The sequence below is a fragment of the Heterodontus francisci genome, chromosome 12 (genome assembly GCF_036365525.1).
Source record: "Heterodontus francisci isolate sHetFra1 chromosome 12, sHetFra1.hap1, whole genome shotgun sequence".
NCBI classification, from domain to species: domain Eukaryota; kingdom Metazoa; phylum Chordata; class Chondrichthyes; order Heterodontiformes; family Heterodontidae; genus Heterodontus; species Heterodontus francisci.
Genome location: NC_090382.1, coordinates 76,395,180 through 76,467,268, shown reverse-complemented (window position 1 = coordinate 76,467,268; position 72,089 = coordinate 76,395,180).

Here is a 72,089-nt window from a genome sequence, read left to right as displayed (position 1 = left end):
GAACTGGAGCAAACTTAGAAAAGAGCTCGTTGAGCCAGCTACCTGATGCAAGCCCTCCTCCCAATGATTTTGCTGAAGGCGGGTCAATACAGCAGAGGCTATCCACCGTGCAGTAGTGGGAGCCAATTAGGCCCATAAATAGGCCAATTGACGGAAAGCTGATGGAGTCCCCTGGATCATCCTAATGGCAGACGAACACCACTGAGGCCGGAGCCCAGCAGGTAATTGGAGGGGGCATCCCGGTTGCAGGCCAGGGGGCCATTGACGCCCCTTTCAATCACCTCAGCATGGACCCACTGGAACGTGATGACCACAGTCGCATCCACAAACCATCCTTTGGAGAAGCTCCCCCGCCACAATGATGGCCTGAAAGCTGTGGCCATGTGTGATTTTAAAATTTTCACAATGCTGTCGGCCAACCAGAGCCACTGGCCCTCTGATTGGGCCCCCTGCTTTGGTAACCTGTCCACCGTCCTTAATTGGACGGCAAACGTGGAAGTGGCTTCTTAATTGGCCTCCTCCCATAAGATCCCGATGCCTTGCAGCCAGTCGACATCACCGAGCTCAGGACCTGCATTTGTTCCTGATGGCAGAAAATTTCAAAGACATTACGAATCCACCCAATGTTTCAGGTTGATAACCATTCGTCAAAACTGGGAAAAGTTGGAGATATGATAGATTTTAAGCAAGGGGGGAGGGTGGGGAAAAGCAAAAAAAAGGGAAGGTCTGTGATAGGGTGGAAGACAGCAGAGATTAAATGACAAAAAGGTTGATGGTGCAACGTCAAAGCGAGTGGTAATGGGACAATGGGTAAAGAAACAAAGATATGTCTAGAGGAGGTGTGAATGGTTGGATCATAAACTTTTGCATGCAAAAGCAAAGGGAGAAAAACGAGAGAGAAATCAAATTCAGAAAAGCAAAGGGAAACAAAAACATGGGGGCAGAAGTTATGATCTGAATTTGTTGAACTCAATAGGTTGAATTTTTGGGCCCCCTGAGGGCAGAAGCAGCGGGGTATCGGGGGGTGGGGAGGGGGGAGCCTGAAAATACCGGTGCCGGCCGATGTGTCAGTTTCAAGATTCTGTTCCCGATGCTAACAATGTTCCAGTACAGCTACAACACTGGAATCTACCCGGCAATGTGGAAAATTACCTAGGTATGTCCTGTACACAAAAGCGGAACAAACCCAACCAGGCTAATGACCGCCCTGTCAGTCTACTCTCGATCATCAGCAAAGTGATGGAAGGGGTCATCGACAGTGCTATCAAGGGGCACTTGCTCAGCAATAACCTACTCACTGACGCCAGGACTACTCAGCACCTGACTGCATTACAGCCTTGGTCCAAACATGGACAAAAGAGCTGAATTCCAGAGGTGAGGTGAGAATGACAGTCCTTGACATCAAGGCAGCACCTGACCGAGTATAGCATCAAGGAGCCCTAGCAAAACTGGAGTCAATGGGAATCATTGGGGAAACTCTCTGCTGGTTGGAGTCATACCTAGCACAAAGGAAGATAGTTGTGGTTGTTGGAGGTCAATCATCTCAGCTCCAGGACATCACTGCAGGAGTTCCTCAGGGAGTGTCCTAGGCCCAACCATCTTAAGCTGTTTCATCAATGACCTTCCCTCCATGATAATGTCAGAAGTGGGGATGTTCTGAAGTGATTTATGACTTTAACTCCTTATAGGGTCGAACGGGGTTAAGTAGAAACATGCTGAGTTTTAGAAAGGCATCTCAGCAGAATTTAATGATCAGGTTGAGAATAGAACAAACAAGCTTCTGGGGCGAAGGTCAGGATAAAAGAACGAAGGCTGGAGCCGGGGGGGCCTCGAGGCCATGCAATCAACTGTTCCTGTGGAATGTTGGTATAAGGGGGAAATAAGGAGATAAAAGACAACAATTTGGAGCCATTTGGTATGTGTATTGATAAGGCTGAGGAAATGTGCTCATCGGAATGTGTAATCAATCACCATGGTTTTAATTAAAGTGCATGATCATTCATATCAATCATCCGTTGGTTGAACACATTGTATGATAAGAACAGTATATATGTTTGTGCTCCTGAATGTAGTGTTCGAGTGTTACCTCGGAATGCCCAAGGTTGTGTATGCTGAATAAATTGATTGAACCTGTACCTGAGTCTCCTCATGTGGTGATGAAGTTGTCCCACGACAGTTTGGCATAGTCGGCAGGATACTTGCATCGGACCATCGGAAGCGGCACTGCAAACTGGTGAGTATATTCACTTACCACCCATAAGTTAGGGCTGTAAGTCTACCCGAGTAAAGGTCCGGCCGAGTATTCAAAGAATCTGAAGGAGGACTCAGGACAGGAGGCTCGTCAGGTAAGGAAACAGAAAAGCGCTGGCAGGACAGTAAGTCCGAAGCCACGCAAAGGTCAGAACCACTTACCGTAAGGTTTACCGAACATAGAGCCGCGCTGGTCGTGAGAGTTATGGGGGATAGGGGACCGCGCTGAGTGAAGTTAGGAAGACAGTATTCTGTCAGATGAAAAGCTGAGCAATGAGACACCTTTTGACCGGGAGGCAGACTGCTCCATGACCCGGTTCACAGCAGAACGGCAGAAAAAGATCATTAAAAAGATGCAGAAGGATGGGTAGGATCCAGAGGAAATACCTGAGAAGCAGCAAAGTTGGTGGATAAAGCAGAATAAGGATAAAGAACATAAATGTGCCGTTATATTGGCCACATTATGCTTGCAATTATGCAGGCGGGTGAATGACCATATACAATGGACAGCAGTTAAGGACCATCAGGTGGCAGTGGTATCCCCTGCCCCCGATAAAGCCATCAAGGACTGGGGAGGTATAGTAGAAGAGGCAACCAAATATGGAGAACACCCACCTCTGTATGAGGGAGCGGAGGTAGTTCCCACAGCAACCCCTAATACAGTACAAACCAAAACCTCCAAAAGGAAAGTGAAAGATGAACAGGGTAAGGACCTAGAAACACAGGAAGGAACAGAGAAAATAACACGCGTCCCTTTTAGTCCAGGGGAAAAGCAGATGTTACGTAAGGAACTGCCCCGTCTGAAACCCCATAATGACAATAAGAACTTCTGGACTAAACTTGGGAAAATGCAGGAATTCCACTCCATGCACCCGAAGGATACCCACGCCTTGGTAAAGGCTAAATGCCCTGGGGATATCTGGTAGGAGTTAGATGAACGGCATAAAGCCGGATAAACATGGATGGAAACAGAAAAGGGGGTGAGCCGCAAAGATATAGAGGAACTGCATAAGCGCTTCAAAGCAGCTGTCCAGCTCCAGTTGGGGCCAGCTGAATCTAACTGGGGCTATATAACCTCAATAGCCCAGAAAAGAGGCGAATCGGTATTGGACTACGCGGAGTGGAAATGGAACATATATGCTCAGTATAGTGGCCGCCCCAGTCGCACCGGGACAAAGAGATATTTTTAAAATTGTTAAAGGAAGGATTCAGCCTGGAACACCAGAAAGTCTTAAAATTGGGTCTGTCAGTAGGGGGGCTACCAGCTTAGACCAGCGGGAAAATAAAGTAGGAGCTGCAGCAGCAGTAACCATACAAAAGGGCTGCTATAATTGTGGCAAACAAGGTCACGTGGCAAAAGACTGTAAGGGGCCAAAGAGAGGACAGATACCATCTAACAATTTGTGCACAAACTACAGAAGGCCAGGGCATAACCAAAGTGACTGCTGGGCGCTTGGGGGTGGAAAGGAAGGACAAGGGCCTAGGCAGAATACTGGTGGCAGATCAAGGCAACAGCATTTGACAGCTGATGAGGCTAGGCAATTGTTCAGGGATGTGGCTGGGAACAACGCATAGGGAATATCGGCCCTCGCATTCAGGACTGGGGAGCCCCGGATGTTTGTTGACGCGCTGTTAGGGGGCAGGCAGTGCAGTATGTTAATAGACACAGGAGCATCTGTATCAATCACGGACCTAGATTTACAAGTAACAACACAAACAGTAACCTTATCTAGGATAGGGAGGATGGACATTGAAGCAAAATGCAGCGAAACTATTCCCCATGGAAGGGAGTATCTTTTGAATTGATCTCCTAGTAGAGTTGGGAGCTCTGATTAACCCAGGAGACCATAAGTTACTGATGTGGGGTCTGCTTAAAGGGAGAAAAACCCCTTTGCTTGCTTGCAATGTGACTGTGGTGACCAAGACTGAGCCGGACCCATGGGAATGCCTTGGTCCCTGGGGAATACTGTGCCAGCAAGTCACTGGAGTTTGGGTACAGCACAAACATGACTGTGGAATGGTTAACATGGCACCCATGTACATACCGGGACCAGAACATTCCCCAAGGAAACAATACCCCATCGGATGGGAAGCGCAGGAGGCTGTGTGGGATATAGTACAGAGCTTGGAGCGCAGAGGAATAGTGAAGAGGACAGTCTCCCACAAATTCCCCTATTTGGCCAGTCGGGAAGCCTGATGGATCTTACCAACTGACTATAGATTACACAGCCTTCACAGCCTTGAATGAAGTAACCCTCAGACAACACCCAATAGTAGCTAGCCCGGCTACTACATTTAATTGCCTGGGACCAGACTGTACTATCTTTTCCGTGCTAGATATAGCAAACAGATTTTGGGCTATTCCACTGCATGAAGAATCCCAGGATAAGTTTGCATTCATGGGAGGGCACCGACAATACACGTGGACGCGCTTACCTCAGGGATTTCACAATAGCCCGGCGATCTTTCATCAGGTCATGTCCGACACCCTGAGTCAGGCAAACATAGGTGAGGACAGCACCATAGTGCAATACGTAGACGACATTTTGATTGCCTCTAAAACCTCTAAGCGGCATGTAGGAGCTCTACTGAGCATTCTGGAATTACTGGAGATGGCGGGGTTTAAGGTAAGCCCGAAGAAAGCGCAGTTGGGGCAACGAGAGGTCCAATACTTAGGGTACCGAATCACACAGGGTAACCGAGAGCTCCCCCAGAGTAGGAAGGAGGCCATAAACTGGATGCCCAGGCTGGTCAGAGGAGTAAGGAAGGGTATTGGACTCTTCAACTATTGTTGGAACTTTGTGGAGGATTTTGTGAGGATCGTAGCACCCCTACAGAATCTGATCAAACGGGGGAGAGCATCGCAGGACAATACAGTATGGGGCAAGGAACAGGAATAAGCATATACTGCATTAAAATGGGCACTCATGCACGCACCAGCTCTGGAATTATCTTGCATGGGAAAACCATACCACCTGTACACCCACAACGAGGGTGGTTTCTATAGTGCGCTACTAACCCAAGAGCTCGGAGATCACATGAGACCGGTAGGATATTTCTCAACTAAACAATCCCCAGTTGTGAGCGGCATGCCCTGCTGTGTGGCAGCCACTTGATCATGTATCATGGGCAGTGAAGGTCTGTGAACCTATAATAAGACAGGGAAGGTAGTTCTCCATATGAAGCATATTATTGTGGAACTGCTAAATATAGAAAAACTCAGGACGGTATCTGACAGTAGATGGGCAACCTCGGAAGCAGTGATGTCACTGAGGGATAAGTCAGTCGTGATAGTCCAGGGCAGTAGGGTTAATCCAGCAGAGGGCATGCTGCAGGAAGGGGAGGAGCACAGTTGCCTGCTTGAGTTGGAGGAAGGGATACCTGGGACATTAAAGGAGAAGGAGATTAAAGGCGTAGATATGACCCTGTTTGAAGACAGGACCCGTAGATATGTGGATGGGACCCCATATACTGGTTGGCCAGTTGTCAACGAAGGAGGAAGTATTGTCGGCAGTGGAAGGCTATCAGGAGCCCTTTAGGCTCAGGTGGCATAACTGATAGCCCTAAGAGAGGCCTTACGAATGACAGAAGGAAAGAGGGCCAACATCTACACTGAGAGTAGATATGCCTTTGGGGTAGTACATGACTACATGGTAGCCTGGAGTCGACAGGTGTATGTCACCTCGGGAGGGGAACATATTCAGCCTGAGGCTATAATTAGGGAGATGTTAGAGGCAGCAAAGCTGCCTCTGGATGCAGCAGTAATAAAGGTTAAAGCACATCAGAAAGGGGCAGACCTGATACAAATAGGCAATCAGCGGACGGATGCAGCGGCTAAGGAGGCGGCAACGTTTGGCTCAGTGTTATAATTAGTGACAGTTACGATCGGGCTGGAGGTGGTAAACCTGGTAGACCTTCACAGAGATGTAGAAGGGGAAGAGCAAAGACAGTGGGAGAAACAGGGAGCAACTGAAGGCCCTGACGGGATCATGCAGAAGGACGGTAAAGTGGTAGCACTGTGCTGTATCCAACATAACCTGATGAACATATCCCATGGAAATGCGCACCATGGGAGGGAACCATGTTAGGGAGAATGAGTAGATGCTGGTGGTGGCAAGTGTTACGACAGACCGCTCCAATCAAAGCCCCCAATCAATATATACGATTCTGATTGTGTGTGGGAGAAATGCACTGTTAATTCAATCCCGTTCCCTCCACAGATCGCCTAACATATTTAAAACTTTCCAAATTAAAGAAAAACCCAATCAAATTGTACCATCTATTAACCCCCAAATGAGGCTAACCAAACGATGTATCTTTAAATCAACAAATTAACTGTTTAATCAGAAAAACTAAATTCTTAAATACTATGAAGATATAAACAACATTTAAAATAGAAAAATTAGAGTCCTTGCAAATTTACAGTCCAATGTTGCTTGAAGTCCTCACAGCCATCTGATAGGGAAAAAAGGTTCTTCAATAGTAGAACAGTCCATCGTCTAATTCCAGCAGTAAGTGATGCTTTCCTTCCAGTGATGAATTTTAACAATTAACAACTTGCAAACACTTTCAATAGAATCAATCTGACTTTAGAGTTTTTGAGGGATAAAAGATTGTCACAGTCTAACTTCCCTTCCTTCAGTTTAAATTATCAGAGATCTCTGTTTTGGCTTGACTTTTTATTTTAGAATTTTGAGAGATAATAATAATTAAACAGACTAAATTCTCTTCCTTCAATGTAAATGACTGAGAGCTCTTCTTTCAGGTGCTAACACCAGCTGTCTGTCTGTGTTTTTTTGTTAGAACAGGCTGTCTCAACTAAAAAGCCAGTTCAAAATTGAATTGTAACATTGTATATCTGGTCCTGGGTCCCTGAATGGCTGTTGCCAGGTAACCAGGATGTCTTCTCTGAAGCTGGTTAGTTCCCTCTCCATATGGTTGTATTCAACGGCAACCAAAAATGCATTTTCTCTAACTCCTGATGCTTGCTGGTTCTTAAAGCAGTACAGCTCCTTTTCCAGCCTTAAAGACACACCACATATTCCCCGGGAAAAAAAACTACAGGACCATGGCACAAGGTATGGAAAGAGATGTAGCAAAATGTTGCCAGAGGTGTTTGGTGAGTGCACAGCACAATGTAGGACGCCCAATGAAAGTCCATATGTCACACCAATCCCAAACAATGGGGCCATGGGAGCAGATACAAATTAATTTCACAGGACCGCTCCCGCCAAGTCAGGGAAAGAACTAAGCCTTTCCCACACGGGACTGCTCAGCCAGTACCGTGGCTTGAATAATGGCTGAAGAAGTGATTCCTAGGTAGGGGCGGCACAGTGGCGCAGTGGTTAGCACCGCAGCCTCACAGCTCCAGCGACCCGGGTTCAATTCTGGGTACTGCCTGTGTGGAGTTTGCAAGTTCTCCCTGTATCTGCGTGGGTTTTCTCCAGGTGCTCCGGTTTCCTCCCACAAGCCAAAAGACTTGCAGGTTGGTAGGTAAATTGGCCATTATAAATTGCCCTTAGTATAGGTAGGTGGTAGGGAAATATAGGGACAGGTGGGGATGTGGTAAGAATATGGGATTAGTGTCGGATTAGTATAAATGGGTGGTTGATGGTCGGCACAGACTCAGTGGGTCGAAGGGCCTGTTTCAGTGCTGTATCCCTAAACTAAACTAAACTACTCCAGGGTTGTGGGTCCTTAGGTGACTTAATAGTTCAATCCTGATATTCCAGGTCATGAAGTTCATTTTGAGGGGGTGGAAGACGCCTGTGCGTGGGTTCTTTTAATGTGGGGTGGCTGTTGCACACCGATGACCACACAGTTCGAACAAAGAAAGGTCTTTGTCCAATGGTAAGAATAGCCGAGACACTGAAGACCAGGCTCCGCTACACGGACGTGGATTTATACACAAACAGAGTAATGTAGAGACTACAGAATATAATGATACAGAAATATTTATTTATTTATTTATTTAGAGATACAGCATCGAACAGGCCCTTCGGCCCACCGGGTCTGTGCCGACCAAGAACCACCCATTTATACTAACCCTACAGTAATCCCATATTCCCTACCACCTACCTACACTAGGGGCAATTTACAATGGCCAATTTACCTATCACCTGCAAGTCTTTGGCGGTGGGAGGAAACCAGAGCACCCGGCGAAAACCCATGCCGACACAGGGAGAACTTGCAAACTCCGCACAGGCAGTACCCAGAATTGAACCTGGGTCCCTGGAGCTGTGAGGTATTAATCCCCATTAATGTAAATCACCAATCTAATAAATGTAGCAGTAACAACTGCAATAAAATCTCTTTGTTTTTGTAAGGATGCATTCTATTGTCATCAATGCAACTTAAAGCAAATTACTTGCAAGTTTGCTTTTAGTTTGGAAGCCAGATTTACACTCACACCTTCAAAACCTCATCTTTGATCTTGGGCATGCCTCTGGAGGCAATGTCATAACATCAGGACACACATGCACCAAACAGTTCAGTTATTTTTTTTTGGTTTAAAATTGTTAATTGCTTGTCCTTCTGGGGATAAAGTAAGAATCACATACTGCCCAAGTAATTTTTTTTTCCCTTGTTGGCCCTTCTGAAATGGCCTGTTAGGACCTGAACTGGAACAGACTATTTATATTGCAGTCTGAAATTTGCAGTTCAGGTCTGAAACTAGCAGGTGCTGCGGCGGAAACTCTTAAGTTTGCATATCAATCCATTCTGCCAGCTAACTTATTTACACACCAGTCTTCTGCGACAAGTTCCTATGAGCCTCAGTTTGCCAAATATAGAGTGTACACCATCTCCCTGCAGGAACGTACGTCACTTATTGATGCCCATAGAATATCAGTCATCAATAGGCCCATGGAGAACTATGCAACTGCCTGGCTCAAGTATTGCATTACCAAAACTGCTGTATTGAGTTGATTTTGTTCCAATCTTCATCTTCCAGGCATGTGAGTGCGGTGGAGGCAGATTCAATCATGGCTTTCAAAGGGAATTGGATATTATCTGAAGAGAAAAAATTTGCAAGGCTATGGGAGAAAGGTGAGGGAATGGGACTGGCTGAGTTGATCTTGCAGAGGGTCGGCATGGACACAATGGGCCGACTGGCCACCTTTTGTGCTGTAATCGTTGTATGATTCTATGTTATCTCAGACAGTTCAACTCCAAACAAGCCCTTTTAACTCCTATTCTGTCTTCCATGTGCCAACTCCAATTTGTATGGGCCAAATACTATGACTTTGAACAATTTTAGGGTGCATTCACACAGTTATAATTTACCGGATGCCACAGAACACGTATTGGTGAAAGTTGAGAGAATCTGGCTGTGTGATAAAAAAAGGAGTAAAAATGAACTCATGAGCTCATTTATGCTATCTCAGTTCACTTGGAGGAAATTGACTCTCCAAGATTATTAAATAAGCTATGAAATTAAATAAACTATGAAATTAAGTGTTATGCAATTAGATTAGCAGGATGAGAGAGATTGCAGAACTCTGAGGTACAGGTGTCCTGGTGCATGAATCACAAAAGGTTGAAATGCAGTTACAGCAAGTGATTAGGAATGCAAATGGAATGTTGTCACTTATTGCAAGGGGAATGGAATATAAAAGTAGGGATATTTTGCTACAGTTGTATAGGGTATTGGTGAGACCACATCTGGAGTATGGTGGACTTTAATCTGCATAAAGACTGGGACAATCAAATTGGCGACAGTGGTCTAGAAGATGAATTTGTAGAATGTTTCCATGACAGTTTCTTGGAGCAATATGTTATAGAACCATTTACTTTTATTTTTAGTTATTCTTTCTTTTTTTACATTTTTTTGTATGTTTATTTCATTTTATCTTAGTTTCTTCAGTTTGCTTACCCACAGTTTTTTTCATGTTTGTACTTGCTGCTGTTCAATCTTCAGTCCGTTAACACCCTATCTGTACTAATGCTTTGTCTTTCAACACACCATTAACATATTGTTTGGCTTTGCTCCATGACCTTCTGGTCAGCTATTTTGTGGCCTTGTCCAATCTACACCTTCTCCTTTGTTATCTCTTGCCCCACCCCCAGCTTTACTTGCTTATAACCTTTTACATTTCTAATATTTGCCAGTTCCAAAGAAGAGTCACTGACCCGAAATGTTAACTCTGCTTCTCTCTCCACAGATGCTGCCAGACCTGCTGAGTATTTCCAGCATTTCTTGTTTTTATTTCAGATTTCCAGCATCCGCATTATTTTGCTTTTATGTTATAGAACCAACTAGGGATAAAGCTATCTTAGATCTCATACTGTGTAATGAAGCAGGGTTAATAAGCAATGTCATAGTAAAAGATCCACGGGAAAATAGTGATCATAATACCATTGAATTTCATATTAAGTTTGAAAGTGACATTTCGATCACAAACAAGAAGCTTAAACAAAGCCAATTACGAAGGTATGGGGGGAGAATTGGCTTATCTGCCCAAAGCCACCTCAACTCACGACCCCACCTTCTGCCACACCAACAACACCTGCCGATTTAACAAACAAGATACCGACACCAAGAACATAAGTAACAAACCCCCCCCTTGTCCAATACTAAACCCTGGGCCAGAGAATGGGCTAGTGTTAACAAAAACTAGAAAGACTTTGTATGATAATGTACACCATGAGCTGGTATCCATTGTCCTAAACATTTCTGACATTAAATTACCTCAGTGGTGTCCGGCGGAAACCCAAACATTGTATGAGGCTCTAGTAAAACAAATAATAACACAGGCATCTTGGTTCAATGCTGGGGGTGCGACCAAGGGGTGCACTCCCTGCTCAGGGGTGGTACCGACAGAAACGTAGCCTATTGAATGATGTTGCCACGCTGTTTAACATAGGAATTTCAGTTGTAAATTCTATTGACTTGGTTGCCGTGGACCAAAAGGTCCGGACGCTAAGCACCTAACTTAAAGTAATCCTCAGACAGGGACAAAGGATCCAGAGCAGATAGCTCAGTACGGATCAAAATCTGACGCGGTTAGCTCAGGATTTGGTTACAGTACTTGAGAGTCATGCGTGGACCATTAAGGAATTAATTGGAGAAGGGCGTAACATCTCAGAGCTTGCCGTTAGGAACGATGTCTGCAGCACTTATGGATCTTGGATGCTTGAGTAGACTCGGGAAAGCTTGAGACAGCTCCATGAGGGTGAAGTTCCCCTGTAGGTATCAAACGCCCATTTATCTAACTTGTCCCGAACCAGGACCTGACTGGTTGCCAACTCAGAGGTTTAGCACGTGTGTATAAAACTGATGAGAAATGTATTGTCAATAACAGCCTATTGATAGCTGTGGTCTTGGGCAATTCCAGTAATACCAGACTCAATACACAGTACACCCCTATACGAAGTAGAGAACATTGGGGTAATAAGGGAAGATTATTACGTAAAATATCATAATACACTGCCATATGCCGTAGAATTAGAGGGAAAAATGATAGGTACTACTTTAGTTTAGTTTAGTTTAGAGATACAGCACTGAAACAGGCCCTTCGGCCCACCGAGTCTGTGCCGACCATCAACCACCCATTTATACTAATCCTACTCTAATTCCATATTCCTGTCACATCCCCACCTGTCCCTATATTTCCCTACCACCTACCTATACTAGGGGCAATTTATAATGGCCAATTTACCTATCAACCTGCAAGTCTTTGGCATGTGGGAGGAAACCGGAGCACCCGGAGAAAACCCACGCAGACACAAGGAATCTCTGCTGTAGTGTGTCCGCATCCAACATATGTGACCAAGGAGGCCCAATGTGGGTTTAACGTAGCAGTCAATTGCACAATGGAAGCTATACGGGCAGTAATGGAACTGACCCATGTGGCATATGTGGGAAAAGGGAGACGTTGCCTGACTACGACACAACAAGAATATCAGTACGGACACAACTGATCCTGTCTGATAACTAATCATATGGTGTGTTTACACCCACAAGTTCCAGTGAGAGTGGGAAAGGTAGAACTGGTGGAAATATATAAAAGGGAAACTGTCAAGCTGCAGGTTACCGAGAGCATAAGGGAAAACCTCACGCAGTACTTAAGACAATTCTCATACTTTATCCCACCATTACCCACACACCTTTTTTTTTAGAGATACAGCACTGAAACAGGCCCTTCGGTCCACCGAGTCTGTGCCGACCATCAACCACCCATTTATACTAATCCTACACTAATCCCATATCCCCACCTGTCCCTATATTTCCCTACCACCTACCTATACTAGGGGCAATTTATAATGGCCAATTAACCTATCAACCTGCAAGTCTTTGGCATGTGGGAGGAAACCCACGCAGACACAGGGAGAACTTGCAAACTCCACACAGGCAGTACCCAGAATTGAACCCAGGTCGCTGGAGCTGTGAGGCTGCGGTGCTAACCACTGCGCCACTGAGCCATCGGTTAGGTGTTACGCAGGTACACAGCGTGTATTACACCTTACAACAACAGACTGAAGCACTGGAAGAGGAGGTCGAACAGATCAATGATACCACATGGTGGGAGTATTTATGGAATTGGGGTTTGAAAATAAAGGTACCCCCGGGTCAGGATGATCTCCCACATCTTGGTTATTGCCCAAGCACTGATGGTTGTATATTTGACGTGTTTGGTCCACAGGGTCAGAAGGACGCACACGACGAGGGCAGTAGTATGGGGAAATGAGAAGTCAGGGATTAAAAAGGTTATTCATGAGACCCAATTGCAGGACTGATCCATACAGACAGTGTAGTCAATTGCCTTTGCAACCCTAAGCTCGAAACCTGGCCAGTATCAAAGAGTGACGGAGCACAATGAGAGTTGAGCACATCAATGTTCAGGTCTGTTGGCCATCTTGGGCTGGGCCAAGGGCCGAAAGGGGGGACTGAAGGGGTTATGTAGAAACAAGCAGAGTTTTAGAAAGGCTTCTCAGCAGAATTTAATGATCAGGTTGAGAATAGAACAAACAAGCTATCTATAATTGTCTTTTTTATGGTAGGTTGAAACCTCTTTGTGGGTCAATCTGCCTACATTTACCAACACCATTAATGAAGTTTATTGCTACCCCTTACTGATATCACACAGGATATTTCAATGTGTGTTTATCCTCCAATTCCCTGGCAACAGAAACACTGAAATGGATTTTCCAACTTGTTTCTGGTTCACATTTTATTGTAACAGGGACCTTGAAAGACCTGGAAATTTTTAACTCTACCTTCTTAAAGGGGAATTTCAGTGAGTCTTGAAAACTGACCATTTATTCAATCTCTAATTCTAAAAGGTAAAATATATTAACTATATCTAGATTCTAACTTCATCGTCCTTGGCCTCTTTATCTCGAGAGACAATGGGTAAGCGCCTGGAGGTGGTCAGTGGTTTGTGAAGCAGTGCCTGGAGTGGCTATAAAGGCCAATTCTAGAGTGACAGACTCTTCCACAGGTGCTGCAGATAAAATTGGTTGTCGGGGCTGTTACATAGTTGGCTCTCCCCTTGCGCCTCTGTCTTTTTTCCTGCCAACTGCTAAGTCTCTTCAACTCGCCACACTTTAGCCATGCCTTTATGGCTGCCCGCCAGCTCTGGCGATCACTGGCAACTGACTCCCACGACTTGTGATCAATGTCACAAGACTTCATGTCGCGTTTGCAGACGTCTTTAAAGCGGAGACATGGACGGCCAGTGGGTCTGATACCAGTGGCGATCTCGCTGTACAATATGTCCTTGGGGATCCTGCCATCTTCCATGCGGCTCACATGGCCAAGCCATCTCAAGCGCCGCTGGCTCAGTAGGGTGTATATGCTGGGGATGTTGGCCGCCTTGAGGACTTCTGTGTTGAAGATATGGTCCTGCCACCTGATGCCAAGTATTCTCCGGAGGCAGCAAAGATGGAATGAATTGAGACGTCACTCTTGGCTGACATACGTTGTCCAGGCCTCGCTGCCGTAGAGCCAGGTACTGAGGACACAGGCTTGATACATTCAGACTTTTGTGTTCCATGTCAGTGCACCTTTTTCCCACACTCTCTTGGCCAGTATGGACATAGCAGTGGAAGCCTTTCCCATGTACTTGTTGATTTCTGCATCGAGAGACAGGTTACTGGTGATAGTTGAGCCTAGGTAGGTGAACTCTTGAACCACTTCCAGAGCGTGGTCGCCGATATTGATGGATGGAGCATTTCTGATGTCCTGTCCCATGATGTTCGTTTTCTTGAGGCTGATGGTTAGGCCAAATCCGTGGCAGGCAGCTGCAATCCTGTCGATAACTAATTAAGCCTATTATACCTATATTCCATTGCAGTTCACTGATGATTGCACAATGTTCAGCACCATTTGGCTCTCCTCAGATACTGAAGCAGCCTGTGTCCAGATGCAGCAAGACCTGGACAACATCCAGGCTTGGGATGATAAGTGGCAAGTAACATTTGCACCACACAAGTGCAAGGCAATGGCGATCTCCAACAAGAGAGAATCTAACCATCTCCCCTTGATGTATAGTGGCATTACCATTGCTGAATTCCACACTATCAACATCCTGGGAGTTATCATTGACCAGAAACTGAACGGACCAGTCACATAAATACTGTGGCTACAAAAGCACATCTGAGGCTAAGAATCTGTGAGTAACTAACCTCCCCAATGTCTGTCCACCATCTACAAAACACAAGTCAGGAGTGTGATGGAATACTCTGCACTTGCCTGGATGTGTACATCTCCAACAATACTCAAGAAGCTTCACATCATCCAGGACAAAGCAGCTCACTTGATTGGCACCCCATTCACCTTCTACATTCACTCCCTTCACCATGGATGCACAGTAGCAGCAGTGTGTACCATCTACAAGATGCACTGCAAAACTCACCAAGACTCCTTCGTCAGCACCTTCCAAACCTGTGACCTCTACCACCTACAAGGACAAGGGCAGCAGATGCATGGGAACACCACCACCTGCAGGTTCCCCTCAAAGCCACACACCATCCTGACTTGGAACTCTATCGCCGTTCCTTCACTGTTGCTGGGTCAAAATTCTGGAATTCCTTCCCTAAAAGCAATGTGTGTGTACCTACACCCCAAGGACTACAGTGGTTCAAGAAGACAGCCACCACCTTCTCAAGGGCAATTAGCGATAGGCAATAAATGCTGGCCTAGCCACCAATGCCCACATCCCATGAATAAAAAAAAGGGTCGGGGAGTGGGCAAGAGAGGGATCCTGCTCTCCTCCCAATTGAAGCCAATTAAAATAGTTTAAAAGCTTGTTAAGATATTGTTGGAGTTGGAGGGTGGAATTTTGAACGGGGTGCATGGGATTCAGTTCATGTCTGCTGCAGATCTGCAGAAGGAGGTACAGAATGAGGAGCCAATCATGGCTGCCCCAGGGAATTATCCCGACCCCATCAGAGGGTCAGCTAGACTAAAAGGGAGTCAGCATTTGCCAAGGGGTTGCACTTGGCGCTGTGCCAGTGGCAGGATGAGTGTGCACTTAATGCTCGGTCATTGAACGGGGTCAACATTCCTCCATCTCGGAACCGTGGGGACAGAAGAGCAGGGGAAAGGCTGCCAAATGCAATTGGGCAGTCACCTGTCCAGAAGGAAGGCTGCAGCTGGCAAAGGGGACACGACTGTCAGATTTTGGAACTAGTGGCATTGAGGGGCAACACCCTCCACAGGAAGAGTGGAACTTTGGGCACCAGGAGGGCATGGGAGAGGAAAGCGAGGCAGGAAGGCAATGGAGGCCATACCCTCAACACAGGAGCTACCTTTGAAGATGGAGCTACCTGGAGATGACTGAGACCCAGTGCTGTAGGAGACTATGACCCTCCAGGCAGATGATCACAGACATCTGTGCCCTCATCACCAAAGACCTCACACCTTGCAGCACTGGTTGCCATGCCGTGACAGAAGCCATCAAAGTCACCGTAGCCTTGAACATCATCGCTTCTGGCTCTTTCCAAGGATCAGTTGTGGACATTCGTGGCATCTTGAAAATGGCAGTACAACACTGCATCTCACAGGTTACTGAAGCCCTCTTTGCCAGAGCTCACAGTACTTTCATTTCAGGACAGACGTGGTCGTGCAGATACAGAGTATGATGAAATATGGGTATAATAGGTTTAATATGTAAGGCATTTGGATATCTCTTGTATTTCTGTGCATAAGTAGAATGTAACCAGTTGTGGTGAGGACCAGTGTATGGGACTCGCCAGGTGGTAAGAATATGACGGCGGAGGACATCGGGATGAATGGAGAAGAATTCTGACTGAAGACATCATCACTGGGGTTCATAATGGACTTTTAAAAATAAAAGATAGTGTAGCTGAACAAGGACTCCCACATATACACACAGACAGACAGACGGTAGCCTGGGCTGTTATAACATCAAACAGCCTATCTACAACCACTCTCACGGACAATGGTCTTTTGAAATATGTGTGAATGGTTTCCTTCTTGCTTTATCAAGATGCACATATCATATCCATGGGTGGTATGCACCTAAGCACCGCCCCCCCTCCCCACCCTGCTGAGAGCAGGATATGTATATGCATAGCCAGGGTGGGATTGATAAGGCACCGAAACCCAATCGATGACTCAATTCAAAACATTATCTTATATGTCAAGGGGCCAGGGTCATTAAGGTGTATATAACCACAGCTCACAAGGACATTGTTGCTGCAGCCGGGAAGCGTCAGTCACAGGAAGTCATGCGGGAGATGTCATTCAGTGACCCGACTGCCCGGGAATGAGCTCCCATATGCTGGTCTACTAACCATCTAGTGTTGTAAGTACATACTATAGCTTGGTGAGTTAATAAAGGTGTTCCACATAAAATGGAAATCGTATCCAAAGTCTGTTTCATGCGATTGATATTCAGTAAGAAGTCAGGACCTTAGAGGGAAGTGAGACCCCCTTTTTAAGAGTCTTACAAATACAGATAATTAATACATACACTTAATTAGATAGAATTCAGATATAATTAATACATTACACTTTAGGAATAAAGATTCATTTAAAACAATTAAAGACTGAATAAACTGACAGAATAAAGAGTCATTTAATACAATTAAAGATTGAATAAATTGTAAGTTTTCAAGATCCCCTATTAAAAGCAGAGTTAAAAATTTATTATTCCCTTTTAGTTAAAAAGCCATCCCAACATTTCTGCTACATTGGATGGAATGTGCAAAAAAAAAGAGTTCACCTTTTGGCTAAATAAGCCTAGAAAAAATATAATGATGTCCACATGCACTATTGATAAATAAATGGAAGTGAGACACACCATACATGGTACACACTGATAATCTTGATGAGATGGCTTTCTTATATAATGATATAAAACATATCTAGGTTGTCTTAAGACCGAGAACTTGGTACAGGGTGGCACCAAACAACAATTATCTGAATGATCAATCACAAAATGGATCATCGCCTATAAGAAACAAGTGTTATGTGACCCTAAGTTAACCCAATAGAAAAAAGAAGAGAGAAGTTACTGAAAAAAATCCTTGTTAAAAAGCTTTTAAGAATAAAGCACATTTACAAAATTAAGTAACTAATAAACCAAAGTCATAGTGTTACAGTATAACACTACAAACATTTTGTCCAGATAAAAGCTCATAACTTCATGATAAGGAAATTTTCCACAATTAAATAGTTAAGAATAATAATGAATGATACAAACATAAGGATAATGAAAGAGGGAGGAACTAACACAGAGAGGTAACACCCACATTTACAAGAGATGAGCTAATCAGGTTGGAAACAATATAAACATACAGAATTTATAGTCAAAAATTTAGAAGTATTGAATTCCTCAGCAAAACTTCTTACCTCTACAGTAAAGGAGGCTGTCTGCATGACAAGATAATTCTACTCTTAACTGTGAGGGCTTTGTCTTGTTAGGCAGGAGGCTTACTTGTGGAATTTAAGGTCACAGTTTACTTTGAATTCTGATGGATATTCTAAGATATTTTGCTGTAACATTGAACGTTTGGATTCTATTTTAGAAATAAGATTATATTTTCCATCTTTTAGTAATCTTTGATGTTGTGATATACTTAGTCACTTAAAGTACATTGCATGTTTAATTCTTTAATAAATTTATAAATAAGTTAGTAAGTCATCTCATGTAGTATTCTGTATACAACTGCAAGAACCCCTGTCTGTATCTCCTTAAGTGAAGAGATACATATTGAAGAGAGTCTTCCAGAGCCTTATAATTTCTGGGATATTTATGATATAGCTGATGCTTATTAAAAAAAAGGCTATCCAAAAGATGGTAATATTCTCTGCTGATTTCTTTCTTTAAGGAGAGCTAGTTCAGTTTTTCAGACCCAAATATGTGTCTGTGGAAATCTATCTGGTTTAAACTTAGGTGAGAGAGATTAACAAGTGAGTGCTCCTGATTTGGTTTAGCCCCTATAAGGGGTTAAGGTCATAAATCACTTCAAGAGGGCATTGGGTTTCACTGCCATCACTGGATTCCCCTACGTGCAGGACATCCTGCATTGTAGCCATGTGGCCATTAAGGCTCCCATGGACCAGCCAGTTGCCTTCATCAACAGGAAGCACTTCCATTCAATCAACGTTCAACTGGTCTGCGACCACTGAAAGCATTTCCTACAGGTGTGTGCCCGCTTCCCGGTAAGCAGCCATGACGTCTACGTACTTCAACAGTCCCAGGTGCCTTAGCTTTTTAATCACCCCACTCGCCTTCAGACATGGCTTCTGATGCCTGTGAGGAATACTCACAATGCAACAGAGGAGAGCTACAACGATTTTCATGGCTCCACCCAAGTGATCATTGAGCAGGCTACTGAGGATTCCGCTGCCTTGATTGATCTGATGGACCCTGCAGTATGCCCAGCGAGGGTCTCATGCATCGTGGTGGTCTGCTGCACTCTGCACAATATAGCACTTCAGAGGGGGGAGGCTTTACATGAGGAAGATATGCCTGAGTGACAAACATCCTCCAATGAAGGGGATGATGTGGAGGAGAGACAGGACCAAGCAACTATGGAGCATGATAACACTGCGATGGAGGCCAAACTTGGTGAGCAACATGCAAAGGAGGCAAGATACATCCTCATAATGACCTGCTTTTATCTATAATAAAAACAGAAAGTGCTGGAAATACTCAGCAGGTCTGGCAGCATCTGTGGTGTCTGGCTCTCCAAGTGGGTCGCCAAACTCTCAATACATGAAGCCATGTACTCGTATGCCTGCAGCATGGCAGCGGTCATGGCATGGCATCCATCATCCGCTCATGCATGGCCTCTGGCATCTCCGCAAGCAGTTGCCTGAACTTTCCCGGCAACTCCAGCATGCCCTGTGCTGTCGACACTAGAGGCTCGTCAGCAGCCTGTGGCTCAGCATGGGCCTGACTACCCACAGTCCTCCGACTGTCAGAGACCTCGGCTGTCTCAGCCTCAGCCAGCCGATCAGGCATGTGTACAGGGCTCTCAACAGCTTGTGACCCTGATTCTAAAGCCATGCGGTTTCCCACCGAGGTGAAAGTATCTGCATTAGTGGAAGGTGCAGGAGAGTCAAGGGATGGTGCGTTCTCTGAGTGTTCCTCCTCCTCAGAGGTTGACGGGCATCCCTCAGGAGCTGCATCACCTGTGAATGCCGACCTTCAAAATAGAACAAAAACATGTGTGGGCTAAGCTGCACATATCCTGTTATGGCAAACATGCCTGAGGTGACTCTCCATCGTTAATGAATTTTTCGATGAGCGGCAATAATTGTTCTCTTGCGCAGGGACCCCGGTCTCCCCGTCTGATATAGTGCATCTGCCTTGGCTGTCCGCTAGTTCTAAGGCCTCTTCTTCGGCTTGGCTGAGAGGAGTTATGTCTGGGACACTGCCACCAGTCCTGGCCACCACCTCCTTCCTGTTATGGGCCCTCTTCTCCTGCAAGAGAAAGGATGTTAGAATTATAAATTGGCATACGTTTCACCATGAATATCCTGCTACCATGTGCCCCTCGTCATCAACTGGGGGATGTGATGTATCTCATAATGACTCAACATGTCATGCGGTTTACTGGGGCTGCGCTATGAATGAGGGTGGCTTGTTCCGATGCAGCCATGCATGTGCCATGATGATGTCATAACCTTGCTGTCTTGGGAATGGCAGTGGCTCCCTTACCATGTCATACACCCTATAGTGACATCCAAACCCCAGAAAGAAACTTTGTAATGTAGCACTCTGCTGAACGCAGAAGGTCATTGACCCTCTTCCTGCACTGCACCCAGTTGCATTGGGTAACCCCATGGCTGCTGACCTCCTCTGCAATCCCTGTCCAGGCTTGCTTGGTCAGTTGGGAGGACCTCTTCTTGCCATCGTTGAGGAAGAGAACCTCCCGCTTTTCCCTTGCAACCTGGAGGCGAATCAGCAAGGAGGCATCACTGAACCATAGGGCCACCCTTTCTCTGACTTCTGACATCCTCTGCAGTCTTCCTAGGGGGAGTGATTGCTGAAGTTGACAGTAATGTGAATTTCCAAGCGTTTCGGTGAAATAACCTTCTATTGACTGCAAGACAGGAGTGAATGCAGGCTGGCAGACTTTTAAAAATAGAGCCAGCACTTGATTCGATGTCAGCTGACGCTGTGAGCGATGTCTCTTCAGTCTGCCATGCCATGTGATTGGGGTGACTGCCATCTTCTTATGTTAAATGGCCACCCACTGTGTAATCGTGGCGGTGCAGCCGCACAAGTGACACACAGGATCGCTGCCATTTTCCACACCTGCTGCTGGTTCCGGCGGCGGCTCATTTAATTCAGTCCATTGTCTGCCAGTGGTAGAGGGTGTGAATGTTTAAGGTGGTGGAAGGGGTGCCAATCACATGGGCTGCTTTTTTCTGGATGATGTTGAGCTACTTAAGTGTTGTTGGAGCTGCGCCCATCCAATATTTCTTGCTTGATTCACTCTTCTGACTCCACATATGTGTTATCAGCCATTAGGCATGTACCTTTTTTTTGTCCTAAACTGATTTTACTGAAATATACATTTCCAACTGTAATATATTCGGGTGGCACGAGCATAGAAAATGAACACCAAGCATGGCCAGTTCAAGAAAGTATTTATTTACGTCATTACATCATCACATAATCATGTCATTACATCATTGGCATAATATACAAATACATTACACAGCTTTCCCTTTCAAAAGAAAAGTCAATTTTTCTTTTTGTCTCTCTTCAATGAACTATACCTACAAATCAAGTTTACTAACTGGTTTACAAAGTCTTTCTGATCTCCTTACAAGTTTTGGTGTGGAGTTAGGTTTTGGACTGCTTTGTTTTGGTTCAGTACTTCAAGAAAATCTTGGCCGGAATTTTATGTTGGGCGGGATGCCCCATCCACCAGCCGAATAATCGAAGGTGAGCCCACCTCCACCGAGCCTGGGGGGCCACGCTGGGATTTTGTGCTCCCCAGGCCCTTAATTGGCCTTGGGCGGGTCTTCCACCTCTTTGAGGCAGGAAGTCGCACCGTATGGAGATGCTGGTCAATTAGCGAGCTGGTAGCTCTTAGTCCCAGCAGCGCCACCTGGAGTGGTGGCCACTGCTGGGACTATGCCCAATCACCGGAAGATAGAGGAAGGATGACCCCGGAGCAATGGTAAGTTTTTGGGGACTTGCTGGGGACAATCGACCAGGCCCCGGTGAGGCAAAGGGGGGGTCGGTTGCGGAGGCGGGGAGAGTGTTGTTGGTTGGGGGCGGTTGGGGTTTCGCGGGCAGGCCTCTATGGGGCACAGGGTGTCCGATTAGGACGCCGCCCCCCACCCCCCACAGCCTGCAAGAAGGACTCCAGCTTTTACCAGGCAGTGTTCTTGGGGCCTCTGCTGTCCGCAATACCTGTAAAATACCCACAGCGGTGGGAAGAAGCCCTTAAGTGCCAGTTAATTGGCCACTTAAGGGCCTTGATTGGCTTGGGGTGGGCGGGCTGTTTCTCACCACTGCCCCGCATAAAATTGCAGTGGGGGCGGAAGGGGGTCGGGAATGGCCTCCCCCCCCCCCCCACCCCATGGTCTCCCACTCAACTTTACGCTCTCCCCCCATCTCCTGCCACCAGCCCGCTCATTAGGGAGGCTGTAAAATTCCAGCCCTTGTTTCTTTCTCAGAAGTTGGTACTTCAGACACTGAAGTCTGAGCGGGTTCAAACCCTGGGATGAGCTCGTGATCAAGTGGATCATGCTCATATTTTGGTTCATCCCTTGCTGAGATCATGTGATCTACATGAAAGTTTCTCATCTTTCTGTCAATTTCAACCAAGTATCTTTTATTGTTTTTCCGCACATTTCTACTACATTTCCCACATCCAACTTTTGTGACTTGAGAGGGGGACTCAAAACACAAACATGCACATAATGCCTGAAACTGCACTCTCTCTTGTTTGTGACATCATGATGTTTTTGGCTGAACTGCTCGTGTTCAACTTTAGCAGTCAGGTTGATAGGACCAGACTCAAACCTGTCCTTAACTTCCTTCTCATTGAAAGCTCAGCATGTGTATACCCTGTAGAAAGTGTGGGGTTGTTCTATAATTCAGCAGGAAATTAACCAGTCGCCATTTCATACTGAAATTTGAACACTTATGCAGCACTTATTTCTTGAGTGCTTCTTTAACTGCCCTAATAGATCTTTCTGCTGCTTCATTTGATGCCAGATGGTAAGGGGACGTGATGGTATGTTTGATACTGTTGCGCTTCATGAAATTTTGGAACAGAGCCAAACGAAATTGAGGACCATTATCTGAGACTAACTCCTCTAGTCTTCTTTGGCCTCCTTATCTCGAGAGACAATGGGTAAGCGCCTGGAGGTGGTCAGTGGTTTGTGAAGCAGTGCCTGGAGTGGCTATAAAGGCCAATTTTAGAGTGACAGGCTCTTCCACAGGTGCCGCAGAGAAATTTGTTTGTCGGGGCTGTTACACAGTTGGCTCTCCCCTTGCGCCTCTGTCTTTTTTCCTGCCAACTACTAAGTCTCTTCGACTCGCCACACTTTAGCCAACTCCTCTAGTAAACCATGACAAATAAACATAGACTGTAACTCATCTATTGTTTGTTCAGCATTGGTGTTTTGATCCATGTACTTGACTTTGACCCATATTGAGTGGCTATTGATAAGAAGTTCTCATTTTCTTTCTCACAAAAGTCTACATGAATTCATTGAAATAGTTGAGACGAACATGGCCACAATTGCAAAGGAGCTTTAGGCGGCTTATTTCTACAGTTTTGGCAGATAATACATAAGAACATAAGAATTAGGAACAGGAGTAGGCAATTCAGCCCCACGAGCCTGCTCAGTCATTCAATACGATCATGGCTGATCTCATCTTGGCCTCAACTCCACTTTCCTGCTGTTCTCCATAACCCTCCAACCCCTTTCTAATTAAAAATCTGTCTATCTCCTCCTTAAATTTACCCAATCTCCCAGCATCCACTGTACATTTGATAACCAATGATTCTAGGTCACAGTCTAAACCAGGGCAATAAACAAAACCTCCTGTGTGTTCAGTATTGACTTCTGATAGAATCTTACCTCTCAAAGACCTAGATACCACCACTCTGTGACCACACTTTTTTGCAGCCCTGCTCACATGACAACTCATTGCGATGATTGTGGAACAGTTTCAGTTCCTCATTTGTACACCAGTCAAATTCTGTCCATCCCTTCAATGTCTCTTTGTTCGTAGGCTCTTTACAACACTGAATCTTTCTGAGTTTCAGCTGCAATTTCAGTTGCAGTGATTGGAAGGTCATCATGTTTACTCCTATTGTGAAGATTGCGTCTTCACAGCTTACATCTGAGTCCTCATGCAGCAAATGCAACAGTGGCCGGAATTTACTGGCCAAAAAGTCAGGGGAAGCCAGTCACCGCTGGGCCTGGGGAACCCATGCCAGGATTTTATGTTCCCCAGGCCCTTAATTGGCCTTGGGCAGGACTTCCACCTCCTTGAGGCAAGAAGTCCCACCTAATGGAGCTGCTGGCCAATCAGCGGGCAGGCAGCTCTCAGTTTCAGCAGCCGCACCAGAGCAGTGGCCACTGCTGGGACTGCACCCAGACAACATCAGCAAGAGGGACAACGGACCGGGAATGAAGGGAAGTTTTTGGAGCCTTGCTGGGGACAATCAGTCAGGCCCAGTGAGGCAAGGGGGGTCAGTTAGATGTGGGGGGGGGGGGGGGGGGGTGGGAGTGTTGTGCAGTTGGGTAAGTTGGGCCATGGGGGGAACCCTCCATGGGGCACAGGGTGCCTGATCAAGAGTGCCCCACCCAGCCTGCAAGAAGGCCACCAGGTTTTAAATGGTGGTGTTCTGGGGGACTGAGCTGCCCGCTAGATGCTGGTAAAATACCTGCAGTGGCGAGAGGAGGCCCTTGAGTAGCACTTAATTGGCCACTTAAGGGCCTTGGTTGGCCTGGGGTGGGCAAGCAGTTTCTCCCCGCTGCCCCTCCTAAAATTGCAGCGGGGGCAGGAAGCCCCCACCTGCCTGTCACTCAATTTTACACCCCCTCTCCTCTCCCCCCGCCACCTGCCCGCTTCTGCGAGGGTCGTAAAATTCCAGCCAGTGTGTTAGCAATAGCATTTGCTTTTGAACGGTGATATCCAACGTTGTAGTCATACTGTGGGAGCAGTACAGCCCATCGCTGCATCCTTGATGCTGCCATTATCGAAATTGCAGGCTTTGGTCCCAGGATAGCTATAAGGTGTTTATGATCTAGCATGAAGTTTCTACCTAACAAAAATTGAACTTTTGATTCCAAAGATGATTCCAAGCACTTCCTTTTTTTTTTGCACATAGTTGCATTCATTCTTGTTCAGGGTATGTGACGTGAATGCTATGGGCTTGTTTTTGCCATCATCCATGACATGACTGATCATGACTCCAATTCCATAGTTTGAAATGTCACATGCTAGCTTCAGGTCATGATTTGTGTCATAGTGAACAAGTAGTTCATCAGTGGTCAAGCTTCTCTTACAAACATCATAAGCATCTTGTTGTGCTTTAGACCATTCCCATTTCACATCTGTCTTCAACAACTCATGTAGGCAGAAATCGTGAGTAGTATTGGACTATGCCTAGAAAAGATCTAAGCTCAGACACATCATTGGGCTTTGGGGCATTAACTATAGCCTCTATCTTTTCTTTCTTTGGCTGTAGTCCTTTTTCATTGATTTTTCAACCAAGGTTCACTCCCTCAGATTGCTCAAAAGCACACTTGCTCCTTTTCAACCTCACAGTGTGATCATTGAGCCTTTTTAACATTTCATCCAAACTTGAAGATTCTCTTCTTCTGCTGCAGTCGCAATTAACACATCATCCTGATTACACAAGCAATGTGGCAAAGCTTGCAAAATCTTATCCATTGTGAATTGAAAGATTTTTGGAGAAAACTTCACACCATAGGGCAGCTTCCTGTATAACCCCAACCTGAGGGACTTGCCCTTATATTGGTCATTGAACTCCATTTGTCCACATGTTTCTAACACCTCATCAGAGTAGATTTTCAACTGAACTGTGTTAGAGGTACATCACTGAATTTGCTCTCATACATATCGCTACTCATAATAGAACAATTTGCAGCTGTATCAATGTGCAAGTTGATGTACTGTTGATTAACCAACACCTTTGTACAGAAGTCTCTGTCATTTAAGTGGTTGTTAGTAGCATAAATTCTAGATCCTCTTCGTTTAGGCACTCTGGAGTCACTTCAAGATTGTGAACTCCACCCTTGTGATGTCGCTGTTTATCATTACCACTGGAAAGAGGTCCCTTTCCTGCTTTGGCCTTTACTCAGCAAGCAGTTGCAATATGGTCTTTCTATTGGCAATTTCCAAATTCACAGTAACCCAGTAAACACGTTACTGTGTCTGTCTGTAACAGTGATACCTAAAAGCAGCCTAGTCAGTGGTTGAAAATATTCTCTTACCCAAATGAACACATTGAAACCGATACAGACTAGGACCCTGCAGCATCCCATTCAACTGAGGAGACAGTTTGAGGTTCAGGCTTTGTACAATCCAGCCAAAATCTCTTCCAGCTGAGCAGGTAGGTCACTGGGAGATGGCTGATCTTGTTCACTGATGTCCCTGCTGCTGTTTGCTGCCTATATTTATGGACTTTGATCTCATTCTCATTTCCATTTTCTGTAATATATTCGGGTGGCACTAGCAGAGAAAATGGACACCAAGCCCAGCCAGTTCAAGGAAGTGTTTAGTTATATCATTGCATCGTCCATCATTATGTGTTTATGTCATTAGCATAATATACAAATACATTACACCAACATTTACAGCCTTTGTGAAGTTTCAGAAATGTTTTGCACACGTAGACAGCCATTTAACGTTAATTTTCAATTCTACCCTTCTAGTGGATTCCCAGCACCAGGCCCAGCATGCATCAGGAGCTCTGAGTGAATGGTAAAGGTTTACATGGCGGAAGACTTATACCTCAATTTTTTTTAACTGCTTCTCTGCATTGAGTGATGACTCTCCTGTCACTCACAGCTCCCTTCCAAATTTTTCCTGCGTGAATTCAATACTTTTTGTTTGCCACTGTTAAATATTACAGACTTAAATCCGTCTGTAAAATGTCCCTACTGCACTAGTTTTTTCGTGTCATTTGCAAAGATAAAAGTGGGAATGTGTTGCGCTTCTCAGCATTGACAATCCTCACAATGAACAAATGGGATAACCAAAAAATTGTAAGGAAAGAACTCCTGAAAGGTATTTAATTGTTAGTTTCCCTGGTCTTCACCCTGACATGACTTTACTGTAAGAAGAAGTAGCGCAACCTTTTATGGTCTTTATTTACAGGCTGGAGCAAATATTTCTTAACATTTGCAGATTTACGTAATCTCTGGGTCAATTTGTAACTTTGTGTTCTAACTGAAGTTTTCTGAAGCTTCCCATTTCTTGCATTCTTGCCAAAGTCTACAAGCTTAAGATGGTGAAATTGTCAACGTGCAAGGAAAAAGAAATCACCTTAACAGATTGTAGAGGGACCTGCTGCGTTGTCTGAAGTGTGCTGGGTGGGGACTTTCACCCACTATTAAACCCCATCACAGACCCCGACAGAAATTACTGTGTCAACTCTTTACAGGATGAGAGGTGGGGAGTCAAGGCAAATCTGGCCTGGGTGGGGAAATAGTAGGGGAGGGGTTGGGGAGGAAGGAAATTACTCAGTAAGTTAAATAGTGGTGTAAGAAATGCCCTAATTTAGAGGCAGACCAGGGGTAGAGGAGAGAGTGGAGACCTGATTCAGCAGCAAGATATAAAACTTGCTGATGTTTAAAGTTAAAAGGATGCAATGAGGGAAGAAGGCAAATTGGGACAAGAAGATAGTAAGAAGAGGCAAAAGAAGATTTTAACTGCTGGGCCTCATCTGCATAGGCCACTCTTGCCTGAACCTGATGGGAAGGGCTAATTGACTCAGGAGATGTCACGTAAAAACTGAGGACTAGGGCCACAATTTTTATCTGATTTTCTCAAGCTACTGAATTCAGCATTCCTTATCTTGTACTGAACTCATCTCAGTACTTTTCTATATAATGTATTTACTTGACTAACTCTGACACTATTTCTTCACACTGTTCATCCTACTGAAATTATCTGACTCCTATTCTAGTCCTATCAAACACTTATTCAATTTAATAATACTTAAAGAGTTACTCTTTACACCAGCTGTCCTTGTTCTGTTTTATTTCAATCTCCCTGTCAACCATTCTTTGTGCTCCATTGCACATACGTACTTTATTCCTTCACATTATTTGTATGAATTTGGCCTAACCATCAGCCTCAAGAAAACGAACATCATGGGGCAGGATGTCAGAAATGCTCCATCCATCAATATTGGCGACCACGCTCTGGAAGTGGTTCAAGAGTTCACCTACCTAGGCTCAACTATCACCAGTAACCTGTCTCTAGATGCAGAAATCAACAAGCGCATGGGTAAGGCTTCCACTGCTATGTTCAGACTGGCCAAGAGAGTGTGGGAAAATGGCGCACTGACACGGAACACAAAAGTCCGAGTGTATCAGGCCTGTGTCCTCAGTACCTTGCTCTACGGCAGCGAGGCCTGGACAACGTATGCCAGCCAAGAGCGACGTCTCAATTCATTCCATCTTCGCTGCCTTCGGAGAATACTTGGCATCAGGTGGCAGGACTATATCTCCAACACAGAAGTCCTTGAAGCGGCCAACACCCCCAGCTTATACACACTACTGAGTCAGCGGCGCTTGAGATGGCTTGGCCATGTGAGCCGCATGGAAGATGGCAAGATCCCCAAAGACACATTGTACAGCGAGCTCGCCACTGGTATCAGACCCACCGGCCGTCCATGTCTCCGTTATAAAGACGTCTGCAAACGCGACATGAAATCGTGTGACATTGATCACAAGTCGTGGGAGTCAGTTGCCAGCATTCGCCAGAGCTGGCGGGCAGCCATAAAGACAGGGCTAAATTGTGGCGAGTCGAAGAGACTTAGTAGTTGGCAGGAAAAAAGACAGAGGCGCAAGGGGAGAGCCAACTGTGCAACAGCCCCAACAAACAAATTTCTCTGCAGCACCTGTGGAAGAGCCTGTCACTCCAGAATTGGCCTTTATAGCCACTCCAGGCGCTGCTTCACAAACCACTGACCACCTCCAGGCGCGTATCCATTGTCTCTCGAGATAAGGAGGCCCAAAAGAAAGAAAGAAGAAAGAAATTTGTTAAATATCCCATCATGCTTTATTTAGCCTGTCATGGCTCACTTTCCTACACTCCAGGAGCCAACTACAATGCACTGAGTTTATTGGAACTGAGTTCATACACAGGGCAGCTAAACAAAACATTCAAAGAGCCACATTTCAGCCACAAAAGTGCCACATTTGGCCTGCGAATCAGCAGTTGGTTATTCTTGCACTAGTCTGTGCTGTTGCACAGGACTATCTAAAAAGAACACAGCTACAATAAAACTGTCTTTGGATTTGTGTTTCCTGTTTGTGTATGAAAGCTATTTACAAGTCTGGTATATATTTAACAGATGGGGAAATGAACACGAGATTCAGAAAGATAAAATCATAACAGGAATGCATATGCTCTGACAAATAATGCCTTACATAGTAGGTTTTGCAGATGTATCCCATATTAAGTCTAATTGCCTTGTTTACTACTTGAATATATTCCAGAAGTAAAGAGGTTTTGAGGCTGTGGTCGCTAGGTCTGCAGCAATTCTGTTTTCCTTTGGCAATCTTTGCTTCCTTTTTCTCCCCTTCTTTCTAGAAGTAGTGGCTTATGCTAGGAATCAGTTCTATAATCTTCGAGGTTAGAACCTTCTTCTTGTACTCAATCTTCGTGAATGTATCTTCATAGTAACATTCACAGGTTTGTTGACAATGCAGGAAATCCTGCCCTTGGAGGCAGGCAGGGAGGCAAGGGGAAAGCAAAATGGCAGGGGGTACCATTCCCATGTTGCCTGGGCCCTCTGCCATTTTATTAGAGGACGGCCTTCCCACCCCAGGTCAATTGAGGCCCTTAAGTGGCTCTGGCGACCCTGACCACACTCACCTGTCCTAATGTCTCCTTCTTCCGTGCTACAGGGCCTCCTGCAGTACCAGCAGTGGCCGCTGCTCCCAGTGGTGCTGCCGGTACTGTAGAGCTGAAGGCCTTCGATTAGCTGGCAGCTCTGGAGGCAGGAGCTCGTCCCTAAAAGGGACAACATCCCTGATGGTGGGCAGTTAATTGGCCGCTGCTGTGAAATGGCTTTGGGGGTCCCTCGGAGGGCCAGGGCAGAGTCTGCCCTCGCCTACTGGCCTGCCACTGGGGCTCAATAATAAAATTCAGCCCGCAGTCTTTCCATCAAATATTCTCTGCCCAGGAGATGCTTTGCACTCATGTTTGAGGAGAATAGCCTGCTCTAGAAGACTTCACTCCTGTCCTGACTGAGATCAACCAATCAACAGAGACTAAAATTAAACATGGTACCCACCTTCTTGGTCTCTAGGCTTTACTATTGTATCATGTGGTGTTGTTAACCATTGAATGCTGATACTCTAGAAGTAGCAGCCATCATGGCATTGACTGGAAAATTGTTTCTAAACATACAGAGTCATAGAATCATACAGCTATACAGTACAGAAACAGGCCCTTCAGCCCATTGTGTCTATGCCGGCCATGAAGCACCTATCCATTCTAATCCCATTTTTCAGCACTTGGCTCGTAGCCTTGTATGCTATGACATTTCAAGTGCTCATCAATATACTCCTTGAATGTTGTGAGGGTTACTGCCTTTACCACCCCTTGAGGCAGTGTGTTCCAGATTCCAACCACCATCTGGGTGAAAATTTTGTTCCTCAATTCCCCTCTAAACCTCCTGGCCCTTACCTTACATCTATGCCCCCTGGTTATTGACCCCTCTGCTAAGGGAAAAAATTTCTTCCTATCTATCATATCAATGCCCCTCATAATTTTGTATACCTCAATCAGGTCTCCCCTCAGCCTTCTCTGCTCTAAGGAAAACACCCCTAGCCTTTTCAGTCTCTCTTCATAGCTGAAATGCTCCAGCCCAGGCAACATCCTGGTGAATCTCCTCTGGACCCGCTCCAGAGCAATCGCATCCTTCCTATAGTGTGTGACCAGAACTGTACACAGTATTCCAGCTGTGGCCTAACTAGCGTTTTATACAGCTCCATCATAACCTCCCTGCTCTTATATTCTATGCCTCGGCTAATAAAGGCAAGTATCCCATATGCCTTCCTAACCACCTTATCTACCTGTGCTGCTGCCTTCAGTGATCTATGCACAAGTACACCAAGGTCCCTCTGTACTTTCTAGAGTCCTACTATCCATTGTATAGTCCCTTGCCTTGTTATTTCTCCCAAAATGCATCACCTCACACTTCTCAGTATTAAATTCCATTTGCCACTGCTCTGCCCATCTTACCAGCCCATCTATATCATCCTTTAATCTAAGGCTTTCCTCCTCACTATTTACGACACCACCAATTTTCATCTCATCTGCGAATTTACTGATCATACCTCCTATATTCATGTCTAAATCATTAATGTACACTACAAACAGCAAGGGTCCCAGCACCGATCCCTGTGGTACACCACCGGTCACAGGCTTCCACTCGCAAAAACAACCCTCGACCATCACCCTCTGCCTCCTGCCACTAAGCCAATTCTGGATCCAATTTGGTAAATTGCCCTGGATCCCATGGGCTCTTACCTTCTTGACCAATCTCCCATACGGGACCTTCTCAAAAGCCTTACTGAAGTTCATGTAGACTACATTAACTGTTTTACCCTCATCTACACACCTAGTCACCTCCTTGAAAAATTCAATCAAGTTAGTTAGACATGATCTCCCCTGACAAAGCCAAGCTGACTATCCCTGATTAATCCCTGCCTCTCCAAGTGGAGATTAATCCTGTCCCTCAGAATGTTTTCCAATAGTTTCCCTCCCACTGATGTTAGACTCACTGGCCTGTAATTACCTGGCTTATCCCTGCTACACTTCACAAGTGACTAGTGATATTTACTGTTTAAGTTTTTCATATATTAAGAGATAAATAAATCTCAGTGAGAGTAATGGCAAGGGGGCACTAATAGTATATTTATTCTTATTATCAGTTTATATTTTTTACAGAGTAGTTGCAGGCATTTCACAAACAGTCTGTTGCTATGGTAATGATCCAGCTGAGGCTGGAGAATTGCTATTGTGAACAGGAAGCAGAAAATTTGATAGCTTTTCCATTGAAGATTTATTTTAAATAACAGAATTTATTTTGGATACCTCTATTCATAAAAAAAAAACAAAGTTATAAGCATTACAGCATTTGAGCCAGCTATTCCCCAGTGTGGAAATAGAAGCCTGCTGTAAATGAATCCTAAGCTGGACACACGAGAGCAGGTTTAGTCCTCCAAGGTGGTGCAATCATTTTCTAGCATTGACTGATAGCCTTGATTAACAGATCCAAGGCAAAGTTCCTGATAGTGACTTTCTGCTCTTATACATTAATTGATCTATCAGATGAAACACTAAACTAATAACAGTCCGCTTGCTTGAATGGTTGATGTTGAAGAAGAGCAGGGAGTTGTCCCTGAGTCTTAGCCAAAATTTTTCTAATTGGCAGCAAAATGGCTGATGCTTTTGCCTATATAACAACAAAATATCAAACAAGTAGTTAATTCTAAATGAAGCCTTTGAGACGTTCACAAGAGACATGATAAAGAACAAAGAACAAAGAAAATTACAGCACAGGAACAGGCCCTTCAGCCCTCCAAGCCTGCGCCGATCCAGATCCTCTATCTAAACATGTCGCCTATTTTCTAAGGGTCTGTATCTCTTTGCTTCCTGCCCATTCATGTATCTGTCTAGATACATCTTAAAAGACGCTATCGTGCCCGCGTCTACCACCTCCGCTGGCAACGCGTTCCAGGCACCCACCACCCTCTGCGTAAAGAACTTTTCACGCATATCCCCCCTAAACTTTTCCCCTCTCACTTTGAACTCGTGACCTCTAGTAATTGAATCCCCCACTCTGGGAAAAAGCTTCTTGCTATCCAACCTGTCTATACCTCTCATGATTTTGTACACCTCAATCAGGTCCCCCCTCAACCTCCATCTTTCTAATGAAAATAATCCTAATCTGCTCAACCTCTCTTCATAGCTAGCGCCCTCCATACCAGGCAACATCCTGGTGAACCTCCGATGCACCCTCTCCAAAGCATCCACATCCTTTTGGTAATGTGGCGTCCAGAACTGCACGCAGTATTCCAAATGTGGCCGAACCAAAGTCTTATACAATTGTAACATGACCTGCCAACCCTTGTACTCAATACCCCGTCCGATGAAGGAAAGCATGCCGTATGCCTTCTTGACCACTCTATTGACCTGCGTTGCCACCTTCAGGGAAAAATGGACCTGAACACCCAAATCTCTCTGTACATCAATTTTCCCCAGGACTTTTCCATTTACTGTATAATTCACTCTTGAATTGGATCTTCCAAAATGCATCACCTCGCATTTGCCCTGATTGAACTCCATCTGCCATTTCTCTGCCCAATTCTCCAATCTATTTAAATTCTGCTGTATTCTGTGACAGTCCCCTTCACTATCTGCTACTCCACCAATCTTAGTGTCGTCTGCAAACTTGCTAATCAGACCACCTATACTTTCCTCCAAATCATTTATGTATATCATTTATGTAATCATTTATGATAAGGGGCTATATAAATGCACGTTCTTTCCTTCAGTTTGGTTTACCTCTCCTTCGGTATTTCTTATTTTATTCCACCCTCATTGTTTCATATCTACATGAGGTTTCCCTTTCTTCCTGTTCCTTAGCTGAGAAGATGAGCTGATTACCTGCACCATTGCTTAGACCAAAAACAAATTTCCTCTTCTTTCAGCCAGTGGCAGCACCAATCACTGAGATATAGCACAGGTTAGATGCAGAGGACAGCACATTTTATACTGCCTCTCAGATTAGTTATGCCATTACATTTTATTCTGCCCCAACAATTGCCTTAAGCTGAGTCGCAGAACAGCATGCCCTATTTCTAAATGTAACATTTCTATTTCATTCACCAGCCACCTTGTAAGTTCTCTGAATGAGTTAGCCAATTTAGTGCCAATTTCTGTTGAAATATGGGCAGGTCTTTGGACTTTCACGTGTAAAAAAACAATCAAAAGGTCTAATATGATGTGAAGCTTCACACCAGCTGTTAATGTCCGGGTTGCACCTAGATGTGGTGGTAGGAAACCTTAGATGAAAAAGTTTTGAGCACGAAGGTGGCATGAGTGCTATAAATATTGTGCACATTTTGCTGCATTTTCAATACATCTTTATTTAGTTTAATATTTGATGCACTTTTGTAAGTCATTTGCTTGGTTTCATTTGAAAAGGAAAATGATTATTGGAGGTGTATGGCAGGATCACGTTGTTGCTTGCAATGCATTTCAGAAAGTGTTCAGTGTCCATTTTTCACTTTGATATTAGCCTTCAGTCCTCAATCATGACTGCATCTCGTTTGCATATATTTCAATTCTCAAACTACCAATAATAAAAACAAGAAATGCTGGAACCACTCAGCAGGTCTGGCAGCATCTGTGAAAAGAGAAGCAGAGTTAACGTTTCGGGTCAGTGACCCTTCTTCAGAACCGTTCCGAAGAAGGGTCACTGACCCGAAACGTTAACTCTGCTTCTCTTTTCACAGATGCTGCCAGACCTGCTGAGTGGTTCCAGCATTTCTTGTTGTTATTTCAGACTTCTAGCATCCGCAGTATTTTTCTTTTATCAAACTACCAACATGCCTTCCATTCATGGATCTGCGGTCACACCCTTACTTTCCAAGCATTGTTGAGTTCTCTGTTGCATTGTAGCCCAGAGAACATTAAATCTGCTGGTCATATCTAATTGCTGCAACCTTGTGATTTCTTATATGTGTGGGTTAATGCCTTGATGCAGGACAATATTTTCATCCTCAAGCTGGGGTCTGTAAGAAGTACGGGGTTTTATAGAAGCATGGGTTTTTATATATTGTTCACGTAACTGTGAATTTTAGGCACCGTAATATATATTGTCTGGTTTGGATTCTTTTGGGAAGCAAGAAATTGAACTGCTGGTATGTGGAAAGCTGTATTGTTTAAGGTAAGCATAAACAAACAATGTCATGCGATGATTAGGGACAATTTGTTGGTGGAGACCAGACGCTTATAGAAACAAAGAGTGGAACATTGGAACAATCCAGGATGATTGGATGGAAATGAGAACAGTTTAGAAGAATTAAGTCTGTATGGGGAATGTGTAGTTGAAGATTACAAGACAGTCACAGGGGTGCACTGTTAAAGGATCCCACTACTTAAAACAATGCAAGTCCCTAAGATCTTAACCTCACCCAGGGTAATCCAGGAGATGGCCTTGATTTTGCGTGATGGTCTACCAACATAATCATGAATGGGTTATTGATTGTATCAATTATGATATGGATGGTGAGGATCAAAGTTAATTGCTTTTATCAAACACGATGAATGCCATCTGACAAGCTTAAAACCTCAAAAGAAAAGGAATGTAGGAGGTTAGAGTCTGGAGAGACTCAAGGGGAGAACATTGGTTAGAGTCTGATCATTTGGGAAAAGCAAGGAGTCTGGACAGTTATTGCTCATTGCCTATTTGCTAGGTATACCTTAATAAATTCTGATTGATTGGCTGGCGTCTCTCTGTCTCAACAGATTGGTTGTTTTGTCTGAGCTAAGTCTCATACGCTACAAGTAAAAACACAAAATTAGATAACATTAAAGTTAGTTATATTCGATATAGATTATAAAATTTACAACTGCAAGGATAGGGATTGTGAAATTTACAGGCTTAATAGTCCATGTATCATTTTGGTGATTTGATAACTCCTGCTCAGGGAATCCGCGACTCATCTGTTGCTGTGCTTTCTGAAGTTTCTCCCTCTCCACATTCAGTTTCTGTTGCTCTGCCTTTAGCCTGCTAATATACTCTGTTGCTTTTCTCAAGATGGCCACTTTTCTGACCTTGTCATTCTTGGGAAGTTCTGGCACCTCATCTATGAGAGCCAACAGACAATGCTTCAACTTATTCCTCCGTTGCCTCCTCAGGGCATTGTGTGACCTTCACCTCTCCTCATCCTCCTCATCTGAAGGTCTTGGGCTCAAGGTCAAGGACTTGTTGGGGGAGGAGTAGTTGGCCTCATGGAGGTACCTGTCCATTCTGGCTCGTTGTGGTCCTGGCGGTTTGCTAGAGAGCAGGAGTGAAGGCATAGCATAGTTGTACTGTTGCTGGGTTTCCAGACTGCACCTTTTGCTGCTGGCCAGAGTCTGCGAGTGGGTTCCAGTCCTCGGAGATTTCCCCTCTGGAATGCTCCCCACTGCCCGCTTTTGCTTCTCAGTGGTTACAACGTCAATCTCTTTTGTTGAGTTGCTGGAGCGCGAGGAAACACTGCCTGTTGACAGAGAACTTTCACCATCTGAATTTGGATCTTCATTCTCTTCGTGTGGCATCTCTGAGAAGGGGCTGATACTTTCCAATTTAATTTTTAAAGGGCTGGTAATTTTAATTTTTAAGGTGACCATTACCTTTAATTTATATAAAAACATGAAAGTACAGAACAAAGCCCCTCTTCCGCCCACCAAGTCATAAACCAATAAATTTATTTCCCTCTCTCCCTGGAAAAAACATTTTTGTCGGTCCCGACCTTTCACCCCCAAACTTTATGATCTTTCCCCCTCAACCCCTTCTCACCATCCCCTCAGCCAATGGTGTAGATTTCCTCCATTCCCGTCCCCCACAACCTGAAGATTAAACTCCTCCCCCTCCCACCAGTGTCTCGCCTTGAATCCCCAAACAGGGATCGAAAGGCATGGGACTTCCGGCCCTGGTAAGTTAATTAACATGTATCAGCATATATTTTCTTCGGCAAATGAAGGCCCGCCACATGGCAGTGAGGGGGCAGCACCGAGACCTCGCCACCGCCAGTAACATGCGGCGGGGCCTTCTCGGCGTCGGGTGTCGTGGCGGGCCTCTTCCATAAGAATTTTCTGGGCCCTCCTGCCATGACCCCTGATGCCAGAGAGATAGTAAAATTCAGCCCAACGTGTCATGTTCACACTCGTCTTCTGGCTGAAAATTGCTCCGCTCTGAGTCTTGTCTCAGGTCTGTTTCACTGTGGACTTCATGTATCAGCTTGCATTTACTCAGGTCTCTGGCACTCTCCTTGTTGCTGTTGCCCTGTTGCTGTGCCTGTCTTCTGTTTGTTTGCATCCTACTGTGATTTCTGGCTGTGTCTTTGGAAACAGATTTCTTGCATAGGCGGGTCCTGTGTCCTTTTGCACTGCACACCTTGCATAGGTCTTGAAATGCAGGACAACGTCATGGTGAATGGGACAAACCATACTTACCATACAGCTTGCTTGCTCTTTTCGATCTGGTTATCATGCCGTTACTGTTGGCTGCAGCTAGTGCTTGTAGATGCTGTTGTCCAGCTACAATAGCTTCGTATTTCCTGCCATCTTTGAGCAGTGCTTCAATGCTGTGACCTTTATTTTTCCCCATGAGGTCTTTCTGAAATGCTTCAATGGATGTTGAGACAATTACCAGCTCCATTAGTTGCTCTGACAGCTCAGTGTCTGAAAACTCAAATTCATTGCCCTTACAATGGCATTTACTGATGAAATGATCTATTGATTCCTGTGGCTGTTGCCTGTAAGTAATCAATTTCAGGTGGTGAATTCTAAAATTCACTCTTAATTAGAACTGATCTTCTAGCACTTTCCATATCTTTGCAGGATCTTTCTGGTCCTCTTCAGATAAGCCAGATATATTGATTCCGTATAATCCCTCATTTCCAACTGCTATCAGTATTTTTAGGGCTTGCTTCTCTTGTTCTACAATCACTTGGTCTGTGAGGCATAATTGCATTCTTTGTTTGAAAAGTTTGAACTTGGATAGGATATCAATGGCCTTCTAGTTCATGCTGGGAAATTTGGTATCCATCTATGTGTAGTTCTTTTGCTTGAAATTTGCTTTAAGATTGTTCTATGACTCTGCATTGTTTCCCCTTTAAGAGATTCTCTGTTATTTAGACTAGCTGCTTGGATAGAGAGGAGCAGGTGTTTGATAGTGTTCAGTGTTTATCTTTCTTGCAGCACTTAAGTTTTTCTGTTTACACAGCTGTTCAATAGGCTGTTCAATTACTCTTTTTTAAGAGATTGTTTATGTTTTTCATACTTGAGTGATTTAATGTGCTTTTTTTACCATGGCTGTGTGAATGGAGACTGTTCTTCACGGTCGAGTGGTTTAACGATTTTTTTAAACTTTGGCTGCATGAAGAGAGACTCTGCTGTGCTCGAGGTTTTCTTGTGCTTTTTACGTTTGGACACCTCCTGTAATGGTGCCGACCTGTATCGACCTCAGAAAGGAATTGGGTCTTCCCTGTTTTTTTTTTAACAGAGCGTTTGAAAACAAATCAACTTTTTAAGCACTTTGGAGCTTTTTTTAAAATGGGGATTCCTCGACCGCCAGCACAATGACTCACCCAATCACAGGAATTCATTTGCAACCTGTTGTTCTGAGCTCTGTCTTCTACAGATGGAGGTAAGTTCTTGTTTTCTTTTCACTGTTTGGGCCAATATTTCTTTTGAATTTTCTCTCTTTTGGCTGTAGGAAAAGTTGTTTTCACAGCTGTATTACCCGTGGTCTTCAACTTAGACGTTGTCTTTTCAACACTGCTGCCACCATATTTTGAGTTCTTTATGTTGGCTGATGCAACATAAATGAGATGCGTGGAGTCTGGTTCATTGAAGATCTCTAACAGGTTTATTAACAGCGAAAGTATTATATACAGTTCAGAGCAAACTATTTACAGAACCTTTGTCTAGGTGTAATAAAAACAAGAAATGCTGGAAACACTTAACAGGTCTGGCAGCATCTGTGGAGAGAGAAGCAGAGTTAACGTTTCAGGTCAGTGACCCTTCTTCAGAACTTTGTCTAGGTGTTACAGTTGCAGAGTGACTCTGGCTTCAAGTCACATGATTATATCCTGGTACTTAGCTCATTAGCATACTAAGATCTTAAAGGGACATCACTCTTATGGCGATCCTACAACAGTAGTCATTGACCATTCTACCAGAGCTTGGGTTATGATAAAGGACACTCTGGTTAAGACCCCTAAGAAGCTGGTCAGTGCTGTGGAAGGACCCTACTTAGGTTCCCAATCAGCCCAAATTCATAGTAAAACCCCAAGCACCTGCTACAAGTGCAGACAATCCGGACACCTTGCACAAGATTGTCATGTGCCAAAATTCTCGGTTAGAAGCAGACCCCTTCATCAAGGACAAGGGTCCCCCAGACCACCTCCTGCATGTGCCATTGTTACAACCAAGGTGGGAGGAATGCATTGTTAATTCGGTCCCACTTCTCCACAGGTCACAACATATTATTTAAAATTTTCCCACTTATTCATACTGGCAATCATATACGCTATTTTTACCAGAATAGAACATACTAACCAGGTTTCTTTACTGAACAACAAAATTATCAGTTTATTATAAAACAAGTTTTACCTAGTAATGAAGTAAAACATAAACCCACCGAATAAAACTTTTAAAGTCCCAACATTAAATGTTAAAAGTCCCCTTTTTTACCTGAGCATCTCACACTCATTCACACACACAAATATATATACCGGTTAACTGAAAAATTAAAAAGGGATTTTTGGATCAGAACTCTGTTACAGACAAAAAATACCCGGGCAGATCACTTGCCCACCCCTGAAGAAAACAGCAGATAAGACACGCTGCACCAAAACTGGCACACAGTCCAACCTCCGAGCACATGCAGACAGGCCACCAAGATCCCCCTAGAACAGTTCTCTTCAGGCGGCACCGATATGCAACTCTAGCAGGCCCAGCTCAGAGACAGGATGCGAGATGAATCAACACAGTGGAATTCACAGTGTCTTTTATGGAATTGCTGGAAAGCGAGCTGGGTTGTAGTCTTTTCTCCTTCCTTGACACTTCAGCAGATTTGACTTTATCTCTTTCCAGACGGTAAAACACACACAGGGCTGAATTTTATCAGCCCCTCGATGCCTTGGGTCTTGGGAAGGAGGCCCGTAAAATGCTAACAGGAGTGTCCCGCCTCGATCCATGATGCTGAGAAAGCCCAACTGGATATTAACGGCAGTGGTGAGCCCGCGGTGCAGCCCACCACACCGCTTGGCGGCAGGGCCTTCATTACAATATTAAAATGAGGATAATTAATATTCAAATGAACTTACCTGCTGACGGCGGCAGTCCCCTGCCAATTTTATGGCTAACCGGATGTGACTCGCATGCCTCGAGACATTGGTGGCGAGGGGGAGGAATAAAATTATCAGGGCAGGTGGTGGGGAGGGGGCAGCAGGGAAAACATTTATTATTGGTTGCAGGGATGGTAGGAAGGGGTTGACGGTCAAAGGGAACAAATTTCGGCGGGGGGGAGGGAAAGTTCGGGATATCAATAAAAGTTTTTTCTGGGGGGAGAGGGCAATTTATAGATTACCCATTGGGGGATGGGAGACAGGGTTTAAAGTTGAATTAAAATTTTATTTTTATTTCCTGGAGACCAGGATCTTTAAAAATTTTAATGTCACTGAAGGGCATGAAACCCTTTAAAAATGGCGCCGGCACCTGGGCGGTGGTGCCGGATGCCCTTGCCAGGGACGCGGCGGCTGCCCCCGCTACATCATCGGGGCGGTCACTCTGCCCTCTCCATTTAAATGAGCCCCCGTGCATAATATAGTGCGGGCTCGGTGGCGGCACTTCTGTGTCAGAAGATGGCCACTTACACAGTGCGCTGCCACGGAGCGCGGCACGCTGATAAAATTCAGCCTATACTGACTGACAACCAAAAAGCTTGTCAGTTTTTTGCCCATCCCAGATGCTCTCTGTTACTACTGAGCTTGTCCAATCAAGGGAGCTTTTCTACCCCTGTTATTAATGTTTCCGCTCCATCTTTAACCTGAGTCATGTGACAACCAGCAACACTGGTGCCAATCCGGCTCCCTCAGTGTCCTCTTGATGGCTCTCTTTGTTAAAAAAAAACCCGGTCCAACATTTATTCAGTTTAACTATAAATTCCTTTAAAAAATATTTTTCACAAAAAACAGAATCACTTTCATAACACCTCCACCCTCGGAGGAATGAAATACCATTTTTAAATCTTTAAGCGATAAGGTTGTAACAGCAACCTCCATCAGAGTAGTCTGACATTGTGATTTTTTAATTTTTTCACAAAGACTCGGGGGTTATGATCAGTATATATTGTATATCAGTATATATAGTCACGGCGGACATAGACTTCAAAATGCTTAAGAGCCAATAATAAACCTAGAGTTTCTTTTTCCACTGTGGAATATATTTTTTGATGTTGATTTAGCTTTTTGAAAAAATATCCCACTGGCCTTTCGATGCCTGATTCATCATCTTGTAACAGGACTACACCTACCACTAGGTCACTAGCATCAATTGCTACCTTGAAGGGCTTAGTGAAATTTGGAGCAGCCAACATTGGTTCATTAATCAAAATGGCTTTCAGCCTCTCAAAGTATGTTTGGCACTCCCTGACCATACTACCTTGGTTTTCTTTTTCTGTAGTAAATCTGTCAGTGGAGCAGCTACGGTACTAAAATTTGGTACAAACTTGCGGTAGAAACTACACATTCCCAAAAACCTCATGATTTCTCACTTAGTCTTCGGGGTAGGGAACTCCAACAATGCCTGAACTTTCACAGTTCTTTGTTCCGAACTACAAAGTTAGGAACACTGGCTACCACTTGGTTCATTAGTCTCTGAAAGGTTGCTGGCGCATTTTTAGCCCAAATGGCATCACTTGGCTTTGGAAAAGACCGTCCGGTGTGACAAAAGTCGATATTTCTTTAGCTCGGGGTGTTAAAGGAAGCTGCCAGTATCCCTTTAACAAAGCTATTTTTGTAAGAAACGTGACACTGCCCACTCTGTCAATACAGTCTTCTAAGCAAGAAATTGGGTAGGAGTCTGCCTTTGTTACTGCATTAACTTTTCCTATGCAAAATCTGGTTGAACCATCATATTGAGGCAATAATACTACTGGTGAACTCCAGCTGCAGTGACTTGGTTCTTTTGGGTGGTTTTCCAGCAGGTATTGGATTTCTGCTTTTACCTTGGCCTGTATCTCTGGACTGAAGGGGTAAGGATGTTGTATTATCGGAACGGATTCCCCTATATCCACACCATGGGTTGAATTTTATCAGCGTGCCGCACTGTGAAAGCAGCGGCCTTCTGACATGGAAGTGCCGCTGCACAGCCCCTGCGATATTACGTGCGGAGTCTGATTTAAATGGAGGGGGGCCGAGCGGCTGCCCCCGATGACATAGAGGAAGCAGCCTCTGCGTCCCAGCAACGGCATCTGGCACCACCGCGCAGGTGCCAGTGCCATTTTTAAAGGGCTTCAAGCTCTTTGAAGAAATTTGAATTTTTAAAGGCACAGCGTTTACCAGTGCAATTAAAAAATTAAATAAAAGCTGGAGGCCCTTTCCCACCTACCCCCCCGCCATGTTTGTTTCTGGGCCTATCGCTCCACAATTAACTTTATTCCCGACCCGAGCTTTCCCCCCCAACCTTCTCACATTTGCCCTTCAGCCCTTCCCACCATCCCCCCAGCCAATAAAAAGTGTTTTCCCCACTCCCCCACCCCTCCCGCCCTGATAATTTTATTACTCTCCCCTCCCCACCAGTGTCTTGCCAAGGAACTTAGTACGGAGTTCCGAAGGCGTACCAGTTGTGATCTGCGGCCGTAAAATCGGTGTGGGACGTCCGGCCCCAGCAGGTAAGTTAATTTGCATCTTATCTATGTTCATTTAAATATTTAGAAGAAGGCCGCACCAAGGTCCCCCTGCCGCCAGTAATATGTGGCGGGCCCTGCTCGATGTTGGGGGTCGAGGCGGGCCTCTCACTGTAGAATTTTACGGGCCCCTCCGTTACAACCTACAGCGTTGAGGGGCTGGTATAATTCAGTCTCGTGTGTGGCTAAGATTGTACATCCTGGTTTATCCCTGCAGACTCTTAAATACTGTGAGTAGCCTTGTTAGGTCTTTGTGTTGGTTTGCATGTAAATATGAAAGCATAGTATACAATCTCCCTAGCAATTCAGTATTAGCTAATCAGATAGTAGCGGTTCAATTTGAGAATTGTCTAGGCCTCCTTCTGGCTCATCCTCACTATCCCTTTCACCCTTCACTGTCCCTACTACCTGACATACCTTTGCTTGGTTATCCTCCTCCTGGTGATACTTTGGCGGTACCACTATCTGACGAACAACCTTCATCCACAGGTCTGTGAGGAGGTCTCCACTTTCTCATCAGAATTCAGTTTTTAAGATAATAGCCTTCTGGAACTCTTTTTGCCTCAGCTTGTGTTAGAGCTGTTTGTGCCACCTTCTTCAACTCTGGATCAGCTTGCTGAGCCGTGACCGGAGAAGACCTATTAAACAGTTTCTTTGGATTAACCAAATGGCCAAAGAAAGTTTCAGATATTCGGCTATCTGATGGTGGTGCCAATTTTACCTCTGACAATGGAACTTGTTTAGCCGTTGCTCAGGTTACTACACATGAAGGAAAAATTCCTGGAACCATTTCCTGTGATTGTTCTGTCTCTTTAACTTCATTTGTTTTTTCCGTGACTACTGGAGCAGCTACTAGTTCTGCTCAGGCCAAATCATTCTCTAGCAGTAGGTCAATTCCATCCACTGGCAAGCTATGGACAACTCCTACAGTTACAGTTCGAGACATTAGGTCACACTCTAGGTGCACCCGATACAAAAGTACGGATATATACTCTGAAACTTTAGCTTTCAATTCGCTCTTTCAACGTGCCTTTCCCCAGCAAAAGAGTTTGAGTGGCTCCTGTATCCCTAAGTATAAATATAGCTTTGCCTGCCTCACTTGAGGGATAAGGAGTTACTTTTCCTTTCGACGAGAATTCCCTACAACTGTCAGGTATCTTATTCCTTCACTCACATTGGTTTTTGTACTTGGACTTACAGCTGCAGTCAGAGCGACAGCCTGATCTGCTGTACTCTCGGTAAGGGCCCCTTTTACTGAGTTGGCTTTGTGCATCCCATTAAGTTCCATGGGTTTACCCCACAACCTCCAGTGTTCTGCTCGAAGATGTCCCACTTTGTGACAATGGTAACATTTAGGCTTGCGGACCTTACTTCCACCCTCAGCACCTTTCTTTCTGGCCTGAGGAGGAGATACTGGGGTGTTTCCAGCTGTCCCCTTCTTGTGCCCAGCTACTTGCCTTCCTTTCATTCTCCCACCTTCTATCCTTCTCGGGTTTGTGGGGGTGACAGACAAAGGGTTTGGGCTTATACACAAGCTCATAATCATCAGCAATTTCCACTGCTTGTCTGGCTGTTAAAACCTCCTGGTTCTCTACATGGGTTCTTACTAATGGAGGGAATGAATTTTTAAATTCTTCCAGGAGAATTATTTCCCTAAGGTTCTCATACGTGGCTTCCATCTTTACTGCCTGTATCCAATGAGCAAAATTAACTTGCTTTACCCTCTCAAATTCTATGTAAGTCTGCCCAGATAATCTCCGCAGGTTCCGAAATTTCTGTTGGTAAGGTTCAGGGACCAACTCATACGCAATGAGAATAGCCATTTGTGCTATCTCATAATCTGCAGAAGCCTCCTCAGAAAGCATGGCATAAACTTCATGAGCTCTGCCCTTCAACCTGATTTGAATAAGCAGTGCCCAGCTTTCCTTTGGCCACTTCATCTGTTTGGCCATCTCTTCAAAAGAAATGAAAAATGCCTCTTCGCCCTTTTACTCAAACTTAGGGAGGGCTTGCACAAATTTAAACAGCTCTCCACTGGGCCCTGAGCTAGAGACAGATATTTCCCCACCAAAATTTTCACTGGAGTCAAGACCACTCTTCTGTCTTAGTTCCATCGTATTTTAATTCAAATTCCCTTCCTTCTTTTTCTCTTTCCTGTTCCTCAAGTTCAAATCTTTTCATTGTCAATTCTTTTTCAAGCTCAAGTTTTTTCAATTCTATTTCTTTTTCTTTGTCAAATTCAAGCTGCCTCATCTGTAATCAAGTTTTAGCTAATTCAACTGCACTTCCCCCTGGTTTGCCGTCTTCTTTTTCTTTCAATTTCAAATGGTGTGTTATTACTTTAATTATGTCTGCTTTCTTAGATCCTGGTTTTAGCTCTAACACCAACAGGCCTGCCAAATCCTTTAGTTAAACCTTTGTTAAGTTCCTCAAATCACTCACGGATACATCCTCTTTCCCCAAAAAATCACAGCAACTGTTAAAGACATTTCAGTGGTGTAAACTTTATTCGATTGCACAAGAAACCTGGTTCTTTTTATTTTTCCTTTTTCAATTATTATTCCCCCATGTACGTCGTCACTGTTGGGTTTATCCCAGAAAAAGAGCCCCCAATGTTACGACCGAGGCGGGAGGAGTGCACTGTTAATTCAGACCCACTTATCCACAGGTCACAACATATTATTTAAGATTTTCCCATTTACGAATACAGACAATCATATATACAATTGCTACCAGAATAGAACACACTAACCAGCTTTCTTTACTGAACAACAACATTATCAGTTTATTACCTAACTAGTAATGAAGTAAAACATAAACACACAGATTAAAACTTTTAAAGTCCCAACAATTAATGTTAAAGTCCCCTTTTTCACCTTAGCATTTCACACTCACGCATACATACTTATATATATACCAGTTAACTGAAAAAATAAAAAGGGAGTTTTGGACTAGAGATCTGTTACAGACAAAAAAAACACCTGGGCAGATCACCTGCCCATCCATGAAGAAAACAGCAGATGAGACATGCTGCACCAAAACTGGCACACAGTCCAACCTCCGAGCACACACAGGCAGGCCACTGAGATCCCCCAGAACAGTTCTCTTCGGGCAGTGCCAAGAAGCAACTCTAGCAGACCCTGCTCAGAGACAGGAGATGAGAGGAATCGACACAGTGGACTTGACAGGGTCTTTTATGGAATTGCTGGAAAGTGAGCTAAGTTGTAGTCTTTCTCCTTCTTTGACACTTCAGCAGACTTGACTTTATCTCCTTCCAGAAGGTAAAACACACACAGACTGACTGACAACCAAAAAGCCTGACAGATTTCTGCCTATCCCAGGTGTTCTCTGTTACTACTGGGCTTATCTAATCAAGGGAACGCTTGTCACTTTTCTACCCCTGTTTCCAGGGTTTCTGCTCCATCTTTAACCGGAGTCATGTGACAACCAGCAGCATTGTTACCAATCTGGCTCCCTCAGTGTCCTCTCGATGGTTCGCTTTTTGAAAAAAAACCTGGTCCAACATTTATTCAGTTTAACTATAAATTCCTTTAAAAAATATTTTTAACAAAAAACAGAATCACTTTTATAACACTATGGAAACCAAAATTGATCAACTGGCCACTAATGTGGACAAATTGGTCGCAGCCATGATGCCACAAAGTCACACTCGAGAACCTGTGTGTGCCACTGCACTCAGTGCACCATTCCCCATAGTGGAACTTCAAGGGTCTGCACGAAGGAGAGAGGCCCCCGCATGGTCGGAAGTGGTGTTCTGACCTGATGCTCACAGGCGACTTGTGATGACAGTTGTTACCAGGGGGCTGGCAACAAACCATGTTAGTCCACACTGGCTCTGCTGTTACCATTATCCACACCCACACCCTGAACACTATACAGCAGTGGGCATGGGTTGTTTACAGCTTTTGGTATTTAATTGTCAGGTCTCTACCAGTTTAAAGGGAAATGTCCTCACACTAGTCACACGCAATGCTGCCATTGATATTGCAAAGTCTGTCTGGACGACCACCCCAGGCGGGGCGGTATCTTGGGAAGCGATGTTTTAAGACATTACGATGCAATTATCGATTTTAATAAGGATTGTGTGTGGCTTGGGACAGGAGGTAGTGAACTGGCCGAGATATCAGATGTCCACTCTGTGTTCGCAATTAAAAAGACCAGCCCTTATGAGTAGCCTGTACATCCCAATGCGGAGGTAAAGCAGCTAGTGGAGTTTTTGCCAGCACGATTGTGGAAGGTTGAGCGGCGAGGTCATTGATGGACCATCCCACTAACCTGCCAAGCAATATCAAATCCCTAAAGGGAGCTACCCATACATTAAAGATGTCATTGACTCACCTGGGAGAGCGGAGAGGCAGCAGACCTGTATTACACCAGAGAGAGGGAGCTATAAGTCGAGTGAGGCTTGGGGCCTTCACTCACCTGGGAGAGCAGAGAGGCATGGACCTGTGAGGAATTGCACTGGAGAGAGCGAGCTATAAATCCAGCCAGGGGATCGCAGCTAGGAGAGTGGAGAGGCAGGCTGTGGCTCTGGCTGGAAGTCAGCACGCACTGGGTTTGAAGAAAGAGTAAAACAAAATCTAACAATGGCATCACGGGAAAGCCGTAAGCTGATTAGTTGGTGTGTGTCTGTGTCTGTAAATAGCTGGAAAATCAGAAAAAAAGTAATTCCTTTTTTTACCCTCAAATAGCTACCTTATAAGCAGTAAAGTTAGTATTACTAAGGTGTAAGTTAGTGTAATTTATTAGTAATTATTAATTAGAAAATGCTTCTTAGACAGAGTGTGAAGCTGTGAGTTTGGTGTGTGAGGGAATTCAATGAAGAGAGGAAGGGGGTGCTCCTTTGTCTCTTTCTTTTCTTTTTCTGCCTTTTCAGTTTCCAGCATTTGGTTACTTCGATTATTACATTAACACAATTCGTTTGTAAAGATAATGTATGGCAGGGAAGCTCGGCTGAGTGGAATGCACCTCCTGTGGTATGTGGGAAGTCGTGGACACACCATGTATCCTTGACAAACACATCTGCAGGAAGTGTCACCGACTGCAGAAGCTTGAGCTCTGGGTTTCAGAACTTGAGCGGTGGTTGGAGACACTGTAGTGCATCTGTGAGATAGAGAACTATGTGCATAACACGTTCAGGGAGGTGGTCACACCACAGGTTAAGATTGTGCAGGCAGAGAGGGAATGGATGACTGGCAGGCAGTCTAAGAGAACCAGACAAATAGTGCAGGAGTCCCCTGAGTCGATCTTGCTTGCTAACTGGTTTTCTATTTTGGATACTGGAGAGGGCGATGGTTCCTCAGAGGAGGGCAGCAAGAGTCAAGTCCGTGACACCACAGTGGCTCAGCTGCACAGGAGGGGAGAAAGAAGAGTGGAAGGTCAATAGTGATAGGGAATTTGTTAGAGGAACAGACAGGCGTTTCTATGGCCGCAGACATGACACCAGGATGGTATGTTGCCTTCCTGGTTCAGGGTCAAGGATGTCACGGAATGGCTGCAGGATATTTTTTTGGGGGGAGGGTGAACAGCCAGAGGTCCACTTTGGTACCAACGACATAGGCAAGAAGATGGATGAGGTCCTGAAAGCAGAATTTAGGGCGTTAGGAAAGAAATTAAAAAGCAGGACCTCAACGGCAGTAATCTAGGATTATTCCCAGTGCCATGTGCTAGTGAGCATAGGAATAGGAGGATTAAGCGATTGAACACGTGGCTGGAGAATTGGTGCAGGAGGGAGGGCATCAGATTTCTGAGGCATTGGGACCTGTTCTGTGGTAGGTGGGACCTGTAAAAGATGGACAGTTTGCACCTCAGCAGGACTGGGACTAACATCCTCGCAGTGAGATTTGCTAGTGCTGTTGGAGACGGGTTAAATTAAATTAGCAGGGGGTTGGGAACCTAAGAGGGAGCTCAGATTGGAGGGAAGCAAAACTGGTAACAGGAAGTAGAAAAGTGGTAAGCGAAATTAGAAGGCAGGCGAGACGAAGACAAACATCAAATAGGATCGGAATGAGGAATAATATTAAGATAATGTTAAGGGCACTCTATGTGAATGCATGCAGCATTCGCAACAAGGTAGATAATTTGAAGGCACAAATAAAGGTAAATGGATATGATTTAATTGTCATTACAGAGACATAGTTACATGGTGACCAGGACTGAGAACTGAATATTCAGGGATATTCATCATTCAGGAAGGATAGGCGGAGGGGAAAAGGAGGTAGGGTAATGCTGTTAATGATGGTAGAGATCGGCACATTAGTGAGAGAGGATCTTAGATCAAAGGAGTAAGATGTAGAGTCAGTTTGGGTGGAGCTAAGTAACAGCAAGGGGCAACAAACATTGGCGGGAGTTGTTTATAGGCCACCAAACCATAGTGGTAATGTTGGGAACGGTATAACTCAGGAAATTACAGGTACATGTAGCATGGGCAATACATGGGTGACTTAAATTTACATATAGATTGGGTAAACCTAATTAGCACTAATGCTGTGGAGGATGAATTCCTGGAGTGTGTACGAGATGAGTTTCAGGAAAAGTATGTTGAAGATCCAATTAGGAATTGGGCTATTTTAGACTTAGTATTATGTAATGAGAAAGGGCTAAATAATAACCTTGCCATTAGGAAATAATGACCACACTATGATGGAATTTTACATTAAGTTTGAAAGAGATATAGTTCATTCTGAAACTGGGGGTCTTAAATCTGAATAAAGGAAACTATGAAGGTATGAGGGGCAAGTTGGCTATGGTGGATTGGGAAAATACATTAAAAGATTTGATGGTAGACAGGCAATGGCTAGTATTTAAAGAAGTATTACATGGTTTACAACAAATATATATTCCTCTAAGACACAAAAACCCAACAGGAAAGGTGAATCAACTGTGACTGACAAAAGATGTTAAAGATTGCATTAGGCCAAAGGAAGTGGCTTTTCAGGTCACCAGAAAAAGTGGTAAGTCCGAGCATTGGGAACAATTTAGAATCCAACAAAAGGGGATCAAGAGACTGATAAAGAAAGGGAAAAGGGATTATGAATGCAAGCTAGCTAGAAACATAAAGGCTGACTGTAAAAGCTTCTTTAAGTATGTAAAAAGGAAAAGATTAGCAGGGATGAATGTGGGTCCATTACAGGCAGAGACAGGAGAGTTTGTGATGGGGAATGAGGAAATGGAGGAAGACACAGAAAATCTCCCAGAAATACGAGGGAGCCAAGGGACTTGTAAAAATGAGGAACTGAAAGAAAGTAGTATCAATAAAGAGGTAATACTTGAAAAATTAATTGGATTGAAAGTTGATAAATCCCCTGGACAAGATGAGCTACATCCTAGAATATTGAAGGAGGTGGCTATAGAGATAATGGATGCACTGATGGTTATCTTTCAAAATTCTATAGATTCTGGAAGGGTTCCTGCAGACAGGAAAGTAGCAAATGTAACCCCACTATTTAAGAAGGGAGCAAGAGAGAAAACTGAGAACTACAGACCTGTTAGTTTTGATGTCAGTAGTGGGAGAAATGTTAGAATCTATTATAAAGGATGAGATAACTGGACACTTGGAAAATAATGATATAATTGGGCAACATGGATTTATAAAAGGTAAATCATGTTTGACAAACCTGTTGGAGTTTTTTGAGGATGTTACTTGTAGTATAGATAAAAGGAGAACCAGTGTATCTAGTGTATTTGGATTTTCAGAAGGCTTTTGATGAAGGTCCCACACAGGAGGTTAGTAAACAAAATTAGAACAGATGGAATTGGGGGTAATATACTGCTATGGATTGAAAATTGTGTAACAGACATAAAAAACATAGAGTAGGAATAAATGGGTCATTCTTAGGATGGCAGGCTGCTTCTAGTGGGGTACTGCAAGGATCAGTGCTGGGGCCACAGCTGTTTACAATCTATATAAATGATTTGGATGTGGGGACCAAATGTAATAGTTCCAAATTTGCTGATGACACAACACTAGGTGAGAATGTAAGTTGTGATGAGGATGCAAGGAGGCTTCAAGGGGATTTGGACTGGCGAAGTGAAGAGGCAAGAACATGGCAGATGGAATATAATGTGAATAAGTGTGAAGTGATCCACTTTGGTAGGAAAAACAGAAAGACAGAGTGAAGAGGTTAAGCAAAATTAAGCAATGCATGCAGAATTAAGAAATGTGAATTAGAAAGGCAGCCCAGCAGAATAAGTCAGGATGGGAGAAAGACAGACAAGCTGTTACAGAATTAGGGAGTAAAGGTTGATAGCTAGGATTTGTACAGACTTTACAATAAAGCAAATTAAACTATGGAATGTTTGGACGAATGTGAAACAAAGAGTAATAGACCCAGGCTAGAGACATCTGGAGTGGTCACTGATAAAGATTAATAACAGTGTATTCATAAGTAGAGACAAGTTGAAAATTAGAAATACATCTCAGCTGAATTTAATGATCAGGTTTAGAATAGAATAGAACAAACAAGCTGCTGGGGCAGAGGTTAGGATGAGAGAGCAAAGGATGGAGCTGGGGGCCTCGAGGCCATGTAATCAACTGTGGCTGTGGAATGTTGGTATAAGGGGAAAACAGAGAGATAAAAGACAAACAGTTGACAACAGTTTGGAACCATCTGGTATGTGTTTTGATAAGGCTGAGGAAGTGTGCTCATCGGAATGCGTAATCAATCACCATCGTTTTAATTAAAGTCAATGATCAATCATATCAATCATCTGTTGGTTGAACACACTGTATGATACGAACAGTATATATGTCTATATGTCTGTACTCCTGAATGTAAAGTTAGAGTATTACCTCGGAAAACCCGAGTTGGTTTCTCTCACTGCGTACGCTTGAATAAATCGATTGAACCTGTACCTGAGTCTTCTTGTGTGGTGATTGATTGTCCCACAAGAGTTTGGTGTAGTCGGCAGGATACTCAAGGCGGGCCATCGGAAGAGGCACTACATGTTAGGAACAAAGAGGGTAATAGATGGGCGGCACAGTGGCGCAGTGGTTAGCACTGCGGCCTCACAGCTCCAGCGACCCGGGTTCAATTCTGGGTAGTGCCTGTGTGGAGTTTGCAAGTTCTCCCTGTGTCTGCGTGGGTTTCCTCCGGGTGCTCCGGTTTCCTCCCACATGCCAAAGACTTGCAGGTTGATAGGTAAATTGGCCATTATAAATTGCCCCTAGTATAGGTAGGTGGTAGGGAAATATAGGGACAGGTGGGGATGTGGTAGGAATATGGAATTAGTGTAGGATTAGTATAAAATGGGTGGTTGATAGTCGGCACAGACTCGGTGGGTCGAAGGGCCTGTTTCAGTGCTGTATCTCTAAACAAATGGGTGAGTACCTTTATTTACCACCCATAGTTAGGGCAGTAAACTTACCCGAATAAAGGTCTGGGTGAGTTTTTAACTTTTTAAATTCTACCTTCTTAGAGGGGAATGTCAGTGAATCTTGAAAATTGACCATTCAATCTTTAATTCTAAAAGGTATAATATATTAACTATATATAAAGTCTACTTAATTAAGCCTATTATACATATGTTTCATCACAAGGACAACCCCCTCATCCCAGGAACCAATTTAGTAAATCTTTGCTGCACTGCCTCCAGTGCAAGTATATCCTTTCTTAAATGTGTAGACCAAAACTGCATACAGTATTCCAGGTGCGGTCTCACCAAAGCCCTGTACAATTTTAGTAAGACATCTTTATTCCTGTACTCCAATCCCCTTGTAATAATGGCCAAAGAGCAAATGCAATGGCAGTTCACCAGTCTAATCCCTGGGATGGCAGGATTGTCTTATGAGGAGAGATTGCAGAAACTGGGCCTGTATTCTCTAGAGTTTCAAAGGATGAGTGATCTCATTGAATCACACAAAATTCTTACAGAGCATGACAGGGTAGATGTGGATTGGATGTTTTCTCTGGCTGGTGAGTCTAGAACCAGGGAACACAGTCTCAGAATAAGGGGCAGGCCATTTAAGACTGAGATGAGGATGAATTTCTTTACCCAGAGGGTGGTGAATCTGTGGAATTCTCTAGCCCAGAGGGCTGTGGAAGCTTAATCACTGAGCATGTTCAAGACAGAAATTGATAGATATCTGGATACTAATGATATCAAAGGATATGGGGATATTGGGTAAAAATGGCATAGAGGTAGATGATCAGCCATGATCTGTCTGAATGACAGAGTAACCTTGATGGGCCAAATGGACTACTCCAATTCCTATTTCCTATGATCCTACGATCTTACTGTAACAGGAGGTAATACGCAATCCATTCTATTCCATGAGCCTCAATTTTGTTAACAAGCCTTTTATGTGGTACATTATCAAACACTTTCTTAAAATTCATATAAACAAAACCCATCACAGTCCCTTCATCAACTTCCTCTGTCACTTCATCAAAAAATTGAATTAGAATAGCCAAGTGTGATCTGCCTTTTATAAATCTGTGCTGGCTCCCCTTAATTAACTCAAACTTCTCCAAATGCCTGTTGATTTTTTTCCCCCTGATTATTGTTTCTAAAACCTTACCACCACTGATGTTTAACTAACTGGCCTGTAGTTACGAGGACTGTTTTTACACCCTTTCCTGAATGTGTGTCACATTTGCAACTCTCCAATTTTTTGGTACCTCTCCCAGTATCTAGGGAAGATTCAAAGATTATGGCAAGCCCTTCTGCTATCTCTATGCCCACTTCCTTTTGTAAGCTGAGATGCAAGCCATCTGGACCAGGTGACTTATCTACCCTAAGTATAGTCAGCCTTTCCAGTACCTCCTCCCTCTCAATTTTAATCCAGTCTAGTGCCTCTACTATCTCTGATATTTTATCAGATCCTCTTCCTTAGTAAACACTGAAACAAAGTACTCATTATAAATTCTAGCCTTGCCCTGTGCCTCTAAACATATAGAGTCATAGAGAGATACAGCACCGAACCAGGCCCTTCGGCCCACCGAATCCATGCCGACCATTAACCATCCATTTATATTAATCCTACATTAATCCCATTTCCCTCTCCAATCCTCACCTTCCCTCAAATTCTCCTACCACCTACCTACACTAGGGGCAATTTACAATGGCCAATTTACCTATCAACCTGCAAGTCTTTGGCATGTGGGAGGAAACCCACATGGTCACAGGGAGAACTTGCAAACTCCACACAGGCAGTACCCAGAACCAAACCCGGGTTGCTGAAGCTGTGAGGCTGCGGTGCTAACCACTGCGCCACTGTGCCCCCCATCTATTACCCTCTTTGTTCCTAATAGGCCCCACTCCACCTCTTACTACCTACTTATTATTTACGCGCTGGCAGAAGATTTTATAGGAAGGATATCCTGGCTTTCGAGAAGTGAACTAGGATAGTGTTTGGAATCTAGGGACTGATCTGTAAGAAAGACCAAGGTATGAGGGCTGCAAAATGTGACTGAGCAGCAGCTGCATTTTTGGCACTATGGGTCTCTTTCGAGTCTAAAATGGTGCTCCTGCTGCATGCATACACTTCGGGTGTAGGTTACACCTGATGCTATTTTGGGTAGGTTGTTCGTGCAAATACTGCCGAAGCATGCAGAGTAGGCAGATCAGGACATCAGTCAGCATGTCATGCTGTTTTGACTGTAGTGGTGTCATTTTCCCTCCTGCCTCAGCATACACCCTCTCTTAATCTCACACAGCTGAACATGTACTCAGCACCAGGAAAGACCAAGCTCCCCTACCTTCCCTACCAGTGCTATTTAAAGGTACCATCAAGCACTTTCAGGTTAGTTGCTGATTGATTTCTGCTGGCTGTCAGTAGGAGTGTGCTTGGAGTTTGATAAAATTGTTGAAGTCTACAGGGACTGGTGTGGCACCTAGTGAAGGCCTTGGTTCTCACTTTAAAGGTTCTGCTCAAACCACTTGCTCCCTGCAGTTTCTATCTCCCTTGGCCTGCCGCATGACAGGGGAGAATGAACAGAGGTGTCACATGCTGCTTGAAGAGGGAGAAGGAGGAGGAGGGGGAGAAGGGCTTTCAGTAGGAGGCCATATCCACTCAGGGTTTTCAGGCAGCAATTCACTTATCTAAATCTCAGTGAGGAACGGTGGGCTGAATTTTAGGGGCCCCTCTGAGATGGGGTCAGAGGCAGGGAGATCCATAGAATCATGACGGGAGGCAGGGGGTGGAGGGTCAGTCGCCTACCCGTTTCCAAGCAATGTCAGAGGTGGGATAGGCTGACTATCCAGAGGCCAATTGAGGCCCTTAATTGACCTATTGATGGCCACCTAAGGGCCTCTTCCCCCACCACTGGGATTTAACCAGCGGTGGTGGGGTGGGGGGGTGCCTCCACCTCTCGGGGAAGTTGCTTCTCAATACAAGGCACCTGCCCTGCGGGTTTGGGGGAAGGGGCCCTCCTCTGTAGGCAATTTGTGGCCCCTTGCTGGCAGAAACCGTACCTCTCTGGACCTCCCTCCCCCTTCACTTCATGACCACCTTCTCGCCACCTCTCGTTGGGGTCTTATGGATTGGCCTCAGCAACCCCACCTCACTCTGCTCCTGGGTTCCAGCGCTCCAGTGCGGAGCTTGGGTCTGAGGCCTCTGCAGTACTGGCTGTGGCCACTCCTTCTGGTGGCACTGCCGATACTGCTGAGCTGCCGGCTCTGTGATTGGCTGGCAGCTTTTGGAGGTGGGATCCCTGCCTTTAAAGGGATGGAGATCCCGGTGCTGAGCACTTAGGTTCTGGAACAATGTAGGATCGAGGTGGGGATTCCCCCGCCTTTTTGGTCCACCAGCGGGAGCCCCGCCAGAGCCACAAAATCCAGCCCAGTGTGTATGATGATTCTATTTCACTATGGAGTACCTCACTGTAACCTACCACTTGTTGTAGTTCAAACTGAAACCTCAGAGCAGGGTGAGGCAGCATTACCAGTGGCTGTAAAGTGACCATGATCATGAACTCCTTCATGTTGGGCTCCTTCCAGGCTGGAGCAGGTGACATCTCCAACATCTCACAGTTCCCCATCCACCGCTGCATAATGTAAGTCACTGTTGTTCTGCATGCAAGGAGGGAGGAATACATGACATTCTTTCTTTCCAGAGAGAAGCAGGCAGAGCTAGGATAGCGGGCTTTCCCATGGTGAAGGGTGTAATTGACTGTACACACGTTGCTTTATGGTGCTGCATGTAAATACAGAGATGAAGCACAACTGCAAAGGTTACCACTCCCTCCATGTTCAGCTGATGTGTGACCATACTCAACACATCAATGCCTGGAATCTCAGCAGCAGGCATGACGCCTTTCTTCTGCTCCAGTTGCTGTACCATCAGCAACAAGGACCCTCCACTGGCCACCTGACTCATGACTCCAGTAAGCAACCCACGCACACAAGGGCAGATGCATATAATGACAGTCATGCTGCCACACAAAATGTAATTGAGCAGACTATTATGGCGCTTAAGCAGCACTTTCACGGCCTGGACAGCTCTGGACGAATCCTGCAGTATTCTCCAGACTACATGTCATGATTTGTTGTGGTCTGCTCCATCTTGCAGAAACTTGCCATCATGAGAGCTTCCATTGCAACACTCCGACATTGGATGGCTTCTGGAAGCGGAGACATTGACCATCAGACACTGCATCATGGTTGGGTCCACATGTGTTCTTATGGAGTTGGCCATCACTTCCACGCTGGAGTGGATGGGCAAAGCCCTGTGTCGGTTGATGTCAAACTCCTTCATGCTTCTTAACAACAGTTAACAAGAGGCTTTCTGACAGGCCTGCCAATGCATCAAGCATTTCTGTGTGCATACCTATCAGCCTATTTTGGTACGCCACCCCATTGAAGTCCTCATCTTCATCCTTTGCAGAAGAACTCATGTGCAACTTCGCCCTCTGACAAGTTGGCACCTGCACTACCCTTTCCCACACCCAGGCTGCAGGCCATTCATGCCCACTGTCTCACCGCATGCAGGTCCTACCTCTAAGCTACCCTCTAAAGTAAGCACAGTACTGGTATCTGTGTTGGTGGCTGCAAGTGTTTCATCATCATCAGTCTCTTCTTCTTCTACTTCTTGATGTTGCACCACTGTCCAGCCAGGTTGCAGTTTCATGGGTATCTGAAAGTGAAAAGGCACAAGGGAAGAGTTGCAGTGAGGGGAGGGAGAGAGCTGTGGGGGGAAAGTAAGAGGTGCGTGCTTACACTATCTGCAGCTTGAAAATTAGAAGAGATTGTGGGATGAGGGGGAAGTGGGATGTGAGAAGGAGGATTAGCTATGAGCATACCGTCATCTTTGATCCTTTCAACCGACTCCACCCCCCCACCCCCCGCATCACCGCCATGGGCCACAGCCCCAGTTGTGGCTGCTGCACTGATGGCGAGCACCGTCTCCTCCACTGAGGTGAAGACATACAACCATGCCTGCCTTCTGCTAGTTAGGTGCTGGTGCCTCTGGTTGTACGTTATTTTGTCCTGAAAGAGAGAGGGAAGTGTGTCAGTGAGTGTGGTGCAATGTGTTTGTGTAATGTGGCTGTCATGGTTGAATAGCTGGCAGTGTGTGCAAGGAGTGCGATGTGGGTGTGAGGCTGCAGCAGTGCGAACTGTCTGAGGGTGAGATGAAGCTATGAATGTTAGGTATGAGTCATGGTTGATAGAGATTGCTGGTAGGTGAGTGAAGGGGCAGTGGTGAATTGAACAGTGTGTGAGGCTAGTGGTTCATTTGCAAAGATGTAGCATTTGAAGATGCATTCACTGACCTTGATCATTTGTGTGAGGTCATTGAACTTCTTTTGGCACAGCAGCTAGGTCCTCAGGGCTACACTACTGGCATTGACCACAACAGTATCTACTCCCACTGCCTTCCAAAGCCTGTCAGGATGGCCTTCTGGTCCCCTGTGGATAGACCACCCCTCTCCACCTCCTGCACCAAGGTCTCCAGTGCTGCATTAGGGAACCTTGGAACCTTGGAGCACACTCTGTGCCATGTTACGCCACTTTTCAGTGTTCTTTCAAATTGGACCACTGTCCAGCCAGGTTGCAGATCTTGGGTATCTGAAAGTGAAAAGGCACAAGGGGAGGGTTGCAGTGAGGGGAGGGACAGAGTCACTTCCAAGTCACTTCCAGCACCTGCTCCTGTCAAAACCTGTCCTTTAAAAGGTACAGGCTGGCTTTAAGTGGTCCTAACCTCTCACAATTCTCACTCTCACCCTACTCAGGCGTGCAGCCACTCTGCAGCATGCATAGCACTGGCTCAATGCCATAACCTTGTAATGAGCTGCAGCACAAAGTTTGTCTGCTGCTTGCAGCAGAAGGAATGGATCCAGGTTAGTCACGCATCGCAATCCCTGCACCCGTTTTGGAGCCTAATATAATTTTGCAGCAGATGAGTTTATTGGGTGATCTGGTTGAAGTACTTAAATACTGAAGGAAATTGAAAAGATTGATAAGGAACAACTCTTCTTTTTATTATGGAAGTTTAAAACAAGAAGGCAGAAATATTTGAGCAAAGTCAGTTTAAAACCAAGGAAAGTGATTAATTGCCTGGCCCAAGATGGAAGTTATCAATCCCTGTCACTATTCATTTCCTAAAATCAAATCCAGGAAAAAGTTGTTCCTATGCAGAATAGTGGGAATGTAGAACTTATTGCCCAGAGACATGGGCTGAAGTTTACACCGCCCTAGTGGTCGGATGGTGACGTGGGCAGGTAGGCCTCGAGGGCCTACCTGCCCCGTTTTCGCCTCCGGCCAAGTTTATGGCGCGAGCGGGGGGTGGGAAATGGCCCGCCGAGGCCAATGAAGGCCCTAAAGTGGCCACTTAACAGCCACTTAAGGGCCCTTGCCCGCCTCCATGGGTATTTTACCCATGGAAAGTGGGCGTGCTGGGGACATGAAAGGCCGCCCAGCAATAGCTGTCGGCCTTTCCGTGCCCTGGAGGGATGGGGGGGGGTGCATGGCAATCAGGCACAGGGTTCCCAATTGCGGGACGCTATCGCCTCCCAATGCACCCCCGGGACCCAAGAAGCCCCCCCCCCCCCTCCCCCCAAATGACCACTCCAGCCTCACCAAGAAAGGTGAGGCACGCCCCTACTTACCTTCCCTCCTGGATCCATAGCTTTGGTTGGGCTGCAGTCCCAGCAGTGGCCACCGCTCCCGTTGGTGCTGCTGGTTCTAAGAGCTGCCGGCCTGCTGACTGGCCAGCAGCTCACTGAGGCGGGACCTCCTCCCTCAAGCAAGTGGAAGTCCCGCCTCGGGACAATTAAAGCCCGGGACCCGTAAAATGCTGGTCGGATCCCCGGGCTAGGCGGAAGCGGGTTTGCCACTGACTTTCACGTCGGTGGCGAATTCCTGTCCACCTAAGGTAAAATCCAGCCCCATAGGTGCAAAATCAATTGAGCTGCTTAAATGAATATACTTGGAAAGTAAGGGCATAAATAGACATGGAAAAAAAGAGAGAATTGAAGTTAAAAAGATAGAGTTGTTATAGCTGGCAAAAACAAATGTTGTCGCCGTCCTAATGGGATATGTGGCCCACTGCTGTTCCTTGACATTATTTGGAGTCATTCTTTTCAAAGCTCATCCATTATCAATAGTTTAAACTCTTGCTTCTGTGCTCAGCGTGTCAGAAATGATGACAGTCATTCATCAGGAATTAGGTTGAGATTGTCCAAATCCACTTTATTTGGGGTTTTTACAGATATTATAAAGAAAAGATTGCTTGTTACTTTTAACCTTGTTCTCTCACCATTGAAGTCAAATAGCCTGCTTACATTTACATGATCTAAGCCCCTCAGCATTTTAAAGACCTGAATCCTGTTCTCCCTCAAACAAATTTGTGCAATGAAACCACATTCAGCTCGGTAAGTCTTTACTCCTATTTTAAAGCACTAAGTGCTGGAATTAACGTTTGCAATTCACTGGCTGTGCTCTAAAACATCAATCTTATTTTGTTATAATTGTATACAATGGCCCAGAATTTGCTGGAACGGGGAATCTTGCATTCTGGATCATTTGTTCAACTTTTTCCCTCACCCTTCAGCTTGAAAAATATTTGCACTGTAAATTGCTGGAAGTGCGAGCTGATAAAGACATGGTGAGACATTGGTGAATGACAGGACCAACAGCCTATCTCCTTAACCAATGAAATCTAAGGACAAAGAATGAAACAAAGGAACGACAGAGAAGGAATTGTAAGGTCAATTAGGGCTGAATCTTAACTCTCAAAAAACAGCTGGGTTGAATTGCAAAAAATTTAGAACAGCAACCAAACCCGTCCATTTCCAAGTTTTACGGCGGCAGGAAGTGGGGCCGGCGACCAAACCGCTCGTGGGAAGCAAGTTGATCATTTAAAAATGATAGTGAGGCTACGTGCCTTCATTTTAATAGGTAATTCATTTATAACCACAGGCAATTGGGATTTCCAGGCCTTCGGAAATGGGACAGCTTATAGGAGACGAGGTGCTGAATCTATGAGGTGATTGCCTTTGCAGTGCTGCTTGTGGGCCAGGAGGAGCATGAGTGCTTCCTCCATGCCCAACAAGCTATCCAGTAAACTGTCCCGTGCCCTCCCCCATGATGGGCTGAATTTTACCAGCTCTTGATGTCGGGGGTCATGCTGGGGGGATTGCGGGAGCGGCCCGCCACAACCCCTGATGCCGACAAGGCCTGACCTCATTTTATCAGTGGCGGCGGGGCCTTGGTGTGGCCCCTCCCACCACTCTGTTGTGGGGCCTTCATTTACATATTAAAATGAATGGAAATAAATTTAAATAAACTTACCTTGTCCCAGCGGCCGCCCCACGCCGATATTACGGCTGCCAAAGGGAAGTCCCATGCCTTCAGAGCTCCGTTCAGAGTTCTGAGGCGTGACACTGGTGGGGAGCGTGAAGCAGTGAAATCTTCAGGTTGGGAGGGGTGTAGGAGTGAGGAAAACTGCTCTGATTGGTTGTGGGGATGGTGGGAAAGGGTTGAGGGTCAAATGTTCTGAAGGTGGGGTGTTAAATTTCATTATTTGAAAAATAGATATTCCAGGGATAGAGGTAATTTTATATATTGAGGACTCATTGAGGGGGAGTGGAAGAGGGGCTGCAACGTTTGAATAAAAGTTCATTTAAAGGATTTGTGCTGTGGGACCTTTAAACATTTTACTTTACATGAAGGGCTTGAAGCCTTTTAAAAATGTGCCATCGTCTGCGCAGTGGCGCCAGACGCCTTTGCCGGGGATGGAGCGCCTGCCCCCTCTACGTCATTGGGGACTGCCGCTCCGCCGTCTCCATTTAAATGAGTCCCCGTGCGAAATATCGTGGGGGCTCAATGACGGTGCATCTGCACGAGCGGACCACTGAGATTTCACAGTGGCGTGCTCATAAAATTCAGCCCACAGTTTCAATTTCTGGGCCAGACAGGTTGAGTGACATTGCAGGAACATATATCTCATCATTAAAAAGGCCCTTAAGGTATTAAATACCAGTCCTAACTTTCTGTGGCAAGTTTAATTTATTTTAACAACACAAATCCAGAAGTCTCTTGAAACGGCAATGCAGTACTGCAGGTTCCCGCGCTGTCGGAAGTGTCTAGACCTACTAAGGAGTTCTTGCATTTTCTGTATTTATTTCAGATTTCCAGTGTGATGTATGTGATAGCTAAGTATTTGTATACTGCCTCTCTGCTGCCCTCTCTGTGGGGGAGGTGTAAATAAAAGTTCCACAATGGCTGCATACAGTAAGACCTCATCCAGATTTACTCAATGAATACACAACGTCCAGCATCCCCACTATTCTGCTGCTATATAAATGCAAGTCTTTCTTTAATCATATAGCTGGGTTGCTTGCCTATATTTCCCTTGGGTGAGCCTTGAACATCAATTAGCAGGGGGCAATTTTCATTGGGTACCTGCACCTTTTACATCAATAATATGAATGTCATGATCTTGTAAATTAGGTTGTGGTCTTACTTCCCTGTTCCTTGCTGGAGTTTGCTTGACCCCATTTTGGATGGTATTGTTTAATATCCCTTGTTAACATAATTATTCAGACCTACTGTACATAAAATCCCATTCAACTAAAGAGCACAATTTTGAAATTTTGAGCACAAAGATTTTGAGCACCACCCCACAGTTCTGTGTCACTGGAAAATTAGAAGCCATACCAAAACTCCATCACTGGGTGGCAGACTAGTAATTGAATAATCCTATTAACCACAGGCACTCATCCAATACCTACATTCTGCAGTAAATGACATCCCTTGTTTCTTTGTTACAGTCAACAGTATTTCAGACCGGATTTGTGCTTTGCAAATAAAATTTTATTGTAATCTGGAAACTCCTAATTCACTTTAAAAATTTCCAAAAACAGTCTACAGAATCTTACAGGATTATAAAAGAACTGTAATTCATGGAATTTATAATTGTAAGTGTAAAGAACACAGTTCTTATGATTAGTGGAATTCAATCTTTGAAGAATACTGAATCATGTAGCATCTGCATAATTAGTTAAGTATTGTTAAAGATTTTATTGCAACTTCCTAAACCAAACCAGTACTGAACCCAACATTTGTTCCTGCATAATTACTATACATTCTTCTTTCAGCTGGAAACAGTGTTCTGATTGTACAAACTTGTACATAAAATACCAGATCTGGCATGAGCATGAGAAATTTGCAACATGACTTAATGGCAGAAAAACAACATTGATTTTGGCCAATGCTCCTTTAAATGTGTATCATTAGTTGACTTTGTTTATGCACCCACTGTGAGAGCATTCAGCACCAGCCTGTACTATTCTTTCAGCGTTGGTTGCACAGGCAGCAGTGCATGGCTTTCATCTCCGGTTTATAGCCTTAAGGCTCCTCTGTCAGGTATGAATGTTTTTTCTTGCCCTGCAGGTGGTAGCCCTTGGTTATATAAGAGAGATGAAGAAAATGGGGCCCAAATTCAATAGCGCCCGAGTACAGGCACAAAATGGGAGGCATACTGGGTTCTCACCTCAGAAGAAACAGGCTCATCCTAAATTCATCCTGGGGCCTTATTGGAATAAATCCGATGAGCTACTGATGCCAATTGGGTGCCTCAACACAGCTCACTAGTCTGGGCCCTTCGTATTTAGTGAATCTCAGACACTAACTCAGCCTGAGGCTAAGACCAAGAAAGGGAGGGGGAAGACAAACAGGAGGGCACTTGTGTGAGCCAGCAGCAGTAATAATGTGGAAACACTCCTGCTCCTTCTTGCTCCACATTAATGTAAGTTAAAATAACTTACCTGCCACTTTAAGACCACTGGTTAGGTCACCACAGAACCTGAAAAATTAACCAGAGCTTGTGTAGGACAAACTCCAGCTAATTTAAATGAATTTAGCAAATGTGTCCTCAATCAGCAACAGGATTGACATTTCAATATTAAAATAAGACCTGCACTCATTACAGGCAATCACACGGCCCACTTGAAAAATGGTCCCCACAAGCTTAACTCCAGCCTGAATACATGTGTAAATCTGACACGAGACTTTACTTTGCTGAAATTCATCGTTGTCGTGTCCACTTTACACCTGTAAAACATGCACAGATATGTTGAATTTATACCCTACTGTCATTGAACGATTGAAGGAAATAAGATTTTAATTGCTCTGTTTAAGGGCACGGAGTATATTAAGAGATAGTGATTTAGTCATTGAATTGTGAAGTGAAGTTCGTCAGCATTCAGCTCATGCACGCTGAAGAAAGTTGATGAATAAAGGGTGGAATTAGTATCATCATACAACTTGTGAGCTTGGAATCTGGAAACCTGAGACAGAGTTTTAAAGGTATCTACATACAATTCACTTGCTATCTCCAACACCACTATTCACAAAGGAAGTTTCCTTAGCTGACCAAGCTGGTAGGCTCGGGATGATGAGTTTCAGCATTGTCTGATGGAGGTGCAAATGATGCTTAATGAGGTTGTTTGCAGCCAGGTGTTCTACCTGCTGTGAAATTACTTATCTAATATAAGCAGAACTCTCTTGTGTTCACGTTAACACAAACGGAATATTTTTCCATGATAATCTATTACTGGAGGGCAGCTGGGCCATTTCAGATGAGAAGGAATGAGGACCTTCCAATGTATTACTGTATGCACACTAAACACTACATTACCATAGTGGTGTACAGCATTATTACAAACATCAGTAAATGTAGATATAATTTACTTTAGTAATCCTTTAATGTTCTTCTCATTCAATGAGGGCACATTTAATTTTTTACTTTCTGAAGCTTATCCTACAACACTTAATATTTAAGAGAGCAGGAGCTGAAGTGAGAAAGATTTAGGAGTGTGATATGGACTGAGACACATTAAGGATTTAATGTGCATTCTGTATTTTGTACAAATTTGTCTCATAAATAATGGCTGTGAGTTGGAAATGCAGTGATTAACACAGCAATGAGTGATGCAGGGGGAGTTAGTGCAATCAGATCTGACTGCAACCAGCTGTACTCTAGTTTTCTTTGAAAAAAAGCAAATGGACATGAAATCATATTGAATTAAAACTAAAAACAATAGATTAAACAATCTATAATGCACTACATTTCTGTATAACAGAAACAAGTGAGATAGTGAAACCCACAGCTGCAAATATTTTAGTTTGATCAATCTTTTTTGTGTGTCAAGGTTCTGAATGATATAAAATCTCTTTCATTCTCAAGTGAATGTGATTCTCTTCTTTCTGTGAGGGAGAGGCTCCCACAGGGGACACATCATGTAAACAATGTTGCTGGTTAGAATCATGGGGGGAATTCTAACATGGCTGAGCAGATGGGATAGGGTGTGTGGGTGGGGTGAGAGTGCTAAATGGGCAAAAATTCCAAGCACGTCGGGAAGCTGGCTCCAGACAGCTAACTTATGGGTTTCATTGAGGCAGGACAAGGGGTGGGCATCCACCCCACTACCAGGTAGAGGGTTGGCATTTTAATTATGTTAATGAGGCTCAAAGCCTTGTATTTAACCTGCTTTGTTTGTTTATCAGTGGTTGGCTGGGTTTCCAGGGCTTAGGCAAACCCAGCAGCTGCAATGAGGCGAGGACAGTCTCAGGGAAAAGGCAAATGCCTTCACAGAACTCCTTGCGGGCTAGAAGGAACAGGAATGCTTCCTCCTGATTCAGCAAAACTCCCCCACCATCAGAGCCACACCCTATACAAGCAGTTCTCCCACCATAGGATCAAACCACCCCCTGGGATCAGAGATAGACCCCCCACCCCATCCTGGATTCAAGAATTGGACCTACCTGCTCCTGCGGCCTCCTCCCGAGTGCTCCCTGATGACCTGAAGTCAAGCCTGTCAATCAGCCTGACTTCCGGGTAGGGAACCTGTTATGGCCAGAAGTTGCACTCGATGGAATTAAAATTCCTCAGCATCCAAGGAAACCCAGACTTCCTGATTTACAACATGTTACTGGAAACCCCCCACTCCTTCTCCCAGCACATCAGCAAGAAAAAACTCCCCCCCATAGATTTATAGACTGATACAGTACACAAGGAAGCCATTTTGCCCATCATGTCTATGCTTGCTCTTTGAAAGAGCTAATCAATTAGTCCCACTCCCCTGCTGCTTCCGCACAACCAGCAAATCTTTTCAAGTATTTGTCCAATTCCCTTATGAATGCTATTATTGAAGCTGCTTCCACCATCCTTTTAGACAGTGCATTCCAGATCACAACAACTTGCTGTGTAAAAAGTGTTCTGCCTGTTGCATCTGGTTCTTTTGCTAATTACCTTAAATCTATGTCCTCTGATTAACAACCCTTCTGCCACTGGGAACAATTTCTCCTTAATTCACTCTATTAAAATGCTTCAAGTTTTTGAACACCTCTAGCTAATCTCCCTTTAACCTTCTCTACTCTAAGGAGAACAGTTCCAATTTCTTCAGTCTCTCTATGTAACTGAAGTCTTTCATCCCTGATCCATTCCAGTAAATCTCCTCTGCACTCTCTGTAAGGCCTTGACATCCTTCCTAAAGTGTGGTGCTTAGAATTCTCCAGTCAAGACCAGTGCTTTGTAACTCCCTTGCTTTTGTACTCTTACACCTCCTATTTATAAAGCCTAGGACTGACAGCATAGCTCCGTGGAGAGCTGGCATGGACTCGATAAAACGAATGGCCTCTTTCTGTGCTGTAAACGACTCTCTGACTCTTTGATGTCACCTCTAATGCCTGCTCTAGGGATATTTACTGATGATGCAGATGAAAACACAAAAAACATTTCACTTCTCAGCACTGACATGCATTTCCTGGTTGCACAAAGATACCTTGGACCTCCCATGTTCTGGTGGTTGCCTGACTCCACCCCCACCTGCACTCCCTCCAGCCAATGGTGACATCATTCCCACCGGCTTCAGATGGGTGTCAGAGTCAAGGCACACAAATGAGACCCCATTAACATCACCTAAGCCTCACATTCCTGGGGACCAGATTGTTCAATATCCATTTGGGCTCCTCCATCCCCAGATTCCTGTCCCAAGCTAAAATGGGCCCGTATAAAGAAGAAAGACCTTTGTAAAAACTGTGTACCTCTCTCTATAGGTTTGTATCATGATATTTTAGGTTTCAGCTTTCTACGCTATGGCTTTATCCCACTGAACATTTAACACAAAGATTAAAGCTTTCCTCAGCTTCTTACTAGGTTATCATGGAGGATCTTAAAAGCAGTAATATATGAGCTCAGAGTTTTTTTAGATGAACTGGATAGCAGTGTTTGTCTTCAGTGCAATTCAGATTTGATTTTTCAGGATGTTGTCATTCGTTATCTTGCATTTTCATCCGTTTTGTTCCCAATGTCAGGGAAGGTGCCTTCTATCTTTGCCATTTCCATTTTTGCAGTTCCATGACTTGGGGTGAATAAGTACTTCTACTTGACCCATAGAGGTGTTGATCTCTCTGCTAATAGCCTGCTTTTGTTTAAGGTTCTTTAATTAGTTGTGAGCTTGTTAATGCTGCATATACCCTGTGTGCCGAGTGTTTTTGAGGCTCTTTGATCAGCAATTCTCTATGTAGGTTTCCTCTTGTGGTTAAGCATTGTTTTTAGCATTGTGGTGGGGGAACTTTAGATTTTCATAGCTTGCTAGTGTTTGGTTTTTGCATTCTTTACAATGCTGCCACTGACAGAGGATCTCAACCCAGGAGCCAGTAAATAAATAAAGTAAATAAAAACAGAGCAGATGTTGACATCCACTAAAAAGATGGCACCATAAGTAGTAGGATAGTACATTCGCCATCAAATTGAAACACTGCCATCTGCAATCGTGGCTCTCATTTGCAGTAAAGACCATCACTCCTATTTACTGATCTGTGATTCTGTACAGACCTTTTCCAGTCATCAACGAAGGTCCAACAGCAAGAAGTGAAGATGCAGATTTCAACTATACAACAGATGACAGTGTACAAACTTGCACATGTGTAGATATCCATCTGTTGCTCTAGCACTATAGAATCTACTTTACTCATGCTTGAAACAAGCATTAGGACATTTGTATATGCAAATAAGGGTCCTAACACTTGGTTCACGTTCCTGATGCAACTTTGGTTGTGTTGCGACACCTCTGTCATTGACCTCATACAGTATTCCAACTACACTCACAGCAAACTTCAAGAACAAAATCTACTCTTTCTCCTAAACACTCTGGAACTCTCTTCTTTGAACATTGACTTCAGACTTTTGTTATATCCTCATTTTCAAACATGTTTTCATTTCATGTCTGACCCTCAAATACCCCATGCTTTCCATCTCCCATTTTCTCACTTTCCCAGGCTTCCCACTTCCTTAGCTTTTACATGTCCTTTGTTTTGTTAATGTCTTAATGCTTTTGGCAATTACTTGACTAAGATGATTTGTTATATCATTGCACTCATGATTCCTCAGTGTTTATATATATTTCCCCTCCTTAATTTCTGATTGTATTAAGCTTCCGATTGCTTTTCTTTTCAATAATTTTCTGTCTCTTCTCATTATGTTGTGTTGGCCTGTTCTATTTCATTATCATCTATACCTATGTATTATTGAAAATCTAATGTAGATAACGCACTTCCTGTCCACAAACATTACCTCTTGTTGTCATGACTTTTTGGTGACATTTTTGTATCGAGCATCTTACAAAGTATTCCGTTAGTTACACTTTTTCATGCATATTTAAATTTTAAATTTTTTTGCCCACCAAGTTGCTGGAAATGCAAGCTGATAATGATACAGCGAGGGCAACAATGCAGGGACCCTGGTGACAACCAATAAGATTCAAGGATTGAGAAATAACGGAAGGGCTGAGAAGGAGGATGAATTAGAGTGGGTGAATTCAATGTTAAATCAGGTACATAAAAAAGAAATAAACAGAGAAAGAAAGATTGGATTCGGAGAGAGAAAAAAGGCAGAAAGCAACAGTAAGAAAAATACTGAATTTAAAATTTGACATTTTAAAAATCTACAAACAATACACAAGTTGAAGGAATGAAACTCCATGCTTACAATTGTTCACTTTCTATGCAAGCGAGCTTGATTGGCTTGATTGGCAGTCTTTAACAATTATCATGTTGTTAAAGGGTACAAACACTATTAATTACTAGATTAACATCCTGTGGTGAGTTTAATGGGCAATTAATGTGCAAATACAGTAACTTCATGAAAATCACAGGGAGGTTAAGATGGTGTTTACACAAACCTAACGGTGGATTGGTGCAAACTGCCTAGCAACTTGTGAGGAATTGCAATTTACGGGGTATCTGTTCCTCACTGCAAGTCGCTGGCTGATCATGCATTAATAATGATGTGTGTGTTTCAGACAACAATTTTCAGCAAAATGTTGCCCGGCCATCTTTCTCTGCTGTAAATTCTTCATTTTCACTCCCCTCTATCTGGTTGATCCTCTCAGTGACTACATCAAAGCCAGCATCCTTCATTTATCTGAGTCTAGTAGCTATAAGAGTCTTACAATGGATCAGGAAGAGCTAGAATGGTCTATATCTGTATTACTCCATAGCATTCTTGTAATTTTCAGTAGGAATTATATCAATGCACTGGACATAGTTCCAAGCATACTGTGTGCATACATCTCTTCTAAGATGAACAACAGCTCAAAATCCATCTGATTTAGGATCCTTCAATAAAATTGAACCTGGCATGAGTTCAAAGTTCTAGTTCCAAAAATTAGCCATCCTGGAGCATCCACCCAGGAGCCTCTGTCTGGTAATACTTTTCTGCATATGCAGAACATATTCTCCTATTTTCATTTAGCACTTCGCTGTGTAGCTTATAAATATAAAATTGCTTTCAATTTCTGATGAAGTGCCTTGCTTGGTGCTCTAGGGGCTTCTAGGTTATTAAGTGGTTGTGGTAAAACTTATAAATGAGGCTATAACTCTTTTGAAGCTGTTTGTCTCCAAGTAACAGGGTCAATGTGATGGGCCAGAAATCTGAGGTTGTGCTAACTGCTCGATTTCTGTCCTTCATATGGTGAGAAAAAGTAATAAAATATCAAAAGAAATTAAAACACAGTGGCACAGTGGTTAGCACCGCAGCCTCACAGCTCCAGCGACCTGGGTTCAATTCTGGGTACTGCCTGTGTGGAGTTTGTAAGTTCTCCCTGTGTCTGCATGGGTTTCCTCCGGGTGCTCCGGTTTCCTCCCACATGCCAAAGACTTGCAGGTTGATAGGTAAATTGGCCATTATAAATTGCCCCTAGTATAGGTAGGTGGTAAGGAAATATCGGGACAGGTGGGGATGTGGTAGGAATATGGAATTAGTGTAGGATTAGTATAAATGGGTGGTTGATGGTCGGCACAGACTCGGTGGGCTGAAGGGCCTGTTTCAGTGCTGTATCTCTAAACTAAACTAAACTAAGAATGAAGGGAACATAAAGAGTTCTTTGTTCCAAGTTTTTTCATCTCTTTGTTTCTCATATCACTTACCAAATACAAGTGGATTTCCTTGAATGTCACATGGAATAGGCACAAGCAAGCAAACAGAGTTGCTTGCTGATAACTCTCCTTCCAATTTCCCCTTCCCTTCAATGGGAAGAATCTGTCTCTGCTTAATGACAGCAACACAGCTGAGATCATGAATCTGGTACTGTGGAGGATGCCAAATTAATTCCACCATTTTTATCATCATTGGGAATGTCATTCAGATATTATTGGTATTTGTATATAAGCAATTATCAGATTTATATGACATTATTTTGTCCATGCATGCATCTTAACTGGATTAAAACCACCACTAAAATTGTATTTATAGGAATGTTGTATCTATTTATTAAGCATTTTATCTGCTAATACTGTTATAATAATTTCTGAAACAACACCAGCAACAACTTGGATTGATATAATACCTTTAACATAGAGAAACAGCCCACAGTGCTTCACAGACAGGTGTAAGGATGAAATGGTCATCCAGCCAAAGCAGAGGATACTCGGACGGGTAACCAAAAGCTTGGTAAAAGACGTGGGTCTTAGAATCATAGAATGGTTACAGTACAGAAGGAAGCCCTTCAGTTTGTCATATCCATGCTGGCTCTCTGCAAGAGCACCTCAAATAATTTAACTCCCCTGCCCTTTCCCTGTAGCCCTGCAAATGTTTTCTCTTCAGGTGCTTATCCAATCCCCTTTTGAATGCCCCAATTGTATCTGCCTCCATCACATTCTCAGGTAGTGCCTTCCAGATCCTAACCACTCGTTGCAGGTGGATGTTTATCCTCACGTTGCTGCTGGTTCTTTTGCCAATCATCTTAAATTGGTGTCCTCTGGTTCTGGGCCCTTCTGCCAATGGGAACAGTTTCTCTCTATCTGCTCTGTCTGGACCTCTCATGATTTTGAATATCTCTATCAACTCTCCTCTCAACCACCTTTTCTCTAAGGAGAACAACCCCAGCTTCTCTAATCTATCCACTTATTTGAAGACTCACACCCTGGAACCATTCTCATAAATCTTTTCTGCACCCTCTCTAAAGCCTTCACATCTTTCCTAAAGTGTAGTGCCAGAATTGGATATAATACTTCAGTTGAGGATGAAACAGAGTTTTATTAAGCTGTATCATAACTTCATTGCTTTTGTACTCTATGCCTCTATTTATAAAGCTCACCATCCCATATGCCTTTTTAGCCACTTTCTCAACCTGCCCAGCCACCTTCAATGATTTGTGCACTTATGTCTCCAGATCTCTGTTCCTGCACCCCCTTTAGAATTGTGCCCTTTATTTCATATAATAATTAAAAGCAAAATACTGCAGATGATGAAAATCTGAAATAAAAACAAAGACCTCAGCAGGTCAGGTAGCATCTGTGGAGAGAGAAACCGACTTAACGTTTCAGGTATGTGACCTTTCATCAGAACTAGCAAAGGCCCTGTATTTTATATTACCTCTTCTCATTCTTCCTACCAAAATGTACCACTTTACTTTTCTCTGCATTAAATTTTACCTGCCAAGTATTTATCCATTCCACCAGCCTGTCTAAGAAGTCTTGAAGTCCATCACTATCCTCCTCACAGTTCACAATACTTCCAAGTTTTATGTCATTTGTAAATTTTGAAATTGTGCCCTGCACACCCAAGTCTAGATCATTACTATATATCAAGAAAAGCAAAGGTCCTTGTATAGACCCCTGGGGAACCTCACTGTATATTTTCCTCCAGTCTATAAAACAACTGTTCGCCACTGTTCTCTGTTTCCTGTTATTCGGCCACCTTCATATCCATGCTGCCACTTTCCCTCATATTCCATGGGCTTCAATTTTGCTAACACATCAATTATGTGGCATTTCATCAAATGGCTTTCAGAAGTCCATATGCACCACATCAATTGCATTAACCTCATCAACCATCTCTGTTACTTCAGTGAAAACTCAATCAAGTTAATTAAACATAATTTGCCTTTAATAAATCCATGCTGGCTTTGCCTAATTAATCCACACTTGTCTAAATGGCTGTTAATTTTGTCCTGGATTATTGGCTCTAAAAGTTTTCTCACCACCAAGGTTAAACTGACTGGCCTGTAGTCACTGAGCTTAAGACTTACAACTTTTTTTGAACAAGTGTGTAACATTTGCAATACTCCAATGCTCTGGCATCACCATTGTATCTAAGGTGGATTGGAGGATTATGGCCAGTGCCTCTACAATTTCCACCCTTACATCCCTCAGCAACCTTGGCTGCATCCCATTCAGTCCTGGTGACTTATCAACTTATAGCCAGCCTTTCTAATATCTCCTCTTTAACAATTTTTAGCCCATCCAGTATCTCAACTACCTCCTCTTTCACTATGACTTTGGCAGCATCTTCTTCTTTGGTAAAGACAGATGCAAAATACTCATTCAATACCTTAGCCAAGCCCTCAGCCTCCATGGGCAGATTCCCTTTTTGTTCCCTATTCAGCCCTACCCTTCCTTTTACTACTTTTTAATGATTTATATGCTTGTAGAAAACTCTTGGATTTCCTTTTATGTTAGCTGTCAGTCTCTTGTCATCCTCTCTTCACTTTTTGGATTTCCTTTTTCACTTTCCCTCT